Source organism: Lolium rigidum, chromosome 2, assembly GCF_022539505.1.
Source record: "Lolium rigidum isolate FL_2022 chromosome 2, APGP_CSIRO_Lrig_0.1, whole genome shotgun sequence".
NCBI classification, from domain to species: domain Eukaryota; kingdom Viridiplantae; phylum Streptophyta; class Magnoliopsida; order Poales; family Poaceae; genus Lolium; species Lolium rigidum.
Window position 1 is genome coordinate 282485068 of NC_061509.1, and position 72089 is coordinate 282557156.

Below are 72089 nucleotides of genomic sequence, written 5' to 3' on the forward strand. Positions count from 1 at the left end.
ATTTCTTCTCGTTGCTGTTAGGAGACAGATATGCCAGGCCTGAACATTTAAGATCATGCAGAGCCAGAATCAACTTGCCGTAGTAGAATGCATTGGTCTTTTGAACACTCCAATCTGGTTCAGGTAGAGATTTGAAATCCACCTTAACATGTATAGCGATATCCGGGTCTGAACCTGCAAAATGGGCGATTTTCCTACTTAAGCACAACAGCCAGGTAACTGTATGGTCAATAAAGCATGTAACTACTTACAATTATCAAAAGAAAAAGGAATTTTAAAAGTTGTAGAGATATGGATTCAGGAATTGGCCAATGTTCAAGTTTTCAGTAATTCTTACTTTTGGTTATTGGGTTCAGAGAGGAGGGTTTGGTAACAAAGTTGCTTGCAACAAATAAATTTACACGTAAAATTGAATGAAAACCTCATTTCTTAGGCAATAGCTAAACAGTCATAAAGATGTGCAAGGGAATTTGGAGCATAATAATTCATTCATGTCAAGACACAAGCATCATAGAAGGTGTCATGAAGCGCATAACCGTAATGATCTGGACTGTAACCAAACGTTTAACATATATCTCGCCGGTTAAGAAGTCGAGCAGTACTATATAGATGCTTAGAACTGGAGGAATGGTTGACACTGAGTAAAACAAGACTTCACTCACCACCTCTGTTACTCAAATCCTGGAAGTTTGGAACCAACTCCTTTAGAGGGCCTGTTAGCTCTATAAGCTCCTCGACGGCTGATATCGTTTGTGAGCATGACAAAGTATGATAACCTGCAGGGTCCTCGGAATATTCCCATTGGACATCTGCCAAGGAACGACAACATCAGAATTGAAATCGGGGTACTTGTCCAGAAAAGAAAGCGGAACCTGAAAGACTGTCATGTCATCCTGACCCCGCAACATGCGGTTTAGTTAACTGAACAAAACTAGTACTCCCTCCGGTTCATATTAATTAACTCTAATATGGATGTATCTAGACACATTTTAGTTCTAGATACATCCATATTGAAGTCAATTAATATGAATCGGAGGGAGTATTATATTACTCTAATAACAATAATCTAATAAAAATATCATCGGCATTACCTTGTGATTTTCCCTTGACTTGATGGTATGCAATGGCACATCTGATGTGTCTCTTAATTTCCCTGTATTACACAACTTCATCATCAGATGGCGGGTCATAAAGGCGCCAGTGTGCCATGCAGAGCATTATTGTCAAGATTTTCTGCACGACCTGTACACGACTACACCCATCAGAGGAGCTGATGTTCACTTGTATAGACTTTCTTTGCTCCGTAGTTTAGAGTACAGAAAAAAGTTGTTAGATTGAAAAGAGGTAGTAGCATCTTGTGTTGTCATCATAGGTTCCAGATCAGTTTGGTAGTTCATACCAGCTGTGTGAGAAGCTACAACTGCATCAACCAGGTGGTTGAGTACATTATTGAGTCCTGTCCCTGATCGGCTGATCCTCAAGATTGCATCGACATCTAAAAACTGATCAGGGACAGGTATTTCTTGCAGGTAGATGTCGATGCAATCTTGAGGATCAAGCTATCCTCGCGTGGACAAGAGGACCTACTAGCATGGGAACCAACACGTACTGGCATCTTCTCGGTCAAGTCAGCCTACTGGCTTGGCCTTGAGGAGAAACGCCGGCCTACTTAAGGCGCCGCTAGCAGGGCACCGGATGGTCGTAGGACCATTTGGAAGGAACTTTGGGGGTGCCCTGCCCCCCTAAAGGTACGCATATTTGGATGGAAGCTTGCAACAAACTCCCTAGCCACGTGGGAAAATAAGTGTCAGCGACACATGGAAATCACTAATGTTTGTGTTATTTGTGGTATGGAATGCGAGAGCACACACCATGCCCTTTGTAGGTGCCCCATGGCAAGAGCGCTTTGGCGGGAGATGATGGAAGAATGGAGCCTCCCAGAAGTGGAGCAGCTGGCAGGCTATGGCAAAGAGTGGGTGTTGAACCTACTGGATGGGAGAACCGAGCTAGAGCGTACCAGGATCCTGATGACATTATGGAGGATTTGGTACGTCCGTAATGAAGTCGTCCATAATAAACCAGCACCGTCGGTTGAAAGCTCGAGAAACTTCCTGTGTAGTTACATGGACTCCCTGATGTCGATCAAGTATCATCGGCAAGCTGATGATGTTAAGGGCAAGCAGGAGCTAGTTACAGACTATAAGGCTTTGAAGATGGCACATCAGAGGAACTTGGAGCACTTGAAACAGCCTTGCCTTTGGACCAAGCCAACTCAAGGGACAGTGAAACTGAACATCGATGGATCATACTCTGAGAAATATGGAAATGGCGGTGCTGGGATTATCTTGCGTGACGAGTTGGGTGCTGTCATTTTCTCTGCATGCAGTTACCTGTCATCTTGCTCATCTCCGCTTGAGGCCGAGCTGGTTGCGTGCTGTGAAGGAATTGCACGGACGCGTGAGCACACGGCCAGTCCGTGCGTCGTGGAAATGGACTGTACCGAAGCTATGCACATGCTGAACTCACCGGAGGTGGACAGATCCAGGCTCACACATGTTGTTGAAGAAATAAAGAGGATGATACAGTTAGATCCTAGGTTTCAGTTGCTTACTATTGATCGTAGCCAGAATAGAGCTAGCCATTTACTAGCAAACTATGGTCGTTCGATCGCTACATCTGTAACCTGGATCAGGACTGGTCTTGAAAACGTTGTTCAGTGCTGTCTACAGGAGGCTTCTCCTGTAGCGTAATAAATTTTCTTAATTCGCAAAAAAGAGTACATTATTGAGTAACCTTCCTTGAGCTCCTGGTACAAAAATATTAGGGGACGCCTTCATCTGATGTTCTACTGCCACAATGCGTGTGTGGCGACTTCCATCGCCATGCTTGGCCTGGCGGCATCTCCTCGTCGCTGTTCCGCTGCCTGAAAATAAATCAGGAAAAAGAACACCAGCCAACACATCATCAGCATTCACTCGTATGGTTTATCTGATTGAAAGTAAAACTATGTTGAACTGATACACTAGAACTGTGCTTGATGGCAACAGATTGCAACCTAGATCAACCAATAATGCACCTATATGAAAATACAGAACAATTCAGCAATGGGCAGTTGGAACAGATTGCTTAACATTTATCGTATGGAAAAAATGCAAACATATCCATGTACTCGGGACAGCGATGTACTGCCTCTATTCCAATGAATAAGGTTTACATTATTTTTGTAAAATCAAACCATCCAACGTTTGACCAAGTTTTATGTACAAAATACAAAATCAATATTATTATGAACTATATTTTCATATGATATCTGTTGAAAGCCATATTTGTTGATAGATTTTTCTGAAAGTTTGGTCAAACTTTGCTTAGCTTGAATTTTTTTTTAAACATATACACATTATTCATTCGAACAGAGATGTATAAAAGAGTGTTGCGCTGCGGTGGAGGCGTGGCAGGGGGTTCACTCACCTTCCGATATGGGCTTGCTCTGCTGATGTTCATCGCCTATCTCAACTTTCACTTTGGCAGAAGAAAATGCATGGTGATCTGAACATGTGGTGAGATCTCATTAATAAGGCTGCAATGCGATACAGGACACACGATCGACGACGATGAGCCACCTAAGAGTAGTATCAACTCACCAGGAGCAGGAGGGCCTTCCTGGCCAGCCTCTTCTTTGACAGGCACGGTGGCAGCGTAGTGGAGCCGTCGCGTTGGGACTCCCTGCATCCTGACTTGAGCGGCGTTTGCTTGCGAGCCCCGATCAATGTCGTCCGCGGTCGATCAAGTGTTCAAGTCATCCGTGGAGGACGCGATTTCTGCTTTTGGTCTCGAACCTCGGCCATGTTCTTCCGATAAAAGGGCCAGAGCTGAGCTCTGTCCCTTCAGAGCCGGACTCGGACGCCGCCTCATCATCACTTCCATGTTCGTGTCTGTCGAAGGGGGGGGGGGGAGGGGGGGGAGAAAGCTCTAGCCAGTCCCAGTTGGTTCTGTTTTGGGGACGCATCTCTCTACGTACTGAAGCTGCGTGGCTTCGATACCGGTCCCCTTGTTCCCGAGCCAGAGAAGCCAATTAACGGTGTTGTTGATGCAGGATGTAACAAGAAACACGGGAGAAATATTCAAGCCGATTGGCCGACGATTGAGGGTGGTTCTGGATCGGTCAGGAGCTCACACGCCTGCCTTTCGTGACTACTGTATAGATGACCGTGGATTGGTGATTTGGTTTTTTTCTGGATGGACCAAATAGACACGATGCTAACAGCAATACCGCTCCTGAAGTCTTGGTCTACGGGCACTGGATTACCGTCAAATGTTGGGCTACTTATTCAAGTGCGCTCTCTCTTCATGCGCTCCAGTGTGCCACCGTGCGGCATTGGGTAGTTTCCTGGATGGTGTATGCTGATGGGCTATGGTCAGACAGTTAGCTTTTAAGATTTTGCACTACTGTGTGCTTTTGACGCCGACATTTTGCGAGACAGAGATGACGCTCAAAGGACCTGGCCAGTACAAGTTGTGATGTCTGCGATACAACGGTGGTTCCCGGTGCCTTCTATGCCCATACCTATATAAAACTCACATCCCTAGTGTGCAAAGTCGCAACAAATTAATATAATACGCAAACTTAGAGTGCATAGTTCCAACAGAGACAAGTGAGATGAGAATGAGCTTTTCATCCTTCGCTCAGGGAAGGGTTTCTCCTTATAAAGACTTGAGTGTTGGACAGTACCATGAAGGCGTTTGTCCTTATGTAGGTCAATAGGAGTCCATTGGTTATGGCCTCTATCCTCGTGTAGGTAAGCATGTACAAGAGTTTCATAATTATTTGAAGCAAATGGTGAATATTATCATGTCGTTTTCTGCGTTCGATCAACAAAAAAATTAAGGAGAGGTGCTTTTGCAATCCTATGTTTTTTATCCTCTTTTCACCTAATTCATTTACATGTTCCAAATGAAATAGGCTTAGCTCAAATAAGCTAGTAACCATGCTTTGGATATCAACGGTACAACATTTTTTTATTCATATTTCAAATAGCGTGCTTTATTGTTTATAAAGAGTTTGTCCTTTATTTTGTTTATAAGGAGTAGTATAATATAAGTCTGTGAAAAGATCATTAAATATCACAAGTTTCGGTAGCTAGAATCTTTACTAAATAACCTAACATTTTGTACTTCTCCAGTGCTTTCCATTTCTTTTTTGCACGATTTCTAAAGTAACTTAACGGCTGTGATTCGGGGTGTTAATCCCACCAGGTGTGCATTTTGGCACTTTCATAACATGCACGAATCCACCCACAACCGGATCCAGCCACCCGCTCGGAACCCACGAGACGCACTATCCCTCACCTCGCCGTTCTCTCGTGAGATCCTCGTATAATGAGACCATGCCGCCGCCGGCGTCACAGACCACTAGAGAGAGGTACATGTGTGCTGGCGGTGCTGCGGTGGCGGCGGCGGAGTGTGCTGGCGGTGCTGCGGTGGCGACGGCGGAGTGTCTTTGGCGGCGCGGGGTGATGGCGTGTATTTCACACGTTCGTTGGGCAACCCCAAGAGGAAGGTATGATGCGCACAGCAGCAAGTTTTCCCTCAGAAAGAAACCAAGGTTTATCGAACCAGGAGGAGCCAAGAAGCACGTTGAAGGTTGATGGCGGCGAGATGTAGTGCGGCGCAACACCGGGGATTCCGGCGCCAACGTGGAACCTGCACAACACAACCAAAGTACTTTGCCCCAACGAAACGAGTGAGGTTGTCAATCTCACCGACTTGCTTGTAACAAAGGATTAACCGTATTGTGTGGAAGATGATTGTTTGCGAGAGAAAACGATAGAACAAGTATTGCGATAGATTGTATTTCGGTAAAGAGAATTGGACCGGGATCCACAGTTCACTAGAGGTGTCTCTCCCATAAGACGAACAGCATGTTGGGTGAACAAATTACGGTTGGGCAATTGACAAATAAAGAGAGCATGACAATGCACATACATATCATGATGAGTATAGTGAGATTTAATTGGGCATTACGACAAAGTACATAGACCGCCATCCAGCTGCATCTATGCCTAAAAAGTCCACCTTCGGGTTATCATCCGAACCCCTCCGGTATTAAGTTGCAAAGCAACGAGACAATTGCATTAAGTATGGTGCGTAATGTAACTAGTGACTACATCCTTGAACATAGCACTAATGTTTTATCCCTAGTGGCAACGACACAACACAACCTTAGAACTTTACGTCACTTGTCCCGAGTGTCAATGCGGGCATGAACCCACTATCGAGCATAAGTACTCCCTCTTGGAGTTAAAAGTAAAAACTTGGCCGGAGCCTCTACTAGTAACGGAGAGCATGCAAGATCATAAACAACACATAAGCATAACTTTGATAATCAACATAACAAGTATTCTCTATTCATCGGATCCCAACAAACGCAACATATAGAATTACGGATAGATGATCTTGATCATGATAGGCAGCTCACAAGATCCGACAATGATAGCACAATGGGGAGAAGACAACCATCTAGCTACTGCTATGGACCCATAGTCCAGGGGTAGACTACTCACACATCACACCGGAGGCGACCATGGCGGCGTAGAGTCCTCCGGGAGATGATTCCCCTCTCCGGCGGGGTGCCGGAGAGCGATCTCTGGATCCCCGAGATGGGATCGGCGGTGGCGGCGTCTGCGGAAGGTTTTCCGTATCGTGGCTCTCGGTGCGGGGGTTTCGTCACGGAGGCTTTAAGTAGGCGAAGGGGCAAGTCGAGAGGGGCACGGGGGCCCCGGATGACGGGCGGCACGGCCAGGGGGGCCGCGCCGCCCTAGGGTTTGGCTCCCCTGTGGCCCCACTTCGTTTCGTCTTCGGACTTCTGGAAGCTTCGTGGAAAAATAGGCCCCTGGGCGTTGATTTCGTCCAATTCCGAGAATATTTCCTTACTAGGATTTCTGAAACCAAAAACAGCGAGAAACGACAAGCGGCACTTCGGCATCTTGTTAATAGGTTAGTTCCGAGAAAATGCACGAATATGACATAAAGTGTGCATAAAACATGTAGATAACATCAATAATGTGGCATGGAACATAAGAAATTATCGATACGTCGGAGACGTATCGGCATCCCCAAGCTTAGTTCCGCTCGTCCCGAGCGAGGTAAAACGATAACACGGATAATTTACGGAGTGACATGCCATCATAATCTTGATCATACTATTTGTAAAGCATATGTAGTGAATGCAGCGATCAAAACAATGTGTATGACATGAGTAAACAAGTGAATCATAAAGCAAAGACTTTTCATGAATAGCACTTCAAGACAAGCATCAATACGTCTTGCATAAGAGTTAACTCATAAAGCAATAATTCAAAGTAAAGGTATTGAAGCAACACAAAAGAAGATTAAGTTTCAGCGGTTGCTTTCAACTTGTAACATGTATATCTCATGGATATTGTCAACATAGAGTAATATAATAAGTGCAATAAGCAAGTATGTAGGAATCAATGCACAGTTCACACAGGTGTTTGCTTCTTGAGGTGGATAGAAATAGGTGAACTGACTCAACATTGAAAGTAAAAGAATAGTCCTCCATAGAGGAAAAGCATCGATTGCTATATTTGTGCTAGAGCTTTGATTTTGAAAACATGAAACAATTTTGTCAACGGTAGTAATAAAGCATATGCATCATGTAAATTATATCTTATAAGTTGCAAGCCTCATGCATAGTGTACCAATAGTGCCCGCACCTTGTCCTAATTAGCTTGGACTACCTGGATTATCACCGCAATACATATGCTTTAACCAAGTTTCACAAAGGGGTACCTCTATGCCGCTCTGTACAAAGGTCTAAGGAGAAAGCTCGCATTTGGATTTCTCGCTTTTGATTATTCTCAACTTAGACATCCATACCGGGACAACATAGACAACGAGATAATGGACTCCTCTTTTAATGCTTTAAGCATTTGACAACAATTAATTCTTTTCTCATTAGAGATTTGAGGATATTTGTCCAAAACTGAAACTTCCACCATGAATCATGGCTTTAGTTAGCGGCCCAATGTTCTTCTCTCACAATATGCATGCTCAAACCATTCAACTCGGTGTAGATCGCCCTTACTTCAGACAAGACGAACATGCATAGCAACTCACATGAAATTCAACAATGAGTTGATGGCGTTCCCCGGTAAACATGGTTATCGCACAACAAGCAACTTAATAAGAGATAAAGTGCATAATTACATATTCAATACCACAATAGTTTTTAAGCTATTTGTCCCATGAGCTATATATTGCAAAGGTGAATGATGGAGTTTTAAAGGTAGCACTCAAGCAATTTACTTTGGAATGGCGGGAAAATACCATGTAGTATAGGTAGGTATGGTGGACACAAATGGCATAGTGGTTGGCTCAAGTATTTTGGATGCATGAGAAGTATTCCCTCTCGATACAAGGTTTAGGCTAGCAAGGCTTATTTGAAACAAACACAAGGATGAACCGGTGCAGCAAAACTCACATAAAAGACATATTGAAAACATTATAAGACTCTACACCGTCTTCCTTGTTGTTCAAACTCAATACTAGAAATTATCTAGACCTTAGAGAAACCAAATATGCAAACCAAATTTTAGCATGCTCTATGTATTTCTTCATTAATGGGTGCAAAGCATATGATGCAAGAGCTTAAACATGAGCACAACAATTGCCAAGTATCACATTACCCAAGACATTTATAGCAATTACTACATGTATCATTTTCCAATTCCAACCATATAACAATTTAACGAAGGAGAAACTTCGCCATGAATACTATGAGTAGAAACCAAGGACATACTTGTCCATATGCTACAGCGGAGCGTGTATCTCTCCCATAAAGTGAATGCTAGGATCCATTTTATTCAAACAAAACAAAAACAAAAACAAACCGACGCTCCAAGAAAAAGCACATAAGATGTGATGGAATAAAAATATAGTTTCGGGGAGGAACCTGATAATATTGTCGATGAAGAAGGGGATGCCTTGGGCATCCCCAAGCTTAAACGCTTGAGTCTTCTTGATATATGCAGGGGTGAACCACCGGGTGCATCCCCAAGCTTAGAGCTTTCACTCTCCTTGATCATGTTGCATCATACTCCTCTCTTGATCCTTGAAAACTTCCTCCACACCAAACTCGAAACAACTCATTAGAGGGTTAGTGCACAATATAAATTGACATATTCAGAGGTGATACAATCATTCTTAACACTTCTGGACATTGCATAATGCTACTGGACATTAGTGGATCAAAGAAATTCATCCAACATAGCGAAAGAGGCAATGCGAAATAAAAGGCAGAATCTGTCAAAACAGAACAGTTCGTATTGACGAATTTTAAAATGGCACCAGACTTGCTCAAATGAAAATGCTCAAATTGAATGAAAGTTGCATACATATCTGAGGATCATGCACGTAAATTGGCATAATTTTCTGAGCTACCTACAGAGAGGTGGACCCAGATTCGTGACAGCAAAGAAATCTGGAACTGTGCAGTAATCCAAATCTAGTACTTACTTTTCTATCAACGGCTTAACTTGGCACAACAAAACACAAAACTAAGATAAGGAGAGGTTGCTACAGTAGTAAACAACTTCCAAGACACAAAATAAAAACAAAGTACTGTAGGTAAAAACATGGGTTGTCTCCCATAAGCGCTTTTCTTTAACGCCTTTCAGCTAGGCGCAGAAAGTGTGTATCAAGTAACATCAAGAGATGAAGCATCAACATCATTACCAGCGGTGTTGGGAGTTTTATCAATTTTAGGCCTATAGTAATTCTTTGGTTTAGGCACCTTAGAGACATACATGAATTTTTGCTCCTTACCCACATAAGCTTTCTCATTAAATTTAAGAGAAGAAAAAGTTGAACCCAATTTTCCCATAGCTCCTTCAAGTTTACCAATTCTATGGGTTTGATTATCATGGATAGCACAAGTTTCTAGAGTAGCAATTCTTTCGTTAATTCTTCCTAGCATTTTATCAAGTTTATCAGTATTATCAAGTAATATTTCCAATTTAGTTTCAACACTACAATTTTTCTCTATGGTTTCCAATTTTTTCATAACATCCTCAAGGGAGGTTTCACTTTTAGTTTCATTAACAGGTGGTGTTCCAAATAAACTCTCAATAATGCAGCTAGCTTCTAAAGCGGGAGCACCTAGAAAGTTACCTCCCGCGAGACAATCAAGAACATATCTATTCCAGCTAGAGATACCAACATAAAAATTCCTGAGTAGGATAGTGGTGGAGTGTTTCTTAGTGCACCTATTATGGGCATCACTAATTCTATACCAAGCATCTTTTAAACATTCTCCCCCTTGTTGCTTAAATGAACGAACTTCAACTTCGGGATTACTCATTTCAGCAGAAGTAAATAAAGCAAACTAGATAAAGTAAATGCAAGTAAACTAATTTTTTTGTGTTTTCAATATAGCAAACAAGATAGCAAATAAAGTAAAACTAGCAACTAATTTTTTTGTATTTTGATTTAGTGCAGCAAACAAAGTAGTAAATAAAATAAAGCAAGACAAAAACAAAGTAAAGAGATTGAGAAGTGGAGACTCCCCTTGCAGCGTGTCTTGATCTCCCCGGCAACGGCGCCAGAAAATGTGCTTGATGGCGTGTATTTCACACGTTCGTTGGGCAACCCCAAGAGGAAGGTATGATGCGCACAGCAGCAAGTTTTCCCTCGAGAAAGAAACCAAGGTTTATCGAACCGGGAGGAGCCAAGAAGCACGTTGAAGGTTGATGGCGGCGAGATGTAGTGCGGCGCAACACCGGGGATTCCGGCGCCAACGTGGAACCTGCACAACACAACCAAAGTACTTTGCCCCAACGAAACGGTGAGGTTGTCAATCTCACCGGCTTGCTGTAACAAAGGATTAACCGTATTGTGTGGAAGATGATTGTTTGCGAGAGAAAACGAGTAGAACAAGTATTGCAGTAGATTGTATTTCGGTAAAGAGAATTGGACCGGGATCCACGAGTTCACTAGAGGTGTCTCTCCCATAAGACGAACGGCATGTTGGGTGAACAAATTACGGTTGGGCAATTGACAAATAAAGAGAGCATGACAATGCACATACATATCATGATGAGTATAGTGAGATTTAATTGGGCATTACGACAAAGTACATAGACCGCCATCCAAGCTGCATCTATGCCTAAAAAGTCCACCTTCAGGTTATCATCCGAACCCCCTCCAGTATTAAGTTGCAAAGCAACAGACAATTGCATTAAGTATGGTGCGTAATGTAACTAGTGACTACATCCTTGAACATAGCACTAATGTTTTATCCCTAGTGGCAACAGCACAACACAACCTTAGAACTTTCTGTCACTGTCCCAGGTGTCAATGCAGGCATGAACCCACTATCGAGCATAAGTACTCCCTCTTGGAGTTAAAAGTAAAAACTTGGCCAGAGCCTCTACTAGTAACGGAGAGCATGCAAGATCATAAACAACACATAAGCATAACTTTGATAATCAACATAACAAGTATTCTCTATTCATCGGATCCCAACAAACGCAACATATAGAATTACGGATAGATGATCTTGATCATGATAGGCAGCTCACAAGATCCGACAATGATAGCACAATGGGGAGAAGACAACCATCTAGCTACTGCTATGGACCCATAGTCCGGGGGTAGACTACTCACACATCACACCGGAGGCGACCATGGCGGCGTAGAGTCCTCCGGGAGATGATTCCCCTCTCCGGCGGGGTGCCGGAGGCGATCTCTGGATCCCCGAGATGGGATCGGCGGCGGCGGCGTCTGCGGAAGGTTTTCCGTATCGTGGCTCTCGGTGCTGGGGGTTTCGTCACGGAGGCTTTAAGTAGGCGAAGGGGCAAGTCGAGAGGGGGCACGGGGGCCCCGGATGACGGGCGGCGCGGCCAAGGGGGGGCCGCGCCGCCTAGGGTTTGGCTCCCCTGTGGCCCCACTTCGTTTCGTCTTCGGACTTACGGAAGCTTCGTGGAAAAATAGGCCCCTGGGCGTTGATTTCGTCCAATTCCGAGAATATTTCCTTACTAGGATTTACGAAACCAAAAACAGCGAGAAAACGAGCAAGCGGCACTTCGGCATCTTGTTAATAGGTTAGTTCCAGAAAATGCACGAATATGACATAAAGTGTGCATAAAACATGTAGATAACATCAATAATGTGGCATGGAACATAAGAAATTATCGATACGTCGGAGACGTATCACGGGGGAGGAGGGAGAGGGTGAGCAGTTGCCTGAGGTGAAATTTCAGTGCGCCCTAGATATGGATCCACCGTTCGGTTCGCTCGATCGTCCCCTACAAATACAGGCCGATTTGGGTTTTCGGGCTCGGCCTGAAAAAATTTCGGTTTTGCCTCGGTAACGGCGCCGTATTTCGGCCCGAACCCGTAAACTGGCGGTTACTTTTCGATTTTAGGTCTTTTACGGGCTCTGCTAGAGATGCTCTAAGAGTAGTATCAAACTATCAACTCACCAGGAGCAGGAGGGCCTTCATGGCCAGCCTCTTCTTTGACAGGCATGGACTCCCTGCATCGGCGTTTACCTTGCGAGCCCCGATCAAGGTCGTTCGCGGTCGATCAGGTGTTCAGGTCATCCGTGGAGGAAGTGATTTCTGCTTTCGGTCTCGAACCTCGGCCATGCTCTTCCGATAAAAGGGCGAGAGTCCTGCCCCTTCAGAGCCGGACTCGGACGCCGCCTCATCTTCACTTCCATGTTCGTGTCTGTCAAAGGGGGGAAATAAAGCTCAAGCCAGTCCCAACTGGTTCTGTTTTGGAGATGTGTCTCTCCACGTACTGAAGCTGCTTGGCTTCGATACTGGTTCCTTGTTCCCGAGTCAGAGAAGCCGATTAATGGTGTTGTTGATGCAAGCTATAACAAGAAACACGGGAGAAAGATTCAAGCCGATTGGCCGACGATTGAGGGTGGTTCTGGATCGATCAGAAGCTCACACGCCTACCTTTCGTGACTAATGTATAGATGACCGTGGATTGGTGAATTTGGGTTTTTCCTGGATGGACCAAGTAGGACACGACGCTGATAGCAATATCGCTCCTGGAGTCTTGGGCTACGGGCACCGGATTACCATCAAATGTTGGGCTACTTATTCAAGTGCGCTCTCTCTTCATGCGCTCCAGTGTGCCACCCTGCGGCATTGGGTAGTTTCCTAGATGGTGTATGCTGATGGGTTATGGTCAGACAGTTAGCTTTTAAGATTTTGCACTACCATGTGTCTCTGATGCCGACATTTTGCGAGACATGGATGACGCTCAAAGAACCAAGGCAGTACAAGTTGTGATGTCGGCGATCCATCGGTGGTTCCTGGTGCCTTCTATGCCCATATATACCTATATAAAACTCGTATCCCTAGTGTGCAAAGTCGCAACAAATTAATATAATACGCAAACTTAGAGTGCATAGTTCCAACATAGACAAGTGAGATCAGAATGAGCTTTTCATCCTTTGCTCAGGGGAGGGTTGCTCCTTATAATTTCGTCCGCATTACCTTGTGATTTCCCCTTGGCTTGATGTCACATCTGATGTATCTCTTAATTTCTCTGTAGTACACCACTTCATTGTCAGATGGCGGGTCATTAAGGCGCCGGCGTGCCATGCAGAGCAGGATTGTCAAGATTTTCCGCAGGACATGTACTCGACTACACCCATCAGAGGAGCTAATGTTCACCTGTGTATAGCCTTTTCTTTGCTCCCTAGTTTAGTGTACACAAAAAAGTTGGTAGATTCAAAAGAGGTAGTAGCATCTTGTGTTGTCATAGGTTCCAGTTCAATTTTGGTAGCTCGTACCAGCTGTGTGAGAAGCTACAACTGCATCAACCAGGAGTTTGAGTACATTATGGAGTAACCTTCCTTGAGCTCCTGGTACAAAAATATTATGGAACGCCTTCATCCGATGTGCTACTGCCATAATGCGTGTGTGGCTACTTCCATCGCCATGCTTGGGCCGGCGGCATCTCCTCGTCGCTCTCTTATGCAGCCTGAAATGCAGCCTGAAAATAAATCAGGAAAAAGAACACCAGCCAACACATCATCAGCATTCACTCGTATGGTTTATCTGATTGAAAGTAAAACTATGTTGAACTGATGCACTAGAAGTGTGCTTGATGGCAACAGATTGCAACCTAGATCGACCAATAATACATTTTATATGAAAATATAGAACAATTCAGCAATGGGAGTTGGAACAGATTGCTTAACATTTATCGTATAGAAAAAAATGCAAACAGATCCAAGTACTCGGGACAGAGAATGGATGTACTACCTCCATTTCAATGAATAAGGCTTATATTATTTTTGTAAAGTCAAACCATCAAACGTTTGACCAAGTTTTACGTACAAAATACAAAATCAATACTATTATGAAATATATTTTCATATGATATATATCTGTTGAAAACCATATTTGTTGATAGGTTTTTCTGAAAGTTTGATCAAACTTTAGCTTGAATTTTTTTCTAAAAACATATAAGCATTATTCATTAGAACGGAGATGTATAAAAGACCGTTGCGCTGCAGTGGAGGCGTGGCAAGGGGTTCACTCACCTTCCGATACGGGCTTGCTCTGCTGTTATTCATCACCGATCTCGAGTTTCACTTTGGCAGAAGAAAATGCATGGTGATCTGAACATGTGGTGAGATATCATTAATATGCAGAGAGTGTTATAAAAGCGACAAGAAAATAACGAAAAATGATAAAGGAAAACGCGGCGGAGACACAAGATTTAACGTGGAAAATCTCTTCCAACACAGAAGGGGAAAAACCACGAGCGTCAGCCAGCAAAACTTCACTATATCGGGGAGTGTTTACAAACACCGTGGGATATCTTATAATCTAATAAACCATAGCCGGCGGCTTACAAGATGTATATATAGGCGGTGCCAACGATCCGTACCGGGCCTCGCTCCGCTCGTCAGAAGTTAGCCTTCCTTTAGTATATGAATTTGGATCACAATGCAACAGAGAGGTTGTAGTGCAATCTAGAGGGCACACGATCGACAACGACGAGCCACCTAAGAGGAGTAGTATCAACTCATCAGTAGCAGGAGGGCCTTCATGGCCAGCTCTTCTTTTACAGGCACGGAGGCAGCATCGTGGAGCCGTCGTGTTGGGACTCCCTACATCCTGACCATGCGAGCCCCGATCCATTTCGTCCGCGGTCGATCAGGTGTTCAGGTCATCCGTGGAGGACGCGATTTTTGCTTTCGGTCTCGAACCTCGGCCATGCTCCTCCGATAAAAGAGCTAGAGCCCTGCCCCTTCAAAGCCGGACTCGGACACCGCCTCATCTTCACTTCCATGTTTGGCCGTTCATGTCTGTTTTGGAGACGCATCTATCTACATACTGAAGCTGCCCGGCTTCGATACTGGCGCCCTTGTTCCCGAGTCATAGAAGCCGATTGATGGTGGGTACCAAGAAACGGAGAAAAAATCAAGCCGATTATTAGCCGTGGATTGAGGGTGGTTCCGGATCGATCAGAAGCTCACATGCCCGCCTTTCGTGATGAATGTATATAGATTGGTGAATTTGGTTTTTTATGGACCAAAGTATACCTTCAATAATAGGACACGATGCTGACAACAATGTGGCTCTTGGGCTTTAGGGCACCAGATTACTTTACTGCCAGATGTTGGGCAGTTTCCTGCGCTCTCGCTTCCTGCACTCAACGACACTCTAGAGTCCAGAGTGCCACCATGCGGCATTGGGTAGTTTCCTGGCTGGTGGCTCATGGATTATGGTCTCTTAGCTTTTAAGGTTTTGCACTACGGTATGCTTCTGATGCTGTCATTTTGCGAGACAGGGATGGTCATCAGACAAGCAAACAAGTACATGTTGTGATGTCAGCAATTCATCGGTGGTTCCCAGTGCCTTCTATGCCCATACCTATGAAACTCATATCCCTAGTGTGCAAAGCCACAACAAACTAATAATGAGCAAACTTAGAGTGCATAGTTCTAACATTGATAAATGAGATGAGAATGAGCTTTTCATGATTTGCTCAGGGAAGGGTTGCTCCTTATAAAGACTTGAGTGCTGGACAGTACCATGAAGGCGTTTGTCCTTATGTAGGTCAATAAGCTAGAATCCATTGGTTAATGGTTATAGCCTCGGTCCTCGGGTAGGTAAGCATGTACAAGAGCTCCATAATTCCTTAATGCTTCTGGGTTTGGATTCTATAAATTTCCTCGACTAATAATAGAGAAAAGAAAGAAAAAATATGGGAAAGGAATAGAGACCTTGGAAGCGCCGCGGCCAATGTCACCGCTCCATCGCACGTCCATATCCGGCCCACTGCCGACGACTACCACTCCACCAATCGGTCCCTGAACTCCCGCGACCGCCGCGTTCCCCACAAATTTGTCAGCCAGGTCCATCCAGACACCTTCTCCTCGCTCCTTCGTGGACCCCAACCCCCTTCATTTACTGTGTGCTGATGTGAGCTTGAGCGGACTGACCGTGTTACAGAACTGCATTCTAGCAGCGGTGGACGTCGTGCTCGAGTCTGATCGGACATGACCAGGCTCGTTCACGGCCGCAATGCTCGCGCGCAGCCGCCACCTTCGAGAAGGTTTGCTCATTTCAGATTTCTGTCTTAGAACTACTGCTCGATCAGTTCGCAGTCATGCTCACTTATCGATGAATCGATTTAGATTGTCTATTTCTTTTTTCCTGGCATATTGTTACTTGAGAAGTTGAGATAAATCTTCCTGATAGTAGATTTTTTATGGAAGCTGGTTTCTAACGATAAAACCCCACCCATGCCTTGTTCACTTCTTGTGCATTTTAGGAGATTGAGGAGATTATTTCGGATCCCGAAAATTTCCACTCCGTTTACTTCTACCGATTCGGAGGGGATAATCCTGAGATATCTCCATAAATCCCCACTTTTTTACCTAGATTAACAACTCTAACTCATACTAGTGTATTTTTAGAAAAACGTATTTGAGGGGATGGTAGGGGATTGGGTGCACACCAAACCTCTTCCATCCCCAAAATTCTGAGGTGTGAAAATACGATAGAAGTAAGCATGGTATTATTGTGAACCAAAGGGAGATATGAAAGGTATGTTGAAAATCTACTACTGCAGTTTCATTGCATTTTTATGCATGTTGAAAATCTCTCTCTATAAAAAGAATTGAAAATCATCATCACATATTGTATGTATTATTCTATATTTAGTTAGTCCCCAGTTCAATACATTCACTAGCTATATCCGTGCAACTTTGGGCATAGCATAGCTGGACAAACAGCCTGCCTGATTGATCAGTGCTTCGATTATACAAGATCTATGGCCCAGGATCATTAGTCACATGCGATTATGCTTCGATTATTCAACAGTTACACTCAACGAACCATGATCGACTTCATCAACCAAGTTCAATGTAAGTTCGACACCAAGATCGTTGCAATAAGGAGATCGCAAACGAAGTTCGACATCTACATCCCTTTAACTCCATCCTTGTTGTAAATCCCTAGATATCATTGTGGATTTGCACAAGTATTTATCCATCCATTTGTGTAGCATGCATATTATTATGATATTATTATGATGATGTTGATTACCTCCATGAGTGAGTAGTTTGTCTTGTTCTTGGGAAGATGGAGAAACCCCAACAATATTATTATGTGAAATAAATATGATCCATTCCTTAAATTATGATTTTATGTACGTATTAGTTGTCTCTCTTGATCCTATGTGAAGTCGACCATGCAAGATTTGCCTTTAGCCGAGATAGGTGATTACTCTTGGGTAGAGTGTGATGTTAAAGGTGCTAAGTGACATGCCATATCTCATCTTCATCTTACCTATTCAAGGGGATATGAGGAGACTCACTAAGGGGGGTATGAAGGGGGAAAGAAAGCTCAAGCGAGTCCCAGTTAGTATGTTTTGGAGACGCATCTCTCTACGTACTGAAGCTTGTTGGCTTAGATACTGGTTCCCTTGTTCCCGAGTCACAGAAGCCGATTAACGGTGTTGTTGATGCAGGCTGTGACAAGAAACACAGGATAAAGATTCAAGCCGATTGGCCTACGATTGAGGGTGGTTCTGGAGCGATCAGAAGCTCACGCGCCTGCCTTTCGTGATTACTTTATAAATGAGCGTGGATTGGTGAATTTGGGTTTTTTCTGGATGGACCAAATAGGACACAATGCTGACAGCAATATCGCTCTTTGAGTCTTGGGCTTCGGGCACCGGATTACCGTCAAATGTTGGGCTAATGATTCAAATGTGCTCTCTCTTCATGCGCTCCAGTGTGCCATCCTGCAGCATTGGGTAGTTTCCTGGATGGTGTATCTTGATGGGCTATGGTCAGTCAGTTAGCATTTAAGATTTTGCACTACTGTGTGCTTCTGACGCCGACATTTTGCGAGACAGGAATGACGCTCAAAGAACGAAGCCAGTACAAGTTATGATGTCGGCGATCCATCGGTGGTTCCCGGTGCCTTCTATGCCCATACATATATAAAAATCATATCCCTATTGTGCAAAGTTGCAACAAAATAATATAATACGCAAACTTAGAGTGCATAGTTCCAACATAGACAAGTGAGATGAGAATGAGATTTTCATCCTTTGCTCAGGGAAGGGTTGCTCCTTATAAAGGATTGAGTGTTGGACAGTACTATGAAGGCGTTTGTCCTTATGTAGGTCAATAAGAATCCATTTTAAAAAAAATGGTGTTTGTATTAAAACTCAGTTCAAAATTCGATTACAACAAATCACGGCCCTCTCCAACACCCAGGGAGGAGAAGAACCATACATGACACCACCAGTACCACTAGTATAGCTACACTTAGCAAGTTCATGAGCCAAGATATTATCTTGTCTACAAATTTTCTGAACTTTCTACTCCCGAAACTGCTGAAGAACCTCCTTGATATCCAAAACAATGCTAGCTGTTCTAGATCTGTCTCTTTCCTGGCTAGAAAGCTTCTTAATCAGAGAAGCACAATCACTTTGGACTACTAAGCCTGCGTGCACAGAGGATATAGCAAGCTTGGTACCCTGCAAACAAGCAATCGATTCAGCAGCTTCATTGTCACAAAATGGGATGAAGTCCCAGGCGGAAACAATTGTGTTTCCTTTGTCATCTCTGATGATAGCTCCCCATGCCCCAGTATTTTTATCTGGGAGGAAACTAGCGTCGACACACAAGGAGTGCCAACCAGATCTGGCGGTTTCCAATTGCAAGGTTGTGTTTTTGAATTATTTGGTTCAGCCAGTATGTGAGGCGCATGTATAGCCTTTTTTTCCCTTTGCAATCATGGTAGGCTGACCCTTCCCTGATGCTAGATAAGGTCTCAGCATAATTTGATAAGAAGACAGCCGAAGCATTTATTTTTGCCTTTCCTTGCCCAAAGATGATGTCGTTTCTGAGATGCCAGGCTCTCCACCACAATAGCATGATTTTGCTCTTCATGTCATCGTTAACTGAGCAAAGGATATTGATAGTCCAATCTGGTCCAGACTTTCGTAGGTCCCTGTCCGGAGGTAAATTCCAGTCGTCCTTCATTCTGCACCTTAGAGATCTAGCCTTAGTACATTGCATGATAGCATGATAGCCATCTTCTGGTTCTCTACCACAGATTGTGCAAGTAGAGTCTGTGATCATTTTTCTGGAGCATCTGTTGGTTTGCACTGCCAGGGCATCGGTGGTTAGACGCCAGGTGAAGATCTTAACCTTCTGCGGCACCTTTGCTTTCCAGATAACGTCCCAAATAGGTTTGTCCCCCTCAGGCCTATTACTGTTCTGCCCCGTGCTAATATGTCCATCACTAAGCAAGGCAAGTCTGTAGGTACTTTTAACGGAGAAATCTCCAGAGTTTTCAAAGTGCCAAGCAAGGTAGTCGTCACCATTGCATCTTGGTAATCTGATCCGAAGGATTTCCTCAACGTCTTGTGCATGGAAAGTGGCACGTACCATATCTTCCTTCCATTGCATAGTGTTTTGATTAATGAGATCAGATACCCATCTGAATCTCGGTCCTCCGGGTCTCGGAGTGGGTCTTAGATTTCCTTTTGGGATCCAGTTATCGCACCAGATCCTAACCTTGCTTCCATTGTGGATTCTCCAAACAATTCCTTTTTTCAAGAGGTCTAAACCATGAAAAATACCCTGCCATCCGGGGGATGGGTTTTTGCTGAAAGCTGTATCAGTGAGCTCACCATTTGGGTAGTATCTCGCCTTTAGAAGACGAGCACACAGGCTATCAGGGTACTTTATGAGTCTCCAGGCTTGCCTAGCAAGCAGGGCTGGGTTAAAAAGTCTTGGATCTTTAAAACCCATTCCTCCAAAATATTTTGGCACAGCAATTTTCTCCCACGCTTTCCAATGAGTTTTCTTTTTATCTGTTTCATCACCCCACCAGAAGTTGCGTATGATTTGCGTATGATTTAATCCATTGGTTATGGCCTCGGTCCTTGGGTGGGTAAGCATGTACAAGAGCTCCATAATTTCTTGAAGCAAATGGTGAATATTATCATGTCGTTTTCTGCGTTCAGTCAACAAAAATTTGAAGGAGACGGTGCTTTTGCAATCCTATGTTTTTTATCCTCTTTTAACATAATTCATTTACATGTTCAAAATGAACTAGCCTTAGCTCAAGTAAGCTAGTAACCAAGCTTTGGATATCAACGGTACAACATTTTTTTACTCATATTTCTAATAGTGTGCTTTATTGTTTATGAAGAGTTATTTATTTATTTTGTTTATGAGGAGTAGTATAATATAAGTCTGTGAAAAGATCATTAAATATCACAAGTTTCGGTAGCCAGAATCTTTACTAAATAACCTTTCATGTTGTACTTCTCTAGCATGTCATTCTTCAGGCAGGTGCGCCGTTTCCATTTTCTCTCATGTTTTCCTAAATGCACCTGGAATTCAAAAACCATTACTCTATCGACACGTCAAAAACTTCTCTTATGATAAAAATTTATCTATTTTGTAACAATATTTTATCAAAAGCTGGCCTAAACATTTGGGCGAGAATGCTTGTCAAATGACTGGAAATCGTGTGCGTAAGATGGCTCGCCTAGTGTACTTGTTGGATTCTTTTAAGCCTTGATTTGACTTGCCGCAATCTAGGAGAAACAACACGACTAGAGTTTCAGGAGAAGCATTCGCAGGATTGCTGAACTTCACATTCTTCAGTGAGTCAAGCATAATATTATTATCATAATACACACGAAATGGGTAGCCCACAACTCCCAGCTTGCCCATGATGCCCAGCATCAAGCCATCAAGCATAAATAAGAATTCCTGAGCTGCATCGAGTACTGTATCAAGCAGCCGAGCACACTTTCTCAAAGCGCCAAAATAACGAACTTGTATCTACGGTTACTATTTTCCACTTTCATTCTATATAATAGAGAGGGAACCTTAGCCCCACTTTGCGCTCCCACAACCGACTCTTACCCCACCGCACTCCCACTCTCCACTAACCTAAGTTTTTAACCCTCATCTCCCCTGTTAATTAGTAGCCGAACTCCAGCCCCGTATCATGGGTGGCTCTGGAAGCCGCTCCTGATCTTGCATTTCCTTGTCGTGCCAGATCTTGCACGGCTCGCGAAGCCGCACCAGATATTTCACCGCTCTCAACGCCGCACCAGATCTTCAAGAGACCCAGATCTGTATGTGCTTTTTTATGTGTCTCCTTATCTGCAGGTTTGCTCTACATCCTATCTACGCATCTCGTTTCATCTTGTTCATCCGGATATGTATGCTTGTTCTTCTGTCTCCTTAATAATCATTGTTGTTCCTTTCTCAAATCCATGGCGAGGTCGTCAGCCTAGGCATGTGCAAGATGGCGTGCAGATGCGTGGATGTGATGGTGTTGTCATCTAGCCTTCAAATGATAGAATGTAGATCGAACTCGATAGAAAAGTTGTGCACAACAGAGAGGTGCTCAATAGATTAAGATATTTTCTATTTAGTTTTAGATCTTCTGGATAGAGAGGGGCTCAAAAGATTAGCTCCTTTTCTCCTTTTTATTACTGGCATAATTTACATTAACCCCATTGAAGGGGGGAGGGGGGTGATGTCGGCATTACCCTTCGGATAACTGACATTAGGCTACCTCCACCGGCACAGTTAGGGGCCCATGAAGATTGCCGAATATCCAAAATGGGCCTACGCGTTGACGTTGGAGAAGATGACTCATCCGAAGGAAGGTACTTCATGAACAAGGAAAGAAGACAACGAGACAAGGAAACCTTAGACTATGACTCTTTGTATCTTAGTTGAATCCGGACAGATCTCTCGAGATTTGGCCTACTATATAAAGGGCAGGAGAGGATCCGCCAGATCACAACTTACACGTATAGAACCACCGCAAGATCAAACCTAGAGCTTAGAACCATTGCCTCTCGGCGAGACCACCGTAGTCCTTTGGCTACCCCATTATAACCCGATATACTTTCGATAATGAAGATCAGATAAGTAGGAAGTAAGGGATTCCGATGTCTCGTATTAGCCTGCAGGATTCCGTCAACCCTAAGCCCCTCATGGTGGGCATTGCCGGGGAGCACCCCCGACAAGCGGAGGGGGGGGGGGGGGTAAATGGTTGCATTACAATTCGATGTAAGTGAATGAAATAAATTAATCTTAATGACCTGAATTCGCTATTTGTTAACAGCAATGGAATAATATTTTTTATTGCTAATTGTGATTAACTATTTTTGCCATTTATTTGTGCATGAAACACTGCAAAAAGGTTTGTTGCACCTTATTTGTGCACGCATGGCCCTAAATTATCCGCTGCATGTTAACGTATCAAGGCGTTTCAATGAGTTAATTCCAAAAAAAAAACCACCACATTTGGGCGTGAAGTCTAAAAACCACCATTTTTCGGCAAAATTGCAACTAGCCACCAGTCTTGCGTGAATTCGTTGCAATGTCCATTGATTATAATTTTAAGCTCGGATAACACGAAAACTTATTGTGGGACCCAATGTCAGTGCTGATGTGGCGCTCCTAGTAATGGCTAGTTGGACAGACGTCTACCACCGTTAACGGCGCAGTGGGACCCACCATCAGAAACGATGAAATGTCATTTCCCCTCCCGACCGGCGTTGACCGCATCACTCTCCCCCATGTGCTCAAGTTCTTCCTCCGCTTTCCCCTAGAGCATCGCCACCGCCAGGAGCTCTGCTGCCGGTCGCGCGGCCTGCCGCCGGCGAACAACGGCATGCCGAGCTTGCACGATGGCTCCTCCAGCAAGGGATTTTTAGGGGTAAGTTGTGCACTCGCATGCGATTCTAGGGTTTTCGCCGCTAGATTTGCTTCGATTTGTTGTGATTGCACCATTGTTTTTTGATTAGGTGCTTACCGACCTCGACTATGCTCCTAACAACATCGATGACCTTTGGTGGCTTAGGTGTGGGATCCGAAGAACGTTGCCGCGTCCACCACATCGAGCTGGTCAAATGTGTGGCCTTTTAAGGCACGAACACAGGGCGGCGATTTTACCTTTGCTCTGTGGAGAATGTGAGTGATTGTTTCCCTAGCTTAAACTTTCATTTGACAAAAAAAATTGTATTAGTGTCCTGAAAACACTATAGTTTTACTGCAGTGTTAACCATAGTGTTTATATGCAGTGTTAGCCATGGTTTAATTGTACCATGTTGTTGGGAGGAATGTTTTTATTTGCAGCAGTGAATTGAGGCAGAAATATGAGCAAGGTTTAGAATTTTATCCAGTATATGTGAGCAAGGTTTTATTGGTTTTATTGCAGTATATAGAGTACTCTAGTATATATGAGCATTAGGTTTTGAATTTTTCCAAATGTATGATCAAACCAATTATATGACAAGGGTTTTACTTAATTGGAGCATGTCCACAACTTTGGACTTCTTTTTTTTTTTGCAATTCCCTTTTGATAATTCTCTTTTTTGCAATTCCGTTTTTCTTGTTATTTCGTACGGTAATTCATGTTTTTTTCATTAATTCTTATAATTCCCTTTTTCGGGCTAGTGGTTTTTTAGGGGGGAAATAACGGGTGGGAGATTCACTTGCAACTCAAATGAACTACCACTTGCTACTCAAATTAAGTACTAGTTTTTAAGTTGTAAGCTAACAAAAGTTGCTAAAATATTCTAAATTAAATTTACTTTTTAGGGTAGTGGTGTTTTGGCACCCGGGAGTATATGCTCCAGATTTTTAAATTTTATTTTAAATACACTTTCAAAATGCTGAAAAATTCGAACACAAAATTAGTGGGTACATCTCGAAAGTCTACACGTTCACAAAGTGGTTCTACAGAAAACGGACATTTTAAGTGTCATTTGGTAAAAAGACAAATTTTGCTATAATAAAAGGTTGTGTACGAGACGTTTTGTTTGTCTTTTTCACACAAGTCACAACTTTTTTTGGTTTTTTGCAAAACTTGATGTGTGCACATAAAATGTCGATACGTAAACGAGATTTATTTTTTCAAATTTTTTAACATTTCAAAATGTTTTTTCCAGTGGCAGGAGCATATGCTCCCATGTGCCGAATTGAATTTCTGACTTTTTAGGGTTGCTATTTAAATGATAAATAACGGGGCACCAGATTGATAACTTGTAAACAAAAAAAGAGTAGCAAAAAAATTCTAAAAAAAATAACTTTTTAAGGTTGATAGTTATTTTATATTTACCATTGATAAATAAAGGGTCACTAGGTTGATAGCTTGTAAACTAAAAATGAGTCGCTAAAATATTCTAAATAAAATACTTTTAGGGTTGGTAGTTATTTATATTTACTGTTGATAAATAATGGGGCACCGGGTTTATAGCTTGGAAATTAAAAAAAGTTGAAAATATTCTAATAAAATCCTTTTTAGGGTTGGTAGTTATTTATATTTGTTGTTGATAAATAGCTGGACACCGGACTGATAGTTATTTATTTTTACCGTTGATAATAACGAGGCACCGGGTTGATAGCTTGTAAAAAAAAGATTCGCTAAAATATTCTAAATGAAATACTTTCTATGATTGGTAGTTATTTATATTTACCATTGATAAATAATAGGGCACCGAGTTGATAGCTTGTAAACTAAAAAAATGGTCGCCAAAGTATTCTAAGTGAAATTAACTTTTTAGTATTGATAGCTATTTATAATTACCGTTGATAAATAACGAGGCACCGGGTTGATAGCTTGTAAACTAAAAAAGAGTCACTAAAAATATTCTAAATGAAATACTTTTTCAGGTTGATAATTATTTATATTTACCGTTGATAAATAACCAGGCACCGGGTTGATAGCTTGTAAACTAAAAAAATGTCGCTCAAATATTATAAGTGAAATTAACTTTTTAGGATTGACAGTTATTAATAATTACCATTGATAAATAATAGGGCACCGAATTGATACCTTGTAAACTAGAAAAGAGTTTCTAAAATATTCTAAATTAAATTAGCTTTTTTAGGATTGGTAGTTATTTATATTTTACCGTTGATAAATAACGAGGCACCGGGTTGATAGCTTGTAAACTAAAAAACTGATCGCTCAAATATTCTAAGTGAAATTAGCTTTTTCGGGTTGGTAAGTTTTTAAATTTACGGTTGATAAGTGACGTATTTTAGGATTGATAACTTTTAGCCCGAAAAAAAGTTGTCGAAACATATTAAATGGGTGCCAGTTTTAAAGATATCGTCGAGACGAGTTCATTAGTGAAAACGTATCTTAAATTGAAGTTGTCATTTGGGAGATAAAACATTTTGAATTTTAGAATTAAGAAAGATTCTCAATGACATCATTATTTTTACGGTTTTGCTAAGTCTCAGTCAACTGAGAATTACTTAAGTCTCAGTCACCTACAAAAATGCACTTGAGTTGCACTTTTCCATCAAAAAAATGCAATTGCACTTTTCTACTAAAAAAGTGCAACTGATTTGAGTTGCACATTTTTTTGAACTGCAGTTGCACTTTTCTGAGTTGACTGAGACTTAAGGAAATCTCAGTCAACTGAGACATAGACACACCCTTATTTTTATCTCGTAACGAATGCATGCAACATTTTCCATAAATAGCAATCAAACAATTGTTAGAAAAGGAAATATCGGCTAATAACATGTAAGCTAAAAAATCCGTCAAAATGTTTAAAATAAAATTAACTTTGGAGGTTGATAATTTTATACATTTACCGTTGATCATTCAAGTACGGAGGGTTGATTATTCAAATAGAGAGGGTTGATAAATTTTAAACAAAAAAAGTTTGTCGAAACATATTAACATGGGTGCTAGTTTTGAAGATCTCGTCGAGATGAATTTATTGGTGAAGGCAAATCTTAATTTGGAGTTGTCGTTTGAAAGTTAAAACATTTTGAATTTTTAAATTTGGAATAGATTCCGCTGGCATCAGCAAATCTGTCAGCTAGCGCTTGCATAAAGAACTTTCTGTATATAGTAAATTTGGTCATAATTTTTTTGCCAGAAAAGAAATTTTTACCATAAATAGTAATTTCAAATGTTACTAAAAATGAAAATTTCTGATCCGAATCTGACGGCCTGAGCGGTCGACCGCTAGCTAGGGGCTCCCATGAGTAGTGCATTAAGGTGTAGCAACGCAAAGTAAGCGTAGAGCCTGTGCGTATTAATTTTATTTGTTTGGTGAGCACTAATAGGCGGGTCCCACTCAAGTTAAAAAAGTATTAGGGGTCTTTCTGCAAAAACTGTTACGCCACGTGTCATCTTCTGATTTATTGAGAACCAAATCTTCACATGGTGTACAAGTTATTGGACTGTGTCTTCACACTTTACAAATTGTAGGACCAAATTATCACATGATGGACAAGTTATTGAACTAGAAGTGTAATTAGTTCAAAGAGATAAAACAGATAAGAGTGTGGAGGAGTAAAGATCGTATTCTCGTAGGCTCGTAGCAGAGTGGCCTGGTATCGATCCGTTCGCGGAGACTGCATGCATGCTAAAAAGCAACTGCTAATGAATAAACTCCAAGCGCAAGATTATGCTGCTTGTCAACTGATTCAGATTAACACTACTAGTACTGGAGTATTTTTTTTTAGGGGAGTACTGGAGTATTTTTTATTACATCTTTGAGATGAATTGATGTCTATAGAAACATAGGGTCCTGGTTGGGGGAGAGGCACCACGAGGCGGCAGCGCCAACCTGCCTGCCACCGCACTCCGTCGCCCAGTTCTCTCCACCATAAGGCGGCATGACGCCATAGGACCCAGCCGGGAGGTGCAACGTGACATCGAACACCGCCGCCCCGCGCTTCATGTCCGCCGCGATGCTGTCGAGCACTTGGCCCACGGGCACACCGGTGACCCTGGCTACGACGCGCTGCTCAGCGGACTTCCTCGGCCTCGCGCAGAGCCGCCCGATCTCGGCCGCGCTCGCGGCGAGCTGGACGCCGCCGTAGGAGACCTCTACGTACGTGCCGGGCTGGATGCACGCCTCGGCCCCGTAGCTGCTGGAGCGAACGCCGAGCGTGAGGTTGAAGGAGAGGCCCCTCGCCGGAATCGGGTCGAGGCCGGACACGTCGTCTATCGCGACCTTGTAATGCGCGTCGAGGCGGTCGAGCACGAGCCAGAGAAGCACGCACGTGGGGACGACGACAATGATCCCGATGATGCACCAGATGAAGCAGTCTGCCTTGGACTTGCTCTTCTTCTCCAGGATCTCAGGGTCTCCATGTCCATGGCGTGCATGCCGCTCCACGTCGTCCATCCCGATCCCGGCCGGCTGCCTGCCCATCTGTTGTCTGTTGAGGTCTTTTTTTTGGGTGGGGCGGAGTGATTGGGATAGGTTCGCATGCCAGCACTTTTTCCTAGGTTTATATAGGCCAAAAGGAGACGTCGGTGTTGTTCATGGATGGATATACGTAGTACTTTTTGTAATCGTAACTGATCGCCGAATTGTTACAGAAACGCGGGAAGTAGATAAGGTGTTTCGGTTAAACGTTGATGCGTTGTCAAATTTGGCCACGGTTGATACTAGCTAGTAGTATGTCATGTTTCTTCTTCCTTTTTTTCCATAAATATAGGAGATGTAAAATATCATGAATCACAGGTTAGATCCATCGCTTTTTATTCTGTCTTCTTTTTTTGCCGAATAGATGATTAAGAAAACATGACCCATTTGAAAATGAATAAAATCACTTTATTGTTTCCATCTTTGACTTGGATACTTTTCTCCTGAATGAGATAAATGTGGAATTTCAGATGTCCTGTAAAAAGGATCTAAGGGCATGCACAATGGTAGAGAAGTCACACCTTCCCTTAGCCCTCCACGTCATCTAGATAAGGCAATAGTTATAACGTGTACAATGCAATATCTCTTATTACCATCCCTTACCATTAATGAAAATTAATAATTTTGATAAAAATATCATGTTGCTAAGGGAAGACATGTGATACAATGGTGAAAATGGTCTTCTCTTATTTTTTAAGGGATCATCCCTTAGCTAAGGGAAGGCAGCCTTCTCTTTTCCTATTCTCTCTCCTCCAACTCAACAAAAATCTATACCTAATAATAAAGGAGCTAACGTTTCCTTGGTTTGGTCTGTCAAAGTACGCTTTGGTCCAACTTACATTACGTTTCGTCCGTCTGTCCCGCAGAACCAGGACAACAATACCAGACGTTCAGGACTCCTCCCCGGTTTGAGCAGTTCGGATGCCTATAGAACATAGTCCCTGCAGAGCACGTTGGCCAACCACGAGCAGAGTCCTATAACCTATCTCGCTATATATATATATAGCTGGGCCGCTCGGCCCTCCGTGACCAGCTCCTCCCATATAGTAGCATCTAGAGAGAGATCGATTAATTAGATCACGGCGGAGAAACAAGCAGCAGCCGCACGCCGATAGCACTACATCACGGTATAAAATTTGGGGCATTTCAAAGTGCCCCAAATTTGAACCAAAGTGCCACTAATTAGCTATAGGGGCACTTTTTCAAGTGCCACCTTTACTTGCGTCTAAAAGTATTTGGGGCACTACCTAGTGGCACTTTGGCAAGTGCCACTAAATGCAATTAGAGGCACTTCTAAAAGTGCCACTAAATCCAATTAGGGGCACTTCTAAAAGTGTCACTAAATCCAATTATGGGCACTTTACCAAGTGCCACTAAATCCAATTAGGGGCACTTCTAAAAGTGCCACTAAATCCAATTAGGGGCACTTTGCCAAGTGCCACTAAATCCAATTAGGGGCACTTCTAAAAGTGCCACTAAATCCAATTAGGGGCACTTTGCCAAGTGCCACTAAATCCAATTAGGGGCACTTTGCCAAGTGCCACTAAATCCAATTAGGATGTGTCCCATAACATTACTCAAATACCATTTCGCTGCTCACTGTCATACAAGAATGAGCATTGGCTCAAAAAAAAAATACAAGAATGAGCACACAATATGAACATTATGTCATACAAGAATGAGCACATAGTGTCATACAAAGAATAAGAACACAGTACCAACATATATACTTGTCATACACACTTGTCATACAAGAATCTTTGTCGCGCCCAACATAATATGTCACTATGTCTCACAGAGCAAAACGGAGACGAAAATTATCAATTATGGCACTCTCAGTTTGTATAATGTCAAAATCATCACCATGTTCCGACTTCGAACATCATCACTGATCAATATCATCTTCAGTTGTACCCAGACGACTGAGATTGTACGGCATCAGTGAGCAGCATCACCTTGAGTACTGAGCATTGTACCTTGAGAGAAGTAGTAATATGATTCAGCAAAAAGGAGATGAAAAATAGAAGTGCACTGTCCATGCTCAGATGCTGACAGTAAGTAGTTAACCAAGTATTTTGGTCATGTGCACATGGTGGATGCTAAAAACCTGCCTTGTTGCATACATCAATGCACAAAGGAGCATGAAATTGTGCCTACTATCTGCATACAGTTTGGTTCCAACAACATTGCTGCTGCCCTTTGGCCAGTGCTTACATTCCTCAGTGCTAGTAGAAATGTTTCAGTAAAAGCCTAATGCACAATGTCACTTGCGCAACGCTACTTCTACTCAAGTTAGCTGCTCATCTTCGCACTCGGCTGCCTACTGAATTCCTACATGATTGCTTCTATGTATACTCCTGAACCGAACACGAAGACAGTACTAAAGCATTTTTAACTGAAACTCAAATGCTCAATATGTACTGTCCTAAAGGCATTTGGATAACTCTGTAATAAAAGAGTTGTCTATCAATTACAGTAACAATATCAAAGATAGATACCCAATATCTCCATCTACAGCATAATTAGGGACAAGCACATGTGAACAAGTTAAATAATCATGTAGTAATACATCAGAACTGACCATTTGCATCAGTGAGCAGCATCACCTTGAGTACTGAGCATTGTACCTTGAGAGAAGTAGTGATATGATTCAGCAAAACGGAGATGAAAATTATACTACCAAAAAGCATGTTTTAGCCAAGTAAACAGAGGTAATAGCAGGTAGGCTAAAGCTACAGAATTGATTTTAGCAGCAATTCACCAGGTGCACCAAATCGTACTGTATGATATGTAAAAAAGGGGCTCTAGGAAGGGGTACAAGCACCTCCTGGATAATAATCCCTGCGGCTCTTTCTACCAGGTTGGATAAAATGAAAAACTAGTATACACGCAACAACAAAGGGGGGAAAATTAAAGGATAACCGAGCATAAAATCTGTGGACCTGTTAAAGCACAACAGGTAAGCTACTCTCACCAATGAACCGGCTGTGCAACAAGGAAACAGTCTTACAGATAAATAGCAAATCTGTAAAAATAAAGGAAACGTCAGCAAAGCAAAGAAAAAAAGAGAAGAGGGGAATGCTGCAATACTTGTGCATTTAATCAGTTGGGTAACGGTGCTTGCATTGCATCAGGCCAACTATTGAGAGAACTGATAGCTCTAACAATCTCCTGTACAGAGAGGCAAATATCAGCAAACTTTATATTAGTTGCTCTAGTACTTGAAGCCATGGCATTTGAGCATGTCAAACCATATACAGAATTTTACGTGTATTTTAAACCATATTTTAACTTTAACGTAAAATGCTAGAAATAAGCACTAGCACACACAGAGATTTGGTACTTTTTTATACCATGAATAGACAAGGAAATGATGCCTTCTAAAAATAAATAAGATACACAAGAAAATGATACGATGCCCTCGAAAAGAAAATGATACAAACCAGCTAATATGTTTATATGAAACTGAACCCACGCATATGGACATAAGAGAGGACTTCACATACAGGTAACTCACCAAGATAGTTTCTTATATGCACATGTCAACCATCAGAATAATTTCTAAAGACAAATGAACAGAGTAGTGTCAATACTTGTGGTTGATCATAGCAATTGTACCTCCATCTCTTTTGTAAAGATTCTGAAGATGCCACCCTTCAATTGCCTCAAATCTTCATGCATTTGCTTCAGGATTGAAAGTGTCGATAATATCTCATCGAGTTTGCTGGTGTGGTTGTTCAGAGCACTCATCTGGTCAGGGTTGCTTTTTGTGCTGCCTTCAAAGAGCACCTTGAGATCGTCTTGTCCCTTAAGCTGCGGTAGCATGTCTCAATAAACGAAACTTTGTTGTTTTAAAAAAGGTAGGGAAAAGAACTGAAGCAGCGACGATGCTTACAATTTGCTGGAGAGAGGTCTCTACGAGCACAAACTTTTTCTGTATGCCTGCTGAAGAAAACAAATACACGCGCTTAGTTAGTTGATGCACTAGTTGTTAGCAACGTAGTTTGAGTGCAAAACACATGAACAAAAGTTTCAGTAGTTATGGACACCCTTATGATCAAAGTAGAAATAATGGGAGCTTACAATCTAGTGATGCCTCCTTGGGGCAAAGCTTTTGCCTTAGAAAAGAAAGAAAAAATGTGTACATTATGCTATCCTGCAATACAATCTGATATGATCCATTTTAATCCCATCTTGAGCTAGACTTCCTTTAAACTCAAATATGGATACATTCTTATCTTCAGCTTAAAGATTACTTAGTTACAGATGGTACTTGATCTGAATGTTATGCTGATCCCACAATCTGATGCCAAAGTCAGAAAACGGACAGTTGAATATGACTGTTCAGAATCAGTAAAGCTGGTAGCTAGTTGCTACCTCAATGCCCTACTGGATTCTGTTTTGTTAGTACTCCTGAGCACTCATCTGGCAAGGAGAACAAATGAATCTCAATATGTTGTTCAAATCTCACGATTTCACTTTCTATAGAATCAATAAAACAAAAACAGATCAGGGTTCAATATCGATCCAAGTGAACACATGGTATCAACTAATCCAGCAACCTAATCTGCTATGATCATTGTTCACGAATTCGGACGAATCACCGATTAAATGGCCAGTTAATCGCTACCCAGAGGCTTACTGACGCGAATAGCATGTATTCGGTGAGTTAACTACGTTAAGAACCATAGCTGCTCTCGGTGAAACATGTAGTAGCAAAATTCAGGAATCCACCTTTGTATAGTAGTAAGCATAATAAGAAACATAACTGCTCTCACTGAAACATTTAGTAGCAAAATTATTGTTGGTTTGGATGTAAACTCGCCCTTTAAAACAGTAGTGATTAAAATGATGCCTAAAGGGAAAATTTTACTTGATGACTAAACCTAGTAATAAGGACTGCATATTGACATCAATTTTGAACAATCATACCGCACAACTCACCATTTCAAACAGTCAAGCAGAAGAAAATGACATGGATCTCGTTTTCCTAATACTTTCAGTTATGCAGTACACGAACGATCGGCGTGCAGAAAAGTGAGAATCAAGCAGTACTTGGTTTACAAATTTGCCCAGTGAAATGTCCACTGCAGAGACTTGAACCATTTCTTCCGCGCATCAACCAAGCACAAGTGAGTTCACTGTGAGCGACTAGCAGTAACCAACACCAATTAATTCGTTGCATACTTTCATCTGTGACCAACCACAGGATTGACGGAATCATAAACTACTAGTTACCCACCAATCAATCAAATCAGGATCACCATTCACCACACAATGGCAACAGCGAAGGATCGAGGAGGGATGTAGACGATACCTGATCGCGCGCGGGGGAGGGATGGCGAGGGCTGAGGAGGTTCTCGTCGAGGGAGGCCTGGGAGATCTGCGAATGCAAGAGCGGCAAGCTGCCACCGCCCTGAGAGAACGCCGCGCCTCCTCCGTCGCCGCCCTGAGAGAAGGCCGCGCCTCCGCCGCCTCCTACGCCCTGAGAGAAGGCAGCGCCTCCGTCAGCTCCGCCCTGAGAGAACGAGCCGCCTCCACCTCCACCGATCTGAGAGAACGCCGCGCCTCCGGCCCCACCGACCAGAGAGAACGCCGCTCCTCCGCTGCCTTGCGAGAAGAGCGCGCCACCGCCGCCTCTGCCCTGAGAGAAGGACACGGCTCCGCTGCCTCCGCCCTGAGAGAAGGACGCGCCGACGCTCTGCGAGAACGACCCGCTCCCTCCCTGCTAGAAGGACTTCTGCGACATTGACCGGGACCACTGCTGCGACGCCGCCGCGGCCAACGCGGAAGCACTGGCCCCGCCACCGCCGCTCCCCCGGTTCCTCCTAGATCACGAAACAAACACACAACGATCACACACGGAACAAATCGCGCGCCAGTAGCGAACAGATTCAGCGGGCAGCGGGAGGGGAGGGGAATCGGGGGCGGGTTGGTCGGTGAGGGGTGCTCTACCGGGGAGGGAGGACGGAGATGGAGGCGAGGTCGCACGCCTTGTTGATCTTCAGCTTCATCGCCTGGTCCGGGGGGAGGGGGTGTCGTCGAGGAGGACGCGCAGCGGCGATCGCCCGCGTGGAGAGGTGGAGGAGGATGAGGAAGGCGAGGAGCAGCGAGAGGGAGCAGACGGACCAGAAGGCGGGCTTGGAGAGGAGCGAGGGGTGGTGGTGGTGGCGCGGGGAGGCGGTGGTGGTGGTAGTGGTGGAACTGCGGCTTAACGAGCGCGGAGGCTCGGCCCGCCGCCGCCGCCGAGCCGGGCGCGCGGTCGGCTGCGGCGCCATGTCTCGATCCGACTGCGGCGGCAATGCGGCGCGGCTGGCTGGGATTAATTTTGGGTGGGAGTAAAGTCCAGATAACCCCCTATGTTTCAGGTTTGGGACGTTTAACCTCCTCAGATTTAAAGTGGAGCACGGATAAATTATCCCTCGAAAACTAGATAGCTGTTTTAAGCTGATTTGGAGCGTGGTTTTGGGCTTTTGGCCAGTACATTCCAACGGGACGACGCATTTCGGACGCCGAAAATGTCCGTTTACGTTGGCTCAAATGGTCGAAATCGGTTGCGCGTCCGTTTGCGTTGGGAGGGTGGCTCCGGCGGCATGACATATTTTTTTTAGATTTTGTATTTTTTAACATGAAAACATAATTTACATAGTAAAAGAAAGGAAAATAAAAACCCTAAAACGCACTGTGCCTATCGGTTCTCGTCGTCGCTGTCGATCACGACGAGCTCCGGTACCATCCACGGCCAGTTGGGAAGCAGCGGAACATACGCCGGTGCCGCCGGCGGTGGTGGAGGTGGAGCAGCCCAGGCAGGTGGTGGTGCTTGAGGTGGAGCAATCCAGGCAGGTGGTGGTGCGTGAGGTGGAGCATCCTAGGCCAGTGGTGGAGGTGGAGCAGCCCACTCCGGCGGAGGAGGTTGAGCAGCCCACGCCGGTGGTGGAGGTGGAGGCCCCCACGAGTTGTACGACGGAGGTGGAGGCGGCGGTTACACCGGTTGCGTGGCCGAGTCCTGGAGCGCAATCGTAGGGCCTCTTCATCCGTGAGGCCTGGCTGACGAGGGATTAACTCGTCAATGCCTACAGATTGTAGACTTAGAGTTTCGTAAGAAGTAGAGGGAAATTAGATTTCGAAGGTTCAGCCGACAAAGGTGCTCGACTCAAGATTATGGTGGTTCTGGTGGCAAAGATTTCGATCCCTTTATATAGGAGGTGGAGCCGAGGTTTTTCATGTCGTACAAGTTACAAACTATCCGAGACGCATTGGGCCTTTCCTATGTTGATACAAGATTCCTATTACAACTCTACTTTCCTTATCCGAAGATCTCTCGGGCTTCGGGCCTCCAAAGCTTCGGGTCCATGGGATTCATATCTTTTTACATAACTAGGGTACTTTATTCGGCATGCTTGCTAGGCATACCTATGTCACCGGTGGCATGATGTCGTTGGTGTACCGGGGCAGCGGCGGCTGCACTAGTCGGTCCACCTCCGAGACGAGGACGTCGAGCCTCGCGATCTCGTCGGATGTCATGTTGTCCGGGTACTCGAACTTCCAGCCGTCTGCCATGGCCAACTGCCATTCCTGGAAAATGCACGCTACGTAGTCGTCGCAGTCGTCCTTGGCCTCCTCGTTGTGGTAGGCTAGCACGACGTGGTAGTCCTCGTCGTCGTCGTCCTCGTCCTCGTGTCGTCGTCGTTGTCATCGTCCTGTGCAGGCGTCGGCGCCTACCATGTTTGACGACGAGGCGTCGGTGGACGGCCAAAAGGGCAGTCCCTGTCGCTGAGGAAGCCAGCCCTCCTCCTTGTATCCTTCTCGGTCTCACAAAGGTGTGCCAGGTGTCGGAGTTGATAGCGTAGGCGGGATCGACGCGGAGGTCCGGCGGTAGGTACCGCCGCCTGCACCGGATCTCGGCGCTCCTATATGGCTCGCGCGCAGGCACGGGCGGGACGGGCACTCGGAGCTAGCTCGGCCGCCAGCAGCCAGGCATGTGCATGTCCCCCTAGCCGTCGCACGGCGTCCAGTTCGCGTGCATCAACCGCGCCACGCTGACGGGCAGCGGCATTCTGTGCGGCCGCTCCGTCTTCTTGGTGCCGCTGCCGGACGCCTCGAAGTCGTTCTTCTTCCCCATGGTGCTGCGGCGGCGGTGGTGGGAGTGGAGGTGTGGGCGATGGCAGGAACGATGTCGGTCGACTTTTAAGGCCGGCCGCGCGCGGGAAACGATGCCATTGAAGGCAGTGCAGAAGCCCAGCCGCCGCCCGCCAGTGCGCGCGCAGAAGAGCCAGCTGCGACATTGATGGCGAAGTCTCTGGCGCAGACGCAGAAGCGCTGACCGCGGAAGCGATGTCCACGATACAGGCTCACTGCCAGGCGGGCCCGGTGGAAAAGGGAGCGGTCATTTGGGGCGTCCGTGCAGCGTCCGCCATCCCAGGCGCAAATATGCGCCGGGTTTGCGTCGCTGCGGATGGCCCGGTCACTATGCATCGCCCGCTGGAGCGTGTTCCAAACGCATTTTCGGCTCGAGCGGATGCAAACGGTCGCTCATCATTCGTTTGCGTCGTCCCGTTGGAGATGCCCTAAGAGATGGGGCAGGAAAGTCCACTCCTCCCGGCCCTTCCGCGTCTCTCGCCCGTATTCTGCCCAACCACTCTCTACGACTGCGCGTTCGAGGAGGACGACGATGGCGTGCGCGGCGGGCTGGCAGCCGGCAGGTGAGCTAAAGGTGATAGTTGTTCAGGTGAGTAATGATCAATTGTGGCACTTAAAAGTGCCCCAAAAGGTATACATCTATTGGGGCACTTCAAAAAGTGCCCTAGTAGAGTATCACATATTGGGGCATTTGAGAAGTGCCCCAATAGGTATACAATTAGGGGCACTTCAGAAAAGTGCCACTAATTGGCTACTATTAGGGGCACTTTGACAAGTGCCACTAGGACAAGTGCCCCTATATCTATACCTATACCGTGGTGTAGTGTAGTTTGGCTGCCCACGACACGTCGTCTGACTTGAGCTCGCCGGCATCCAAGTGCTAGAAAAGTAAGATGTGCCGTCTGATTCCGGCCGCCCGGGATCGATGCCAGCGGCTATTTTGTGCAGCCCGAGTCCGGGCACTCGAGATCCACTCGAGGATCGAGATCGCCTGCCTACCAGCAAAGGCATCCTGAACATAGTGGTAACCACGGCGGACAGAAGCGAAGTGGATGAGAGCCGACCAGTCTAATTGGCGCGAGAGGGGCTGCTAATCGATCGATCTCCGGCGAGTGGCACTGCCTGCCTCATCAGGTGGGGGAAACGAATCACCGGCGCGGCGAGGCATCGCCGAGGTGGTAAGCAGGTCAGCAGCCTGCATATTGGCCTGCTCGACGCTGGAGGCTGGGTTCCAGTGGCCGGTGGAGCGGCTGCGCGGTGCATCGAGATATAACGGCAGCTCGTCCACACGAGCGACTCCCGAAGATATCCCTGCAGACTCGCTCCTCCAAATGGCAACATCCCTACTCGAGCCTCTTTCACCTCAGTTTGCGTTCAGCTTCTACTGAGCCGGCCACCTCCTTTGGATTCAGCACCCGTCAGTCTCCATGTATAAGTTCTGAATCACAAAACCAGGATCACAACATCTTGAAACGGGGATCACCAGGTTCGTTCTTGTGAATATTTACTTTTCCTAATCTGTGCCTAGATAAATTTTTAACTTTTTCCTTCATGATGGAAAAGTTGCACTCACCGATCTATGATTTTACTTCGCGTATGAGTGATTTTGGACTGCTATAAATCTGATGGTAGTTTAGCTTTCTAGCACAGTATCATATTAGAGTACTATGATCGTAGTGTGTATAAATTATATGATTTTTGTATGCGTAATAAATTGATAAATTAGATGTGTTTTCTGCAGAAACAAGATGGTAACTTAGGTTTACACTATAAAGTAAAATTAGATAGTTTTCAGAGCATATAAAACGCTTCACGTGTATCTTTAATTTTCGTGATTACCTTAGCTTAGCTTAATGCACCGGGTCATAATTTGTTGTCCTCCAAATGATGCACATGCATGTTGACAGAATTTTTATAACTTTACAGTAACAGGAAAGTTCACAAGAATAACGTTCACTGGCCAATGGATGAGATATGTCCAAATTTTGTGGTGGCATGGCCTAAAATCACAGGGACAAGTAAGAAAGCAAAATTTTAGCATGGTGATTTTGTGTTTTCTCATGTTTTTAAATCTTTCTCTCCCGATGTAACGCATGGGTATATTTCCTATAACTGAAGAATTAACTTCAAATTCAATAAATACGATTCTAAAGATGGTCCTCTAATATTCTTAAATTTTCCAAGATAGTATTCCGTAGCAACAATCAGATCCACCGTTTAGTATAATCTGCGGTGAAAATTTCACTTCACTTTCTTGATATATTTTTATTTAATTTTAATACTTCTTTTGATCCATATTGCTTGATGCTAGAATGAATGTACCATCAAGCAATATGGATCTAAGGGAGTAAATCAATTTATTATTCACAACTGGTCTAAATTAGTTCGGCCGTAGCAACGCACGGGTTTTTTCCTAGTCCTATATAACAGCTATAAGGAAAGGCTGACATCACCGCATTGTACGTACCCTAAAAAGAATTTCCCAGATATACCATACATAAATAGTTCTAACAACTGCGAATAGAACTCAGGGAAAACTAGGCGCCGACCACCCGCGTTCGAGCCCTCGTCTCAGCAGATGTGTGCCCAAGTTGTCCTCTTCTTAATATATAGCCCCAATGTTCCTCCTCTACCATGTCAGTCTCATTTCAATAGATCGCAGTTTTTTTACCAACTTGTTGATGACATAGAAAATCATTTCTATACAACCGAACAACGGAGCCCTCCGAGCTCATGGGCTAGCCTTCTTATTAGTTGCGACATTGTAGTCGTAGAAGCAGCACAAGTCTGCATTGAACATGCCATCATTGTTATTTGGATGCTCAAGGTGCTGACAAATGTTTAAGGAGGGGCATGACGGTGAAGACCGCTAGCCCGGCCATCTTGCACATGTCATCATAGTAGATCTCCCTGAACCGTAAGAGGCCGAACACGCAAGTCCCTGAGGAAAGTGTAATGCATGGATGATGGAAATGCATGGTTAACACAATAAGTGCACTACATTATTCTTCGATGCCACAGCAATGCCACTTACTAATAGTTGTCCTTAAATTGATTGTAAAATCCCTTGAATTTTGTACGGACATGCACAATTATTCATAGGGTGACCATAAGACAAAACCGTGCATGGTCGTACAAAGTTCAATTTGTCGAAATTAACCGACTTAATGACAAGCTAGTACGTAGCGGCATTTCTATAGTGCGGAAGAAGAATGTAGTGTGGCAACCATGCATGTCCGCGGACCCTTTGTCACACCTTACCCCCGAGACTTGCGTCTCCGTCCTCTCGTGCTTCGATGAGAGCTACCACGCTGACATGTGCAAGCTGCTGGCCTCGCTGGATGTCTTCGGCATCATGCTCCTCCTTAACGATTTGTCTAGCACCGCGAGCGTCCATGAACGACAGGGATGGCCTCTCCTCCAATGCAGACATGGGCTACCTGCAACATGAGATCGATGTGCAACGCCTCCGACATGCTCCACGCGCGACACAAGTATACCTAGATGACACCAAAGCCGAACATGCATGCGGAGTAGACCACCTCCACCGAGAGTTCAAGAAGAAAGCCGACCAGATATCAAAGGGAAACAAGTGTGAGAGATTCATGGCCGGTGCTCGTCGACCGTGCCCTCACAAAATAAAATGAAACCCTAGCTGCTGTTCATGCATGCATGTCGTACCACCAGCATGGAGTGCAATCATAGGTCTTCATTTTATTTGGCGAGAGCATGGTCGACAAGACGATACATGATAGCCATGAACTTGTTCCGTACGTGGACATCTCGTCGGCTCGCTTCTTGGCCTCTGCCGATGGAGTACATGGTGGTGAATGCAAGCAGGACTTCCATCATACTTAGGGTTGCAAAAGCGGGTCCCGCAATATCCCGCAAAAGGCCATGTTTAGTTCAAACTCTGCTACGATCATCGATCCTCAATCTGACTAAATCGTGCTAATCGGAATCGAATCCGCCCCGCTTGCTCTGCCGCTTGCAAGCCTAATACTATACTATGAGGTCTATATATTCACACAATATGGGCGAGCGCGCCGATGCCGGCCGGCCAACCGCGATGCAAATGGATGGCCGTTCTCCTAGGTAGCTAATTTTAGCTTGTTTCCAGATCACGGCATGCCGCATGCATCCAGCGACAGACAAGCAAGCAAAACCACCAAACTTCACGATCGACTCGATCAAGTAACCAGGATGATCATCTGAGAAAGCTAGATTGTTAAGTGCAGTGGTTTAAGGTAACGTGGACGAAACTGCCGGGGACGTAATTAACAGAAGGAATGGACCAGGCCCGTCATGACGAAACTCGAAAATCCAAGGGCCACGGTGGTGATATGTATGGGTCCGATCCGTTGCTTTGTGCCTAGCCTAACTCATGCAACAGAAGGTGGGCCGGGCTGTTAAGGTTCTCCGGCGGCATTTCTTCGTTGCTCAAAGAACCGATCATACTTGGTCACCTCCATTACGATATGCTTGAAAAAGTTGATGCTCATCCGAAAACGCCGCCGAAAATAGCTTTCGGAAAATATCGAATTCTCATTGTAATAAAACTGCATCAACTTCTCGTGCCCTTCAATCCTTTCTCTCCACAACTTCTGTCTACCGAACAACGATTCACCTACTTTTGGATTCTTGACGACGCGGTATGCTAATAGTATGTATATGTTCTCTTCTTCTATGTCGTACTCATCGTCCGATGAATCGTATGATAAACTCTACAAATATCATATAAAATGACTTCACTACTACTAGCTTGTAGCAAAAAAATGGAGAAATTGTTGGCGGCCGATGGAGGCGCATACCTTGCGAGCAAACTGGCGAGCATCTTGGTTGCGCCATGTTGAAAGTAGGGTCGATGATGACATGGACGCCACTCGAGCGCTTCTAGCAAGAGGAGGAGGCGAGGGGGGGTGAAGTGCCATCAGAAGCACCAGCCTTGTGCCCGTCAGTGCCAACGGTGGCGGCTCGATACAGCGTGGCGGAGCGGTCCAAACTGCCGGAAGGAGGCGCGGGGGAGGCGGATCTACGGTGCGGCGGCGAACTCGAGCGGGGGGTGGCGGTGAAATCGCCCGGCGGCGGTGCAGGTGGTGAAATGGAAGGCGCGGGGTGAATTTTCCAGCCGTTGGGCCTTCGCTGCGAAAAGATGCCGCGTGCTGCAGCCGACGCATCACATATGGCGCCCCGGATAGTGCAAAATGCAGCGCGCAACAAAAAATTTGCAGTGCCGTTGCGGATAGCACATTTGCTGGAGGAGCAAACTCGTCTCCGCGTGCTGCATAGCGGCGGTTTTTATAGCCCGGGTGCGGGATAACGCGCCTGTTGGAGATGCTCTAAGATACAGTCAGCTCTTGCTTTGGATATCATCAACAACACCCTTGCTATGACCACATTGGTACACCCCAGATCAGCTGCTAAGGATAGGGCTTCTCGACAGGCAAGTGCTTCTAATGTTGCTGGATCAGAAATCCTTGGACATAAAACTGCTGAGTGCTGACGCTCCCATGTTCATTCCTACATATAGCACTGAAAGAGCCTAACTTCAGATTCTTTAAGACAGCACCGTCAATCCATATGCTCGAAGGGTGATGAACCAAGCTGGGCTTCCAAAAAATTAACCGAAAGAAAATACCTTGATTTGAGAACTCTTGCACTCAAAGAATTTGGCTCCATAACAATCCGCCAAACCTGCCTAGCCAGCAATGATCTCGATGTCTCTAAAGCCCAATCTGCCCATAAACTTAGGTTTTATCATCTCATCCCGCGAAACCCAGCTTGTTTTCCTTTCACCTTACTTGCTTCCCCACCAGAACTTGCAAATTAGTGAATTTATATGTTCACACAAACCTTGGGGTAATTTAAAGCAAGACATAGAATAAACCGGCCGTCAGAACCCAAGAGACACCTAGGCTATAATAAGGTGGACTGCGGCAGGCCACCTGAGAAATGAAAAGGTGTATCAAACAAGTAACCTGCGGCTCCAGAAAGAAACTAAAATGCCCATCAAACGAACGTAGCGACACACCGACACGTCAGCTAGATGAAACATACAAAAAAAAAGCCCACACATCCTTCTCGCGCTTACTATGGTTTGTGCTTGACGATCTCCTCCTTCATGGCCAGGGTCAGAGCGCCGAGGTAGCCGCCGTCCTCAACGTTCACGCCTGGCATGGCCACCGCCCGGCTGCCGATGAAGCCATCCTCCCCGACGTGGACCCTACCGAACTTCACCTTGCCGGCGTCGCCCTCCTACACGTGCCCGAATAGCAGAGCGCCATGACCCACGCTGGCTCCCCGCTCCAGGTGCACCATCTCTGGGTTCAGCAGGGCGCCCATTGAGTCCACGTAGACCCCCTCCGCCACAGCCACCGAGGACCCCATCATCCGCATCCATGCTGCAAACAGCACCGACCCGCACGTCAGCTCCGCGAAGTATTCCGCCGTGGCCGTCCGTATGGCCTGCCAGACCGTGTCAAGGAACACCTGCGGCGCCCAGATGTGCACCGCGTCACCGTCGCCCCTGACGCCGACCAGGACCCACTTCGCTGCCGCGCATGTGACCATGGCGGCGACGCCCGACGTGGCCCAGAAAACCGGCAGGAGCCAATAGAGGGGCGTGTCGGTGGCTGCGGCAATGCTGAGGAGGGCCCGGAAGGGGAGGAAGATGACCAGGCCCAGGACGAAGTATGGCACCAGTGTTTGCAGCAGCGGCTGGCACAGCGTGGCCCAGAGCGACTTGTACCATGTCCTAGCGAGTGTCACCTTGGTCGCGGCTGGCATCGCCTGCGTTGGATCTTGCTTGTGCCACCGTGGCCACTGGGCAGCCTGACAGGTTGATCTTGGTGTCTGACTGCTCGAGGAATGCCGCCCATGACGCGGGCAGCGGCTCGCCGTTCCGTAGGCGCTGGCATATCTCGTAGACCAGCGAGCGCCCATGGTCGATGGACGCACTCTGCTTGCAGGATGTCGCCGGGATGACGTCCACCTGCTGGCACCGGAGGAAAGGGTTGAACTCGAGCTTCTCCGTCTCCTCTCGTGGAAGATTCTTGTCAATGGTTATCTCTCCGATGTCGATGTACGGGAACTCATCCTCGTCCCATGGCCGGGTGCAGTCAAGGGTGATGTCGCAGGCGGCACCATCCGAGGGGACCTCCCTGAGCTGCAGCTGGAAGACGTATCGCACCCCCTCCGGAAGTTCCACCCTCCGACGGAAGTCGTCGGCGAGAAGAGTAAAGGGCGGGTGTCACCCTCATCTCTTGGGATTGCGCCGGTGTCAGGTGGCAAGATTCCCCTTGGCACCACTTGACCAGACTCTTCTGGTATGTCTCGATCAATAGGACGGAGCTTGAACTTTGCATACATCTCCTTGTTCCCTTCGTCGAACCTCAGCAGCCGGCATATGTTGGAGTAGTAATGCAGCATGGTGTACGAGTTGGTGTCCCGCAAGGAGGTCCAGACAGCCTCGCGGATGTGCGGGGCATGCTTCACGTGCTCTTCCCTCGCCGGCAGACCACAGACCAGCCAAGTGGCAAAGTCGGCGATTGTGCGCGCGTAAAATGATTTGCCACTCTTCAGTGTAAGGTCCAAGAGAGGCACCTCATCACCATCATCCGAGAGAATGCGCACTGCTGCGCCGCGCGCATCAAGCCTTGCATCATCATCTGCACTGAGGCTGTTGCTGTGCCGGACGATCACTGGGAAAGACTTTCCAGCGCCAAATAACTTGTGCTTGGGCAAACATGTCATGTCTTGGTAGTTGGTACATCTTCAGGACACCCCGCCCGCTTACACCAATGCGGTGGAAGTACCTTGACTTGACGTTCATGGTGCTGATCGCCAAGTTGGCTGAAAGGTTCCCAACAATCTTCTTGTACACTGGGTCCATCACCGCAATCCGCTCATCTTCTGCAAGCAAAGTGTTCTTCACCAATGTCAAATACTTTGCCCCAATGTAGATGCCGCCTCGGTGGAGAAGGGAATTTTCTGGTGCCACAGAAAGTGCTCCAAGGATGACATTCCCTTGGAGCACCGAGCCAGGGAGGAGCAGGCTGCCACTGCCAACGATGGTGTTCTCTTGGACCTTTATCTCCGCACCAGTAAACCCCTTGCTGGAGTAGAACCCGGGAACAATGTGGCAGAAGTCACCTAGATGGACTCCATCACCGATGCTCATCAGTTCAGGATTCGCCACTGGATCGATGGACCGGATAGAGCAATGCCTTCCAATTTTCGCACCAAGAAGCCTCAGGTACATGCAGAATGCTTCAGTTCCAGCTAGCATCTTGGCAAATCTGAGATGCACAGCAATATTTATACGCCGTTGGATCAAGCCTGCTCTCACATTCTGCTTGATTCCGGTCCTTGGAGCAAGAGCTATGTTGACTATACTGGTGAGAAGGCTGAGAATGATACTGTAGCTCAAGTAGGCGAAGGCGATAGAGAGAGCAAATGTCAATGCGCTTGTGGGCATCTCCTGGACAATCACAGGATAAGATGACATGACAACTGGTAACCAGTGGAACGCACCAGCAATGCATGCAAAGGAGAAGTGCTGAAGTGAAGCCTCGGTGCCAGAGAAGTGAGTGTACAACATGTAGACGGTCGCACTTGACAGAGCACCTAGAAAAGCAACTGCATAGATGCAAACGAGGTGTTCAAGAAGCATGGTTGCTTTCCTTGTTTCTTCCTGCAAAAAGGTTTACTTAGGAACGGAGGTAGTAGACCGACGTTTTTTAGTGTAAGAAACTAGCTAGATAGTATTCTAATTACCTTCATGTCTGAAGAAGCTCTCTTTGTCTGATATCTTGATTTCCCTGGCTCAGTCTTTTGCAATGGTAGCACCACAGCACCATCCTCGACGATAGTGCCCTTCTGAAGAACCGCATAAGGACCAATGGATGCCTCGCGACCAATCCTGATACGCCTAAAGCTCAGGATCTCATTACGGACTTCATGGCCCTGAATGAGAACACCTTCTGCAATCACCGCGCCATCTTCAACTACTAACAAGGATGGGTCTGTAATGTCTACTGTGTCAATAATAACAGATGATCCTATCCGAGCCCCTTGCATCTTGAACCAATAATTCAAGAATATTGTTCCCTTTAGATGAACAGCTAGCATCTTTGTAGCTAACCCTTGCGCCTTGTTCAGTGCCCACCATTTCACAAAGTCAACTGACCATATCGAAACATCAGGGGCCAGAGCATAATTTGGCTGAAGGAATGACTTCCCCAGGATAGAAAGTGATAAAGAGGTGAGTAAGACATAACAAATCCATGCAATAGGTGTCATGACCAAAGAACTAAGATACTTCATCGCTGATGACTCGACCAGATTGACCGGATAGAGCATGCTCATGTATGCTGAACTAGCGAGGTATGCTGGGAGTAGCAACATGAAACAAACATAGGTAAGAGCCAGGAGCTGGAGAATCCCAGTAGCAAGCACACTTAAATTTGTAGTGAAGTCTGTGGAAACCACAAAACTCTCATCATCCTCAGTAGAGCAAGATACATCAGATGCCAACAGTGGTTGTGACTTTGCCAACAAGTTCTCCAAGAAGCTAGCAAGCTCAGAAATGCACCTTGCAGCAAAGATGTCAATGGCTCCAACAGGAGTACCGAGATAATCTGAGAGCTTCTGAGCCGCTCGGACCACCGCAATCGAATCAAAGCCATAAGAAGGTAGGCTTTCTGTTGGAGAAATTTTGTCCTTTGGTATACCTGATTGATCTGACACTATCTGTGTCAGAAACTCAGTTATCTCCTTGGGGCTTTTCACATTGCTTCCATACCGAGGATGAATGGTGGAATCAACAGTCTGCTTCAAGAATGACCCCCTTCTCTCCGTGCATGTTCCTGTTGGGAGAGACCAGAAAACACTCATCTTAGATGGATGAGTACCATTAGCCAAACAAAGATTGTTGCCAACAAACTGCTTAATGCATTCGAATCTCCGTATCTTCCCAGATGTTGTCTTGGGTATGGTTCTCGGCTTGATAATATTGACCGATGCAACAGTTACACCATGCTCCTCCGCCACACGTGCTTTGATATTATCGATAATTTCTTTGGAGACTGTCTTACCCTCTCTAACCTCTGTAATCACTACAAGTCCAACCTGATCAGAAGAATCAGGAATTGAGATGCCTTTCTGAGTAAGAACATCCTCCGGGACACCAACCACAGCACAACATCCTGGTCGCAAGACCTCGGAAGAATTTTCCACTGTCTTCTCTACATCTGCAGAATAAATATTTCTGCCAGCAACAATGATAAAATCTTTGATCCTTCCTGTAATAAAAAGTTTGTCGTCAATGATCCGCCCTAAATCACCGGTTCTTGTGAACATCTTATTGGGGTGGTTCCTAAGCTGATTGCAGAAAGTTTTCTGGCTCATTTCCTCATGGCCCCAATAACCAACTCCAGCCAACTCCAGAACTAGGACTGCTAGCCCCACCCTCCACAGCCCTCGCCGCCGTCGATCCCCGCCGGCAGCCCTCCTCCCTAGCCCTCCCCGTCTTCCCCGCCCTCATGGCCTCCTACTCCGGCGCCTCGTGCTCTGCGGAGGGCCTGCGTTGGCACGGGTCCGACGGCGAGTCCTCCGGTGCGCGCAGCTACTCCGACATGGTGCGCACTGGAGCGACCCCGCCGCCCCCGTCCGCACCCCCACGCGCTCCGGCCGCCCCCGCCGCCGCCGCCGCCCGCGAGCCCCGGCGGCCACCCGCCTCGGCCCCCGCTCTGAGGTGCACAGGGTGACCCGCGAGCCCGTCGTCGACACCGACGGCTTCCGCCAACCACGCCGCAGGTACCGCAACCGCCGCTCTCGACCGGACGCGCGTCGCTCGCCGCCGCTGCAGCGTCGCAGCCCTACGCCGGAGGAGGACGCTGGGCTCTGCTTCCGCTGCCTTGAGCCCGGCCATGTGGTCCGCGACTGCACCAACAAGGTCCGGTGCCGCAAGTGCCTCTTCTCTGGCCACGAGTCCCGGGAGTGCGGCCCGCGGCGGCGAGGCTGCTCACCGTGGCGTCGGCCACGCGCCGGCCGCGCCTCCGGCTGGCTCGCATCGGGAACGGCAGCCCACGGCTCCGCGCACCGCGACACCTCCACCACCGCCCCCGGCGGCCACACGCGCGCCGGCCAACGCTCACGCGGGCACGACCCCGGCGCGGGTCATCCTGTCGCGCTCCGTCGAGATGGAGGAGTCCGAACGCGTGCTGGAGCGTGCCATGCTGGCCACCGTCACCGGCACTCGGCCCACGGTCACCGTCGACGCTGTCGCGGACTTGCTCTGCTCCTCCTTCGAGCTCGTCCCTGGCGACTTCACCGTCCACATCCACCACCCTGAGGATTTCTTGGTCATCTTCTCCACCAAGCAGATCAAGGCACGCATCTCCGGCGACCACTTCGTCAGCTGCCCGGAGTTCTCCCTCATGATGAGGCCCTGGTGCAAACTCGCCCACGCCGGCTCGGGCAGGTTCGAACATCGTGTCGAGCTTGAGCTCCGCGGAATCCCTCCCCAGGCCTGGCACCTGTCGACGGCCGAGCACCTGGTGGCGCCTAGCTGCTGGATCGACAAGCTCCACCCCGACACCCGCACCCGCGCCAACCTCGCTGTCTTCCGATGCTCTGCACACACGCACAACCTCGCTGACATTCGCAGCAGCACGGTTTTGGAGATCGTCGAGCAAATCCCTTCGCGCGTGCCCTCGCAGCCGCCGACGATACAGACGCTCACTTACCCCATCAGCATCCGGTTCACGCGCCTGGACGACGACATCGGTGCTCCGGCCGCTCCCGCGCCCGCGGCGGGCCCTGGCGGCGGTGGCGCGCCCGGCATGGACGGCGAGCCCGGCAGCAACGGCGGTGAGGGCCGTGGCCGCAACCGTCGAAGGGGGCGCAAACGCCGCCGCACGGCAGACGCCCCTGACGGCCGCGCTGATGGCATGGCCGTCGACTCCCTCGGGCCCCTGGAGCCAGGCCGTACTGGGCGCGCCGATGGCCTCGCCGTCGCCGCTCATGGACGCTTTCGTCGCCAAGGCCGGCACGGCGGCGCGCCGCCGCTGGCAAAGGACAGAGCCGTGGACCCCTGGCCGCGCCAGCGTGGGCCCGGCCGTTCTCGTCGCCATGCCAAAAGAGGAAAAAGACGTGGGCGCAAAAGGAAGGTGGAAGCCCAGGTCCCACCAACTGTCGAAGCTGCAACGGGCTCCCCGACAGGATCGCTGTCTCAGAGCCCTGGACCCTTGTCGGGGACAGCTGTCCCGCAGCCCTTGGACGTTTCCGAGGTCCCGTGCACACCAGGCTTGACTCGTTCAAACCCACCATCGCCTTGCGCGCAAGTGGCTGGGTTGGACCTGGCCTCGCTGCAGGACGCCGACCGTGGCGGGCCAAGGGATCCGTGCGCTTTTCACCAGAGCCAATCGCTGGACAGCACGGTGCCTGAAACCCCTGTCCAGGACCCACCACCACCCGAGGAAGAGGCCTCGCCTGCTGCCTCCATCACGCCATCTCCTGTCGCAACCTTGGACGGATCTGCCGACCAGCATGCAGCGGAGACGTCGGTCAATGACGTGCCATGCACGCCAATCGCAGCTCCCGCCTCGCCGCTCGTCTCGCCATTGGTGGATGCTGCTGCTGGGTTGTTGGGCCGCGGCGACAGCCCAATAACCATCCTGCGACGGCCTGCTACCACCTGTGACTCCGACGTGCCCTCCTGTGACACGATTGTGGAAGCCCGGCCCACACCCAACCCCGCCACCACGGCCTGCTCCCCTGTGCGCCGCTCGCCGGCCCGGTTTGCCTCGCCGCCGATCACCCTACGCCGTCGACCGCGCCCTGCCGCGCATGCGATGACCCTTGGTGAATTCCTGGCAGAGGCCACCAAGCACCTGAGCGCCGCCACTGCCTACTCCGGGAAACGTCGGCAGCGACCGGTGCTGAATTTTTCGCCACGACGCGGCCGCTCATCGCGTGCTTGTGCTGCCCCGCCCACGGCTGAGAGACGCACTCACATGCACATCCTGCGCTCCCTGGGTATCGTCGGCATCGACGAGAGGATCACCGCCGACCAGATGAAGACCTACGACGGGATGTTCTCCACGCCAATTCCGATAGGCGTTCTCAAGGCCATGGCCGCCCTCGTCGGCCGGGAGATGCCCAGCTCAGTTGGCTCATCGCCGGCGGCCGCCGAGTCCGTGGGGAGGCAGGCGCGCTCCTAGACGCGCTGCTCCGCCACCACCTGTCGACATCTTTCCTATGGATCACGGACTCAAGATCGCTTGTTGGAACGTCCATGGCATCAACTCACGCGTCCGCCGCATCGCCATAAAATCGCTGATTGATTCCACCGACGCGTCCATTGTTTGTATGCAAGAAACTAAGATGGAGCTTGTCTCGCTCGTCGATTGTCCTCGAGTTGCTAGGTTCAGAGTTTGATGATTACGTCTACTTGCCTGCTCGCGGTACCTGTGGTGGCATCTTGCTTGCCCGGAAGAGCTCGATCGTGTCCATCTCCGACCCGGAGTTCACCACGAACACTCGTCCGCCAAAGTTTGCACGCCCGCCGGTACCCCTTGGTGGATCACCATTGTTTACGGGCCCCAAACCGATGCCGACAAAATCGAGTTCCTCCAGGAACTTCGCGCCGTCCGCAACGATTGTCCTGGGCCGTGGTTGCTATGTGGGGACTTCAACCTCATCTACCGCCAGGAGGACAAGAGCAACAGCAACTTGAACCGAAGCATGATGGGCCGCTTTCGCCGCGTGATCAACGACCTGGCCCTCAAGGAGATCTACCTCAATGGCCGGCGCTACACTTGGTCCAATGGCCAATCCCCTCCCACGCTCGTGCATCTTGACAGATTCTTCTGCACCACGGACTGGGATGACAGCCACGGCGAATGTCACTGCGCTGCCTCGCGTCTGTTGTCTCTGACCACTGCCCGCTGCTCCTCGACTGCTCGCCCGCGCCGCCGGGCCACCGGAGATTCCGCTTCGAGGAGTTTTGGTTACGTATGGAGGGCTTTCAGGACACGGTCACCGCCGCTTGGGGTTCGGTGCACCACAACGACCCGTTCCTTCGCCTTTGGCTTCGCCTACAGGCCACGGCTCGGTGCCTCACCAGTTGGAGCGCCAAAACCGTCGGCAACGTCAAGGTTCGCATGGCGGTGGCTCGGGAGTTCGTCCTACGCTTCGACAAGGCTCGGGAACGAGAGGAATCTTTCGCCGGAGGAGGCTTGGCTGCACAAGCAGCTCAAGGTCGCTTACCTTGGGCTCGCTTCGCTCGACCGCACCATGGCGCGGCAGCGCGCTCGGATCGCTTGCCTCCGCGATGGCGACGCCAACACTCCGTTCTTCCATCAGCACTGCACCTACCGCGAGACGGAAGAACCGCATCCACGCCATCCTTGTCGACGGGCAGACGTTGACGGATCACGCCGACATTGCGGAGGCGGCTTTCATGCACTACGACGGCCTGCTGGGCACTGCAGAAACCCGCGGCCGCACGCTCGACTTCGCCCGGCTGATTGAGCCCGCGGCTGGCCTTGATTCCCTCGAGGCCCCCTTCTCCGCCGATGAAATCTGGGGCGCGGTCAAGCGCATGCCGGCCCGCAAGGCACCTGGGCCCGACGGATTCACCGCGGATTTCCTCCGTGCCTGCTCGGGGCACCGTCGGGCAGGACACCGTCGACGTCTTCCGGCGAGCTCTACGAGCTGCGCGGTCGAGGCTTCCACCGCCTGAACCAGGCCTTGATGACGCTGTTGCCTAAGCGTGCGGACGCGACTTCCCTTGGCGACTATAGGCCCATCAGCCTTATTCACCTGGTTGCCAAGCTATTCGCCAAGACGCTTTCGCTGCGCCTAGCACCGCGCCTCGACGAGCTGGTTAGCGCCAACCAAAACGCGTTCATCTCCGGCCGCAGCACTGCACGACAACTTCATCTTGGTGAAGCAATCTGCCCGCCTCCTCCACCAGCTCGGGGAGCCCCGCATCCTCCTCAAGCTCGACCCGGCAAAGGCCTTCGATTCCATCTCGTGGCCGTTCCTCCTCGAAGCCCTGCGCCGGTACGGCTTTGGTGATCGCTTCCTGGGCTGGCTTGCGATCCTGCTCACCTCTCGCCAGCACGCGGGTCCTAATCAACGGCGAGCCCGGCCCACCCATCTGGCACCGGAGAGGTTTACGGCAGGGAGATCCCCTCTCTCCGCAGCTCTTCGTCCTGGGAGTCGACGCCCTCGGCCGCCTGGTCCAGCGCGCGATCAGCGAAGGAATCCTGCAACGCCTGCACCCACGGCGTCACATCCCGGCGTTTTCGCTATACGCTGATGATGTGGTGCTGTTTTGCTGCCCCACGATGGAGGACGTGACCGCCGTGCGTGAGATCCTGCGGCTGTTTGGCCGCGCGTCCGGACTGCAGGTCAACTACGCTAAGAGCTCGGCCACTCTCATTCGCTGTGACGAGGGAGCCGTTGCGCCGGCGCTGCACGAGCTTGGCTGCCCCACGGCCGGCCTGCCGCTAACCTACCTAGGCATTCCCCGACTCGCGGAGACCAACAGCTGCACAACTACAACCTCCGGTTGAACGCGCCGCTGCTGGCCTCCCCACCCGGAAGGCGAAACTCATGACCAAGGCTGGGCGCGCAACGCTGGTCAAGGCGGTGATCAGCGCCATTCCCATCCACCGACGAGCTGGTGCTTGGACTCCCCAAGAAAACGCTAAAACTCATCGACAAGATCAAGAGGGGTTTCCGTGGGAGGGTAAGAAGGAAGCCAAAGGTGGAAACTGCCACGTCAGCCGGAGCCGAGTCCGCAGGCCCATCTCGTACGGCGGTTTGGGCATACCGGACATGGAGAGGACTGGCCTTGCGCTGCGGCTTCGGCGGCTTTGGCTCTCCCGCACGGACGATCGACGTGCGTGGAGCGACCTTGACCTGCAGTTCACATCTGAGGAACGAGCGATGTTCTTTGCCTCCACCACCATGACGGTTGGGAACGGCCGCGACGCACTCTTCTGGGAAGACAGGTGGATCGACGGTCGCGCCGTCCGCGAGATCGCGCCAAGCCTATACGGTTGCATCCCCAAGCGCCGGCGCAAGGTCAGGACCGTCGCCCAAGGGCTGCTTGGAAACGCCTGGGCTCAGGACATCCACGGCATCCTCGGCGTGCACGAGATTGGCCAATACCTGGCGCTCTGGGCTGCCGTCTCGCGCACCACGCTTCGCACTGAGCCCGATAGGCTGGTGCGGAAGTGGACTGCCACCGGTACCTACACCGCCAAGTCTTGCTACCTTGCGCAATTCCATGGCTCCACTGCCTCCAGCTCCTGGAAGCTTAATTGGAAGACTTGGGCGCCGCCGAGGGTCAAGTTTTTCACTTGGCTTGCCTGCATGGATCGCTGCTGGACTGCCCAACGCCTCGCCAGGCGAGGCCTCCAGCACCATCCCCGCTGCCTCCTCTGCGACCAGATGCCCGAGACCATGCACCATCTCCTCCTCGCCTGTCCATTCTCACGACAGGTTTGGCACGAGGTGTTGGCTCGCCTCCGCATGACCTGTCAGCCGCCGGACAGCAACGACGCCTCCATCGACGGCCGGTGGCGCAAGGCCGGGCAGATGACCGCCAAGCCTATGCGCAAAGGGCTGGACTCCTTCACCCTGTTGACGCCTTGGATGCTGCTGGAAGCACCGCAACTCTTGCGTGTTTGACAGAACTCAGCCCTCGGTGCGCGACTTGGTCCGGGAGATCTTCGATGAGGCTCATCTTTGGGCTAGGGCCGGCGCGAAGGGCATTAGGGTAGTGCTTCCGACGACCTGGGATGTGCACTGAGTCACTTCTTGTACCTGTACCCCGCCTCCTAGGAGGCTTGTAAAACTATCTATCTTTTCAATGAAATGAAACGCAAAAGTCTTTTGCGTTTTCTCGAAAAAAAAAAAAGAACTAGGACTGCTGATCCATATCTCACCCTCAGCACCATCATCTTGATGCTCAGTCAGAGAGTCTGCATCAACAATTCTGATGTCAATATCTATATTGTCCTGCTCAACATACCCACAACAAACTCTTCCTTGCCAATCTATCAAGACTGGTTTGCATTCACCAAAGGCACAACAAATATAGACCGAGTTCTCAGCCATCCCATATCCAGGTGCAAGAGCACCTTCTAGAAAGCCAAAAGGTTGAGTCAACTCTATGAACCTTTTGACAGTGTTTTGCCTTACTGGCTCTGCCGCAATCATGAGGAAGATCATTGAAGAGAGATCATATACTTTACCCTTCTCGGCCTCAAGCCTCCTTATCACCAGTTCAAATGCAAAGTTTGGACCTGCACTATGGGTTCCATTGTTGTCACTGATTGTTTGCAGCCACAAGAGGGGGTTCCTGATGAATGCCATTGGTGAAAACAGAATGGAAGTTCCCCCACTTACAAGGGCAGTGAAAATACCCCCTATTAGTCCCATGTCATGGTACTGCGGAAGCCAACTGATAAGAACAGTTTTTGAAGTACTTCGATACACCTTTTTCATCATCTTCACGTTGTGGATTAGTGCTCCATGAGTTATCATCACCCCCTTGGCATCACCAGTGGAACCGGAAGTGAACTGTAGAAAGCATAAGTCACTGGGGTGGGGCTTGGTCATCATAGATAAAACATTGTCTGAGTTGAAAATGTCTGGATTTCGCCGGAAGTTCTTTATCCATGATTCAGTGTGAATCCATGGGAGGTCAGGCCACTGTGCTGAGCATTTCTGGCCCTTTGCTAGACTGAGAATGTTCTTAACATAACCTACACGTACGGCAGCATGGTACGGAGAGGTTGATAGAATTGCCACAGCACTGCATACTTTAGAGACGTTATCAACTTTGAGAAGTGCTTGTCCACCCCTTTGCATTGGATCAGGGGGGATAACTGGGACCGGTATAACTCCTGCTCTGATGCACCCAAAGAATGCATCAATAAACTCCAAACCAGGGAGGTGAATAAGGATAATTCTGTCACCAGGCTTGATAACAGGCTTTGTGCTTGTCAATAGTTTGTGTGCAATGTGAGATGCGTTCTCATGAAGCTCCTGGTAGGTTCTCTGATTCATGATTTTCCCTTCTTCATTGATCCAAGTATAAATGGCTTTCTTCTTGGTAACTCTGTGAGTTCCCCAGTATTCCAAATATCCATCCAGGGATGGAAGGTCAGGAAATTGAACACCTTCAAGTTCACCAAGATCTCTAGGAGGTGAAGGGTTCCCATTGCGGGACAGAGGAAACAATCTCTATATAAACAAGAATTTAAAAACATGAGCACAACTCATTTCCTATAGACGATGAAAGTATAAACTATACATATCGTGACAGTATTTTGTAACTCACCTTGACATAAGGAGTCACTGTTTGCTCAACATCAATGGAAAAGTGTTTACAAACAGTCTCAATGGAGTATGAAGCATTTCTTTCTGTAAGCTCAAATGCTAGCAGACCTCCGACATAGTAAGTGTTCTGAAAGCCTTGTAACTGAGATTCAAACCTCTTGTAGAATCCATCTTTCATGTCTGCAATGCAAGAAATCACCAGAGTTGGAATATGGAATAATAAATAAAACACTTGATCATTAGTGTCACTGCTATTATTGTATACCTTCACTGCTGACATGGGGGAAATACTTGAACCGCCGCTGCAAAAGCACATTCTGAGCAGTGCCTCCCATACAACTCACGATGTCAGTCACACATTTAGCTACAAATGAACCTTTGATGTCTGCTGAATTCCGATAAGACCAGAACAAGAAAACATCTGTGTCATCAAAGAACTTTTGCATTGCCACTGGCTGGCCTATTGTGGCTGGATCCTCCATGAATTCTTCAAAGTAGTAAAATCCCTTTGGCATGTGCTCAAATCCATTAACCTTAACAACAGTAGTATAGTAGTCGACTGTCTGTACCTTACTGAATAGTTCTCTTTCAAGATCATTCAGTTCCACCACTTCTTTTTCTCCATCTGAATCAAAGAGCATCGAACTAATCAGACAGCTGAAACTGTAACTTCAAACAAAGGTGAAATTATATTATGCTCACCAGTGAGACTAGAAGATCGATATGTATTGCCATTCTTGAAACCAAGAGCACCTGAGAATATAATTTTTTCAAACTCCATAACTTGCTCATCACCATTGTTTGTCTTGATGGTTACACTTGCACCACAGTTGTGGCGCTTGACTCGCAGAACCTCGGTGTCACAAAGAACTTCAAATGGTAATGAGTGACTTAGTTTCTCCCACATGCTCATGTAACCATGCTTGAAACGTCGTATTTTTCCAGCCTAGTGAACTCTTGAATGAAAGCATAGGGCATGTCTTGAACAAAACCATAGCCAGAAGCTGTGTAGCCATAGGCTGCAGATTTTGGCACTGAATTTATTCCATGTTGTTTCAAAAACTGAAGAGTTGAGTCAGACGCCAATCCACTAAGAGCATGAATGCCCACACGGCCGGACTTGTTTGCTTCATCCTATAACAGTTTACCAAAACACGCACATGTAAACAATAATATCGATGGTAAACTATGTTAGGAGAATAACAGCTTGTATATTCTCTGGGGACCAAAGCCGAGTATATATACATGTGCATCTGTGATAAATATGCAGGAATCTCCTCCTACAACAGAAAGATATACATGCTATACAGTGAACATAATATAACTCTAACAAACTAGATTTTGTACTGAATATAATGGATATTTTCTACCTAGTAATTTCTAATCACACGTGCACAACAAAAGCTCACCTGCAGTTTTAGAGTCAGAGATACCATGGATACATAGTCCTCAGCTACTTCAAGATCTCGAGATTTTCCAGTTTGGCTGTCGATCAGGCCAAGCTTGTGTGAATCCATCTCTTCGAATTCAGCTCCTACCTCCTTTGCCAGGTGAGTTATAGTAGGCGCACTGTTTGCTGCTATAACTTGTCCTCCCAAGTCATATGTTTTTCCTGCATACAATTGTCAGTGATGACTACAGCAGTGCAGGAAATGGTAACTGGATAGAAGTGCAGCCAGTAAGTGCCTCACCATCGATGTCAATGGACTCGCACATCCCTGAAACAGTCTGGCATTTCTCAAACAGAGTTACATTGCAGTACCCGAGTTTAGCTAGTGCATATGCTGCTGATAATCCACTTGGCCCTGCTCCCACTATGCCAATTCTAGTGTCTACTAGCAAACTTGGATGCAACTTAGAGAATTTATCATCTATTGATTTCTTTGGGTCCATTTTCGACCAATTGTGGCAGGTGACAAATCTACCTGTCAAATTTCACAAAATGTCATAATGTTAGCGCCTTTTAAACAATTTTTTAACAGCATTATATGATGATAAGAAAAATATCTTGTGGGTATGGTGACTTGTATTCCTGTAACAATCAACACTTGAAAATATAACGTCACGTATGTCTGCCCCCATTACAGTTAACAGATAAGCTAGTCCACAGAAAATTGTAAATTTGCTTCCTCATATGAAATGTCAATCCTATGCATAGCAAGGAATATATATGTCGCTATTTCAGATACTTCTTTTTCGGGAAAACGCAAAGAACCTTTGCGCTTCATTTCATTGAAAAGGTAGACAGCCTGTTACAAGCCTCCTCAGAGGGAGATGCTAGAATATTATATGACTGATATTCAAATAGAAATGTACTGAACTATGTACCAAATTTAACGACATATTTCATCTGTGACCACATATATGTTTCTAGTTTCTATGACAACAAAAATTATATATCTTGTTTGTACGACAACAAATTATTTGCATAAGAAAATTAGATGATCAAATCACGATGTTGGTACATAAAAGAACACATATACAACATAAACATATTTATAAAGGAATGTTTGCATAAGAACGTAAGAAGTACAGATCTCCTGACCCTCACTTTCGTGTTGAATAAAGATTATCTAATCGGGTTAACGCCCAGAGCAGAGGCAGTGTCTTGGAAGCCTCCTGGTGTATTACTTCTTTGCATAGGCAAGCTAGCTAAAAGGAAGAACCGACAATATCTGAACCAAACCTGTGGCAGCTAGTAAAATTTCATAACATGGAAGCACTGCGACATTGGCAAAATTTCATAACCTTAGTCTGTAGAATAGAACCTGGCAGCAGGGTCGGAGCCTCTTGGAGGCCATACCGGGCGTTGGCCCGGTCTTTCCGAATTAAACTTCCCTTTTATCAGTGTATTCGGCAAATCAAATATCGCCATTTGTGCTCCCTGCTAGGCACAGATTACTACATTGGCCCATACTTCTGTCGTAGCCTTGTACTATCTTACACGTCGGCCCTTCCTTGGTGCAAGCCACGCTCCGCTCCGCCACTGCCCTTGGCCGCGGACAGGTTGCATCATCCTGAATACCAATAAGGTTGCATATGCAGATAACATGTATGTCCACAAAACGGCATCCCTGTCGCGCATTCCATCGAGCAGCCTCCGAGCGTCGGGAGTCTCGACATGCCTGGGTAGCATTGCACCAGCGGAGATGCCACGAAGGGGTTTCCCTGGGTTGTTGCCTAGCGTCAGGGAGAGTGCCAGATCCGGCGAGCGCGCAGGAGCTGACGATCGGGGCACAGTGAAGTGGTCCAGCGGGAAGGCTCGCGCGAGCATGTCGTGGAAGGTGCGGAAAGAGAGTTCCGGAGCGCGCGTGCGGGGGCTCCTAGCGACCTAGCGTGGAACTCCGGTTTTGGCGAGCGGACCGGCGGAGGAGAGGCGGCGCGCCGGCGTGCGCGTGCGTGCGAGCCGACCGAGTGCGTTGAAGGAAGCGAGCGCGGCGGATAGGATAATTTTCGCACTATCATACCTGATTTTAAACGTAACTTCAAAGAATCTAAGTAGTACATACGAATATAAAATACGGTATACTCTCTCCGTCTATAGTTTTTGTTGCTAATATGTATCTAGAGAGGGATTGACAGACAGAAGCTGGGGGTGGGAAAAAATGACCGTTGGAAAGGGCTCCTGCGACGGAAAGGGCGACGAGGCGGGCGATTCTGCGGCCTGTCCCCTCGCCGAGCGACGGCGAGCTCCCTCCGGCCGGTCCCCGTCGGTGGCAGCGGCGCACCGGGGTGGGTCGCGGTTCTGGGCGCTGGCAGGGGAGAGTTCAGACGATGAGGAGGACGTTCAGGTGCAGCTGGAGGTGCCGGAGTCGCCCGTGCCCTCCAGATGTGGTCCCTCTCGGGCGTGCTTTGGGGACTATCTCGACTCCGCGTGGACCAGGGTGGGTAACACGAAGCTGCGAGGAGGACGTCGCCGAGCTTGGGCGCCGGGTGGGCGCGGCTCGCGGTCGCGGGCGGTGGCCGGATCTACGGCGGCTTGTCCGCTTGGGCAGCTTGGAGGCTGGGAGGCGACCTGGGATTCCCAGATCCGGTCGCGCTCCGTGGAGTTCTCCGGTGCGGCTCCAGGGGCGGCTTCTCGTCCGCCGGCGTTCGACGGCAAGGAGAAGGCGGCGCCGCCTGAGCCGTCCGTGGCCAGTGGGGGAGAGACAGGGCCGGTGGCCGCCAGCGTGGTGGGCCCGAGACCGGTGGACCCCAGTGTTCCCACTCCCACGGTTTCTGGCTGTGGGCCAGTGCGGGGGCCCGCGGGTGCTGCTCCCCTCGCTGTGGGCTGTGGGCAGGCCGTGCCTCTGGCCTTTCAAAGGCCCAACCCAGCTCCCCAGCCCAGCCCAGGTGGGGACGTCGGATCCGCGCCACTACTTAAGTGGCGTTGGATCCCCGTGGGAACCCTAGATCTCACACTCGATCACGCCGCCACTCTCTCCGACGTGCGCGCCCGGCTCGAGATCCACTAGATCCACCGGCCAAATCCCTCGCCGCCTCTCCTCCGCCTCGGCCGTCGGGTCGCCGCCGGTGAGTATGGAGCGTGGGCGTGGTGATTCGAGGGTGGGGAGCAACAAGAGAAGCTTCGACGAGTTCAATTCCGAGGAGGGCCGTGGCTACGAGCGGGAGGTGCGCGAACGGAGAAGCTTCGCGGAAGAGAGCCGCCGCCGCGACCGCGACCGCGACTGGGTCCGCGACCGTGCCCGCGAGCCAGAGTGGCGGCGGGACGGTGGCCGCTGGCGGGAGGAAGAGGACCGTCCTGCAGCGGGGTCGTCAGGTGCTCGCGACCAACACAAGAAGAAGTGGGGAATCAACAGACAAGGGGCCCATCCGCCCAAGGCCAAATCGGTGTCGCACTCGACGCCCCAGGCCCCTCCGGCTCCGACTCCGCCGCCGGTAGCCTCCTCTGACGTGGCGGAGGTGGTGCCGGCCGCCAAGAAGGCGAACATCAAGTGCTACAACTGCAGCAGAGATGGACACTACCAGTCGGGCTGCCACTTCCCGGCGCACTGCGGAGTCTGTGATCTGGATGGGCACACCACGGGTATGTGTCCCAAGAACTCCAAGAAGGCCTCCTTGCAGTGGTACGGTTATGCGATCGATGGCATTGGATTTCCTTGCTCGGAGGTGGAGGAGGAGGCGGCTGCCGGTGGGACCGGGCGAGGGCTCTGCCCACACGGCCCTGGTCATTGCTGTGGAAAACACCATGACCTGTGATCTCCTAACGCAAGACCTCAAGGCTCTCGTGGAGGACAATTGGGACTGGAGGGTCAGACGCATCAGTGATGCGACTTTGCGGTGGTGTTCCCAACCAAGGCGAGCCTCAATCTTTGCAAGAACCTCTGCAAGAACGCCGGGGGCATCGCCCTCCCAGTCAGCAAGATCTCGGTGCTGTTTGCCGACGCCACTGCGACTCCTCAAGCCTCCCTGGCCCTCACCAAGATCTGGGTCCATCTCTCCGGAGTCCCTGAGGTGCTTCGTTCCGTGGACCTTCTGCTGGAGGGCACCAAGATGCTGGGTTGCCCGCGCGTGGTGGATGAAGACTCTCTGGCGGCCCTTGATGGTCCGGTGAGGATGCTGTTTCATTGTCATGCCCCGGACAAAATCCCTTCCTCGATCCTGTTATTTGTCAATATGCAAGGGTTCCGCCTCGGCGTGTCTGTGGAGTATGCCAAGGCCAGCGCCAGTGATCCCAAACCTCCGCCACCAGGCCCGAGCAACGGAGAGGATGAGGATGATGAAGAGGAGACTGAGGATCAGAGCCGATCTGCGCCCCACTGGAAGAGGAGCAACATGAAGAGCAAGGACAAGGGGCCAATGTGTGATGTTACAAGCACAAAGGCTGGCGAAGCTGAGGCAGGCAAAGACGAGTCTACGGACAAGAGCCCCCCCCGAAAGAACAGATACAGAAGCCACTTCCTTTTCGGTCCTCGGTGGGTAGCAGCGGTGTCCCTCTCCCCTCGCTCAAGGATTACTACGCCACGAAACCCGCTTCGCCCCACCAAAGTCCAACTTGAAGCCGATTCCGTTCAACCGAGTATGGATCTAACCTGACTGAATCGGAGCTGTTCCCTCCTGCAAAATCGTGCCTGTCCCCGGTCCCTCGGGCATCGGAGAAGGCGCAGACCTCCAGTGAATCCAAGTCAGAGGATCCCATCTCTCCTGACATCCTTAAGCGCCAGGGGATGTCGGCGGAGGACAAGCTGGAGGTGGGGTGGGAGAGCCCTGAGGACTGGGAGAACGACCAGGAGACGCTCGCGGAGAAGATTGCCAAGCTCAAGCGCAAACAGGACGGTGAAGTGGACAACCCGCCGTCACGCATCAAGAAGAAGCCGGGCGTCAAGGCCCCGCGTGCCGTGGTGACTTCCTCGCCAGTCACTGCGACACGCCGCAGTTCCAGGGGCAAGGGCGCGAACCCTGAGCATGTGCTTCTCTCGGCTGCCAAGCGTGCAGCTCAGAAAGACCAAGGTACGCCTTTCGCCACAGCGCCTTCCGACCCTTTCTTGGTTCTCCCCTCGGTTTCAGATTCACACCTTTGGGGGGTTGCGCGGGATGCGGGTCTTGGGTTGGATGTTTCTGGTAGTTCGCCTTCCTCTCTTTTATCCTTGATCCGTGCCAAGGAGCTTGCCCAGGCCCGGCTCTCTGAAGCTGCTTTGAAAGCCAAATCGAAAGAGGAAGAAACACAGAAAATGAAGCAAAACCTAGCGGAAAGCGTGGCCAATCCGGCAAGTGTTGCTCAGGATTTGCCTATGGAGGACCCATCTAACACGGGAGGGGCTGACCCGGAGCGGATCACCCTCGCAGCTATAGCCAAAGTCGCAAGATCCTCGAGGAGGAAGGAAAGGGAGCACTTCACGGGCCCTCGGCCCAATTTGAGGGACACACCAGCTCGCCAAGCACGGGCTTCTGCCGGGGTGTCCAAATGAAAGCTCTAGGTTGGAATTTTCGGGGTTTTGGCCGGAGTGGTCGAAAAACCCAACTTAAGGAGTACATTAAGAAAGAAAAGATCGACATCATCTTCTTGCAGGAAACTATGAGACAGGACTTCACTGATCAGGAATTGAGGAATCTGGTCGAAGGGGAACAGTTTGTCTGGCATTGGACTCCGGCTTCAGGTCGCTCTGGAGGCATGCTGATGGGGATCAGAGACAGCATGTTTGAGGTGGGTGCGCTGGCTCAGGGGGAGTTCTTCCTCAGCGCCAAGTTATACCACCGACCTAATAAGTTCAAGTGTGAATTTATTGGGGTCTACGGACCAGCGGACCACGCGCGCTCTCCCTCTTTCCTCCAAGAGTTGGAAGGAAGGGTGGATAACGATGAGTTCCCAATCATGTTGATGGGCGACTTCAACCTGATTCGCGGAGCTCGGGATAAGAACAACGGCAATATCAAGCGGGCGTTGGTGAATCTTTTCAATGATGCTATTGCCAGGTGGGCTTTGTTGGAAGTTGTTAGAACTGGAGCAGCATATACTTGGACCAACAAACAATCAAACCCGGTCAGGAGCGTCCTTGATCGTGCTTTTGTCTCCCCTGAGTGGGATTTGCGCTTCCCTTTGGCGCGTTTGACTGCGGAAACTCGTATTGGTTCGGATCATACGCCACTGATTCTCGACTCCGGGGAGAATGCACCTCGCAGGATTGCCAGGTTCACCTTTGAGAACAGTTGGCTTGCTGTCCCTGGGTTTGCGGAACAGGTGAAGTCGTGGTGGGGAGATTTACTAGCTACCAGGGTGAATCCCAGGGACCTGATCGACGTCTGGCATGGGCAAGCCAGTGGCCTCAGACAATGCTTGAAGGGCTGGAGCGCAAACCTGGGAAAGGAACGCAGGGGTATCAAGGCGGATATTTTAGCTCAGATCCGAACACAGGACGGGATTGCGTGATGAACAGGGCTTGGATGCAGAAGGCTGGGGCTTGAGATACCATCTGGAGGACCAGCTGATTCAGATTTTTAGTGATGAGGAGGAGTACTGGAGACAAAGGGGGAGACTGAGATGGACTCTTCAAGGGGACGCAAACACGAAGTACTTTCATGCAGTGGCAAATGGCAGAAGACGCCGCTGTCATATCTCGAACTTGAAGGCCGATGAAGGGGTTATCTGCGATCAACGGATGATCACGCAACATGTGTATGATTTCTATCGAGCTTTGATGGGTTCGGAGGAACCTAAGCTGCTCAGTCTGCGGCAAGACTTACGGGGCTGAAGGGGGAAGGGTTACGGACCGGGAGAATGAGGAGTTGTTGCGTACTTTTACCATGGAGGAGCTGGAGGAGGTGCTCAAGGACACCAAAACAGATACAGCTCCGAGGCCCAGATGGCTTCTCGGTGAGCTTCTTCAAGCACTTCTGGCCAGGACTCAGAGGGTTGGTCCTACAGATTGTGAACGGTTTTGCCCTGGGAACGGTAGATGTTGCCAGGCTAAACTATGGAGTTCTGTCACTCATTCCCAAGGTTGTGGGAGCAGATTCTATTAAGCAAGTACCGACCAATCGCGCCGATCAACGTGATCTTTAAATTTGTGGCTAAGGCGTATGCCACCGGGCTTTCTCTGTGGCGCACGGGATCGTTGCCCACACCCGGACGGCCTTCATCAAGGGCGAGATACATTCATGATGGAGCTCTTGCTCTACATGAAATTTTGCATGAGATATCAAGTAAGAATCTGCAAGCAATTGTGCTTAAGCTCGACTTTGAGAAGGCGTATGATAGGGTGAATTGGGACTTCCTGAAGGAAGTGCTCCTCAGGAAAGGCTTTAGTGGAGCGTATATGCACAGAATTTTGCAGCTGGTGAGCGGTGGCCAGACTGCCATTTCGATTAATGGGGAGATTGGCCCGTTTTTTCGAAATAAACGAGGTGTCAGACAAGGGGACCCGATCTCCCCTCTGCTTTTTGACCTGGTTGCGGATGCACTAGATGAGATGCTGTCGAGGGCGAGTGGCTCAGGTCATATTCAAGGGGTGGTTCCTCATCTGATTGAGGGGGGAGTGTCCCACCTCCAGTACGCGGATGATACCGTTATCCTAATTCAAAACACGCAGCTAGGCATCACAAACTTGAAATTCTTGCTTATCTGCTTCGAGCTGCTTTCGGGCATGAAGATTAACTTCCATAAGAGCGAAGTCCTGGTGCTGGGGGCATCGGGTACTGAACAGGCTAGAGTGGCCAATCTTTTGAACTGTAGGCAGGGTACCCTACCCTTCAATTACCTTGGTTTTCCGATGTGTGGCCGTAGAATCACCATGGCTGAGATGGAGCCATTGGTAAACGCGGTTGCCCTCAAGATGGAACCTTGGCGGAGGCAGATTCATGTCGTCGGCTGCCCGCTTAACGTTGATCAATGCTTGCTTGTCAAACCTTCCGATTTACTCAATGGGCCTATTCCTCCTCTCGGATGGCACACACGAAGGTTTTGACGGACACGGATGCGAATTCTTCCGGGAGGGACAAGGGAATAAAAGAAAATACCATATGGTGGCCTGGGAGGACATTTGTAAACCCAAGGCCCAGGGTGGGCTTGGTGTTATGAACACAAAGCTCATGAACCTCGCCCTTATGACAAAATGGATTTGGAGATTGTTCACTGAAGATGACAGCAAACTTCTTTGGCTGCAGTTGCTCAAGGCAAAATACCCCGTGGACCAATTTTTTTCTTCCTCCCCGGTGGGAGGATCGCCTTTTTGGCACAGCATACACAAGCTTAAGGACATCTTTAAACAAGGGGCGAGATTCTCACCTGGCAGCAACTCAGATGTACGGTTCTGGACAGATCATCGGACAGGTGACGCGGCCCTCAGCGTGAGGTACGCGAGATTATTTCGAATCTGTGCTGACCCGGAGATCACAATTGTGCGTGCCTACGAGGGTGATGGGTGGCGCATCTTCTTTAGGCGCTCCTTTGGGGAAGAGGAAGTCGCTCTTTGGGTCCAACTGGTGCAGGAATTGGAGGAGGTGGTTCCGGGGGAAGGAAGAGACAAAGTTTCTTGGAATTTGGAAGGCTCAGGTCGTTTCTCAGTCAAATCCCTATACAACATGCTGTCACAAGGTCCTGCCTCCCCTTTCAGCAATGCGATTTGGAAGAACAGGTATCCCACGAAAATCAAAATCTTCATGTGGCAAATGTCTAGAGGCCGCCTGCCCTCGAACGACCAAATTCTCAAGCGCGGGGGTCCATCGGATGGGTTGTGTGCCCTATGTGGACTCCCTGAAAACGTTGACCATATCTTCTTCCGCTGTGTTCTTGCGAAATTCGTCCGGGCGGGGGTTAGGGACATGCTCGGAGTGACATGGGACCCCTCCTCTTTCAATGCCTGGGAGGGCTGCATTCATAATCTGAATTTCAAGTCCCAGCGGAATTTACGTGTGCTCTTTGCTGCCATTTGCTGGGCGCTTTGGAAAACGAGAAACAAATTTACCATCGAAGCAAAGTTCCCTAGTCAACCTGCGCACTGTTTTTTCCTGATCAGACTTAACTTGCAGCTGTGGCGCCCCCTTCAAAGGAGCAAGGACGAACCGATGATGGTCCAGCTGGAGGCGATGCTTAAGGATATCTTCGACCGGACATGCACTCCACCCCAGCCCCGTCGTTCATCCTCTTAATCTTTAGCTTCACCCTTGTTCGTCCCTTGAGTTGTAATTTGGCTCTGCCCTGGCCAGAGTGGCCTGAAAATGTCGTTTTATGTATGTGGGGTGTGTTTTAAACTCTTGTATCCGTATTCGCCTCAGGGCTTTATTAATTTAAAGTCGGGCACTGCGTGCCTTCGGTCTAAAAAAAAATATGTATCTAGACATATTTTATAAATAGACATATTCAAATCTGTGATAAGAATTATGAACGAAGAAGTAGCAAATAGCATGAGGATATAAATTATCCGAATGTTTTAAACCGGATAATTCGATTTTTTTAAACGAAAGCCAAGGCCATTCTTTCACGGAGTTTGTTGAGATACCGAGGTCATTTGGTAAACATGTGTCAGACCCTTATGAGCAATAAATTAATGGTAAATGTATTTAGTTTATATTTATATTATCTTGTGAATGTTTAGGAGTTAGCTTATGTCTCTATTTACTTAACTAATTAACTAATTGACTCTTGCATGGCTGCGAGGTTAAATACTTATCAAGTTTTGCTAGAACTATAATTATGTACCCATGAAGGTGTCTATTCGACTATTTTTCTTTTCGATCTAAGTCCGCCTCGTCTCTGATTCGAATCCGTGGTGCGATATATTCACATCTGAATCTGTACCCAGCTAAATATCTGGTTCAATCCGAGTTTAAGAAAAATATGGCAAATGATATGATATGAGTAAAATCCGATCCATTTACACCTGTAATTGTCGGGAGCACCAGCGGAGCCAGTGGTGGACTACGGGTTAAACTTGGAGAATTAGTGGGAGAAATTGAAAAAAAAAGGTTAATATTTCATTTCCGGGAAGAGTGTGGATTAACATCTTAAGAGGCGAGGATGAAGGAGATCGATCCAAACGGCATGTGGCAATACTCATACCAAACAAACCAAAGCATGCATGATGTTACTGCTGATGGACATCGTCGATCTTCGTCAGAAAACTACCCAACATGAGCACAAATCAAAGGGAGAGAAAACAAAAGAATACATCCTAGCATAACTGGAATCTGACGCAAATGTAGCACACAAGTAATGCAACCAAGTGAAAACAAACTTACTTATCACAAACCTAGATGAGCAAAGGCAGGTGATGCTCACTTCCTCCGATCACATCTACAGGCTCCAGACCCAGCCGCAGGCTACCGGAGGCAGAATACGGCAAGTCGGTCTTCAGTTTTGTTAGTCTGCTGTCTTTGCCTCTCTACTCGATCTAGGGCCATCTCTGCATGCACCCTAATTTAAACACTTCTAAACATTCAGTCATGTGCAGCCACTTGCTCATGGTAGCTGTCCTTGCGTGAAGCTGGTGGATACGTAATTAACCCTTAAACCTTTCTGCCATCTCCGATCCCTGCAGGCGGCACAAGTAGGCTTCGAAACTAATTAATTAAAACGAACTCCAAAATATTCCTGACCAGCCAGTTGCTCGTTTAGTACTAGCTTTCATCCTGCGACTTCTATAAATGGGTTCTTTTCCTGGCCACCACGGCTTTACGCCGTACCATACTCTCTAGCACAAGTGTGTACTTGTTGCTAATAGTCAACAATGCACGTATTGCAAAGGTTTGCTAATACATCTTCTATCATCATCATGTCGATCCATGCGCCTGGTGGATGTGCAGCTGGTGTTCATCTTCTGCAAGGGGTCTTAAGAGCAAGAAAGATCGTTATCCGTTTGGATCATGTGACCTAAGTGGGATCCACAACTTATCTATCTCGGCGCTGGACCCACACCTTGTCCACTTAGCGTGAGATCCACCTAATATCTACCTCGCCGACGGGTCCCACAACTAGTCCAGCTCAGCTTAGTACAATACAGGAGCCCGAACCCTCTGCGTGCACGTGCCCGCCCACCACCCCCATTGTCTCCCCTTATTCATCTTCTTCTTCGACGACGAAGCATTGCGACGCCAGCTAGGAAGCGAGAGATATCGAGCTCCTGTTCATCTTCTCGCCCCCCCATGGCCGAGGTATGGCGCGGTGCCGATGACCATATGGCCTGACTGCCCATGCATCATGCCCCTAAAGTGCTTGGTCACAATGTTGGAGAAGAATGTCAACAATGGACACGAATTTGAGAAATGCGAGAGCAAGTCAGAGACGGGGAAGGTTAGATTTGAGTTCTTCATCAGCCCTTTTCTCTCATTTCTCCCAATTTATTTTTTCTTCGGATTTGGTATTTAGGGTTCATCTTTTTGATTTCAATATCTGTAGAAATGCATCCATTTTTGAGCCGTTGGATGAGTACATTGAGAGGATTCAAGTGGAGGGTGCGGTTCATTTGAAGGGGCACATTCGGGGAGCTTAATTTACTGTTGGTGGTGGAGAAATTGGGGTCTGACATTGTTGCTGTGGTGGAGGATGCTGAAGTGAAGGAAGAATTAAAGAAGGTCAACAGGCACTTTAGGCAAATTATCCAACTCAAGAAGCAGCTGCAGTTTTTTATGTTCGTGTAATTGCTCTCGGTTTCGTCTGTGTTCTAATCATTAGTCGTTACACATTGTAAGTTTTGAAAAGCTTTGCAACCCTAATGACATGGATGATTTGTTGCTGGACTTACCCCTGAACACAAGGCGCAACACGTTTTTGGCCAAATTTTATCCGTTTTGTTTCGTTTCTTCAATTCGTCAGCTAAAACATAGTGCAATGCATGGTTTAGTGGGTAAGTAAAAAAAGGTTGTTGTTGGCCCTGGCACTACGAAGAGTGTTAGAATAGGCCATGCCTAAATAGACATGACAGTTATAAAAAGGTCCAATAAAAAATCAAGCTCGCGTTAGTTGGTGCACTTGTTGAGCTTCAACTTAAAAAAAATGTGCACACGGTGGACACCACATCAATGACAAGATTTTTGAGCTTGTTTATTTGCTTGTCTAAAAAAAATCGGTTAATAAATTAATACTTTACCTTATTTCACTATTTTTGAGCTTGTTTATTATATGTGATGCACATTTTGGATTGTCAGGTTCGCCCCGAAAGGCCTTAGGGGAGTCTCCTGACGATGTAATATTTTTGAAATTTATCAAGACCGTGTATGTGTGAAATAAATAAAGTAATAATAATATTTAAAAAATTACAAATATTTCTATCTAGACTGACACATGATGATATGAAACTTAGTCACAACACTATACTTATGCATCTTACAAGTTACAAGTGTCACATACTTCCTTTTTGAAACGTGCCATTTCAGGTTGAGGATGAGAACGATTGGATGTTATCCCACCGACGCCACTGAGTGAATTCATTTCATGCTCCAATTCTATCACCCTCTTTTATGGAGTATCACTAGAGCTCCAATCTGAGGGCAAGTTTGGCCCGGGCTTCAAGGATCTAGTTCCCACTCTATCCCAGCCAAGCCAGCGATTATCTTTCTTTTCTTCTTGATAATGGTACAAGAGCGTTGCTAGCGTGCAGGCCATCAAGACTTTGAAGATACTCCGACAAGAGAGTAAGTTCACGTTGTGATTTCGGTGATCCATCGGTAGTTCCTGGTGCCTTCTATGCCTATACCCACCAAACTCATATCCCAAGTGTGCAAAGACACACAAAATAATGCATAAACTTAGAGTGCATAATTCCAATGTAGACAAGTAAGATGTGAAATTCAGGGAAGCCTTGCTCCTTATAGTCACTTGAGTGGTAGACAGTGACATGAAGTCATAAGTCCTTTTGTAGCTCAATAGATAAGAAGCCTTTGGTTATGCCCTTGGTCCTTTGGGTCGGTAAGCAGCTACACAAGCTTTATATATAAGTTCTTCAAACTATGAATCTTCTCATGTCGTCATTTCGGTTTGGAGAAAGCAAAAGAATGGAGGAGTGAGCTAGTCTAATAGAAGGGTTCGAACACATAAACATCGGAGAAGTGAACTAGTCTAATAAAGTCTGAAAAGAGCTTAAAACACCTAGAAATCACTAATAAAGCTGGCGACTCTCTGATCGCGTCAATCACCAACAAGAAAGCACAGTGGCGTCACTATGGAAACTTCTAAAACGAGGGCTCCAAATCTGAATTATCTCGCTTGACTCGGTTTACAACGCTGCTAAATAGTTTAAAATATAATGTTCAAATAATCTCAAGTTTGAAGCACAGCTGAACAAAAAATCGAAATCTATTTTTCAAAAGGTGTAAAAATTATAAAACCCAGCCGCAAAAGAAAACAAATGCTGATTTCTTGGGCTTCTTGCTGGGTAAAATTCGGCATACTGGGCTGAGTTGCTATATCAGTTGGACTTTTCTTATCCATCATGCCAACTCGGATTTGAGGAGTCTAGGCCCTCCTCCTCCACTCCTCTGCCAGAGCTCGCCGTCTCCGGCCAGGCCATGTGGTCTCCACCGCCTCCACTGCTCCCCCTCTAGCTTCGGCGATCGACGCTACCTCTCTTTCCCCCTTGTATATTATACAAGCGAAACCCAGAATACCAAACAAACCCTCAACAACACAGAGACTCGAAACTCTAGTGCGAGTCCTCCAATCCGGCCTTCAAGATATTCTCTGTCTCTGATTTCACCATGGACCAGTTGGCAACACAGAACAGAGCTTCACGACGCTCCCTCCAGAACAAAACGGCCGGAATAAAAGTATGGATGTGCACGACCGAATACCTCCTGATCCAGCGAACTCTAGGCATAAGGTATACTGTTACATTCGCCGACGGAGCCTTTCGGAACTCAACATCCAGCCAAATCCAGAAGGACATGTATAAGGTAGATCTTCGTCTTGGCGCGAGAACGATCCTAGGACCACCACCTTTATTAATGCCGAGATGGGCAGCCCCCACGCCAGCCGCTGGTAACCTACAAGCCTCCGTGTTATAAAAGCGGCAAGCAAATAACGAAGAACGAAACAAGAACACACGCAGGGGACACAAGATTTAACGTGGAAAACCCCTTCCAACAAAGAAGGGGAAAAAACCACGGGCGCCAGCCAGCAAAACTTCACTATATCGGGAGGTGTTTACAAACGCCGTGGGTTATCTTATAATCTGATGATCCCTAGCCGGCGGCTTACAAGATGTATATATAGGCGGTGCCAACGATCCGTACCGGGCCTCGCTCCGCCTGTCAGAAGTTAGCCTCCCTTTAGTATATGAATTTGGATCACAATGCAACAGAGAGGCTGTAGTGCAATCTAGAGGGCACACGATCGACAACGATGAGCCACCTAAGAGGAGTAGTATCAACTCACCAGTAGCAGGAGGGCCTTCATGGCCAACAGAGAGGCTGTAGTGCAATCTAGAGGGCACACGATCGACAACGCTTCGGCCCAAGCCTCCGGCGACGGGCCTCGCTCCGCTCGTCAGAAGTTAGCCTCCCTTTAGTATATGAATTTGGATCACAATACAACACTCCGCACCAAACCCTACTAGCGGCGAGGCCACACAACGGGAAAGGAGACGTCAGAGAAGGCTCGATCCCCCACCGGAACCGGCCCAACCGCGCAGCGAAGAGGATCGGAGAGGCAGCATGGGGGACACCCAGATCGAGATCTAGGGAATCCACCACCACCATCCGCCAGCCCTGCACCTTCACCTCCAGTCATGGCACCGCCGGGAGAGGATCTGCGCCACCACCCCGACCAGGGGCGCCGCCTTGGGCGCTGCTAGACGACGAGCTGGCCAAAACCGCCCCAGCGGCCATCCCCGGCGACCGCCACCCCCAAACCACCTTTGGCCCCTGGGCCCACCGCCGCGGCGGCGGCAACGGCGGCGAGAGGAGCAGGAGCGGCGAGGGCTCTAGCGGCGGCGCGATGGGGACGCCCCCAGTGTCGCCCTAGGGTGCGACACACCGGGGTACGGGGGTCCTTCCTTCGATTTATTTACATGCATATCAACTTCTTCATGAAACTTAGTCACGACCCTAAATTTATGCATCTTACAAGTTACTAGTGTAACACACTTCCTTTTGAAACGTGCGATTTCAGGTTGAGGATGAGAACCATAGGATGTTATCCCACCGACGCCACTGAGTGAATTCATTTCCTGCTCCAACTGTACCACTCTCTTTTATCGATCATCACTGCGAGCTCCAATCCATGTTTGGTCCGAGCCTCCAGTCCCTATTCTATTCCAGCCAAGTCAGCAACTATCTCTCTTTGCATCCTGATAATGGCACAAGAGCGTAACTAGCATGCAGGCCATCAAGGAGTCAGGGCTTCGCTGATGGTTCAGGAAGGAAAAAAGTGCACATTGTGATTTCGGTGATCCATCGGTAGTTCCTGGTGCATTCTATGCCCTACCTATCAAACTCAAATCCCTACTGTGCAAAGACACACAAAATAATCCATGAACTTAGAGTGCATAATTCCAACGTAGACAAGTAAGATGTGAAATTCAGGAAAGCCTTGCTCCTTATAGTTACTTGGGTGGTAGACAGTGACATGAAGTCACTGGTCCTTTTATAGCTCAATAGATAAGAATCATTTGGTTATGGCCTTGGTCCTTTGGGTAGGTAAACGGCTACACGAGCTTTATAAGTTCTTCAAATGATGAATCTTCTCATGTTGTCATTTCGGTTTGGAGAAAACAAAATAATGGAGGAGTGAGCTACTCTAATAGAAGGTGCGAACACAGAAACATTGGAGAAGTGAGCTAGTCTAATAAAGTCAGTGAAAAGAGCTTACAACGGTAGAGATCACTAAAGCTGGCAATTTTTGGTATCCAGAATCCTTACTAAATAATCTCACCTCTTCGTACTTCGAGCTTGAGGCGGGTACACTCCTAGTGTTCTAGTTGTTCTAGTTGTCTATGACTGTGTAAAAAGTATGTAAACCATAGTACTATGTAAACCATAGTGACTCGGTCCATGCATGAGTTCTGCCGTTTCAATGTGACCAGCAATTGCACGGACTCTTCTGATCGCGCCAATCACCAACAAGAAAGCACAGTGGCATCGCTATGAAAACTTGTAAAACAAAGGGCTCGGAATCTGGAACTCTCTCTCGCTTGACTCGGTTTAAAACGCTGCTAAACAGTTTAAAATGTAATGTTCAAATAATCTCAAGTTTTTTTTGCGGGAGCAAATAATCTCGAGTTTGAAACACAGTTCTTTTTTAGCATCAAGTTTGAAACACAGCTGAACATAAAAACGAGTAAAACCCAAGAGCAAAAGAAAAAAAAGAAAAAATGCTGATTCTTGGGCTTCTTGCTGGGTAAAATCCAGCGTACTGGGCCTGAGCTGATATCAGTTGGACTTTTCTTATCCATGACCATCATGCCAACTCGGACTTGGGG

At 47.9% G+C, this 72089-nt stretch overlaps 1 long non-coding RNA gene and 1 pseudogene across 1 annotated transcript; both read right to left on the reverse strand.

The window, feature by feature from the left end:
• Positions 1 to 31515: 31515 nt before the first annotated feature.
• LOC124688954 lies at positions 31516 to 33127 on the reverse strand. Its single transcript, XR_006998675.1, has 3 exons — positions 33059 to 33127; positions 31637 to 31686; positions 31516 to 31554 (listed from the first exon to the last, which is right to left on the reverse strand). It is a non-coding gene; the product is annotated as an uncharacterized LOC124688954 (long non-coding RNA).
• Positions 33128 to 41970: 8843 nt separating this feature from the next.
• Positions 41971 to 57480, reverse strand: LOC124691052 (annotated as a pseudogene).
• Between the last annotated feature and the right edge of the window lie 14609 nt (positions 57481 to 72089).